Here is a 68,716-nt window from a genome sequence, read left to right as displayed (position 1 = left end):
AATTGTAACGACATCAACAAAATCATGAGACGAGGAACTTGTGCATGGATCGCATCCCTGATTTCTTGGATCTCGAAACGAGACGAGTCGAGCTGCTCAAGTGTGCAATCTTTAGACGTATCCACCTGATCTCGACATGTCAAGTCTCCTCCTTCACCCTTGTGAACTCCGTTCTCCCTTTGTCATTGTTGTTACGTCGTCTCGATCTCATCAAGAGTTGAGAGGAGGTGTGGGAAGAAGAAAGAAGAAGGGGAAGGCCCCTGAATAATTTTGGTTTGGGTAAATTTTGTTAAGGGCCTTCCCCTATTTATACTAAGTGGGTATTTTTCACAAAAAAATCTCAAAACTTAAGTATAGCTTCTGACATCCAAAAGACCATTTGTGTGTGACCTCTACGCCCATGTTTTAGTTTAGTAAACAACTTGAGCGGCCAAACAACCTTTATTGGCCTTCCAAATTAATTAACTATATCATCATATAGATTAATGAACACTGGATCGATTTAACCCAATTGATATGTTGAATCACCAACACGTAGAGTGGGAAGCTACACCTCGTGCTCTAGAAGATACAAATGAGTGTGTATCGACTCACTCATGGAATCTGTTCATCATTGGTTACCATGTACGTATAGTCCCTCATCCGCTTGATGCTCCTACGACGACTTAGGGTATAGTCAACTGTCAAACCTTAATCGGTCATCCAAGTTAGTACTGATGCATTCAGAAATCATTGGAGAGCTCTTCTCCCAATATTTCATTGCCTTGGACGATGAGTCCATCCCATCGTCTTCCTTGGGCTATCACCTCTAATATCGAGGGTGGATGGTCCCATCTTGACCACACAAAATTTTGGATCTACCTTTGGTCGTCATTAATCATTATTTTGATATCCACATAATTTACTTGCATCACTAACAAATTTAGAAATCAAGTATAAAATGATATCATTTTTATAAATGTAGATTCTGAAAATGCAGGTTGGAATAGGAAATGGAATTTCACATGATCAACTGAGATACAAGCTTTCAATATCATTTATGAAAATTCAGAGCAGAAAGATAATAAGTGTTTCAAATCAAGAATCAAGAGCAAAAATCCAAATTTAAATCAAGAATACACCTTTGAAATTATCAACGTGTCAATGAGCCCTGAAATTTACAAATTTGACCTTCAATTTATCAGCCACAGATCGAATTGTTTTATGATTGGTTTTTCAATAGACTTGATGGACCATATCTCATGAGGCATGGCGTGAATACGACCAATCGTGGACTGAATACCGTCAATCATTAGATCGAAAAACTTCAAGGATCGGTATGGTGAAAAAATCTTAAGGCTCGCTATCGGCATGACTAAGCACACAACAAGGATATTCGACAAGCCAAAAATCACATGGACACATCGAGAGAGGCTCGTTCAAGGAATCAATCAGAAGCAAATTCAACTCCACAATCAGTAGCAAACCCGAAAGGGATCTACAAGCCTGGATTTGATCGGTCATTCGATCGGGGACCGAACACGGTCTACCCTAGGCGGTGAGCTTACCGTCATAACTTCTAACTGCCAAAATTCAAATTTTGAAATTCAAAAATGACGGACAAAATGAGGGTAATGACGAATGACTTTTACCGATGACGAATTTTTTAATGTAGTTATAAGAAAACTTAAAAATTTGTCTAAATTTTTACCAATTAAAATGTGCATTTAAATAAAAATCCATAGTTGCTTTCCTATTCTCATATCTGTATAATGCATTAATTTGTTATGTTGATTGTGTAAACTTATTGGACTTCGAAGAGTGTAAATCATATTTTACCTCTTCTTACTTGGTTTAAGTCATATACATTAATGATACACATTTTCATGCAAAGGGGGCGAGAGGCGACATACGAAGAGGGGGAGAGAGGTGCGAGATGGAGGGAGGGATAGAGGCGAGAGACGGAGAGAGGGAGAGAGGCGACATACGAAGAGGGGGAGAGAGGTGCGAGATGGAGGGAGGGATAGAGGCGAGAGACGGAGAGAGGGAGAGAGGCGACACCCGAAGAGGGGGAGAGAGGCGACACCTGAAGAAGGGTAGAGAGGTGACACCCGAAGAGGGGGAGAGCGGCGACATACGAAGAGGGAAAGAGTGGCGACAGATGAAGAGGGGAAGAGGGGGGTCAAGGACGTCTGTTCCGTTCCATTTACTTCAATGGACGATTGACAATACAAACGAATGCCAAACTCGTGAAGATGACTAAACGGTGACGAGTGACGAATGACGAAAATGACAAAAAGATTTCATCGAACGGAAAACGGAACGGAAGTATGTTCCGTTCCATTCCGTTCCGTCCGGTCGAAAACGTCATTCATTTCCGTCCTCCAGCTCTACTTAACGAGACTCGTTCGAGGAATCAATCAGTAACAAATTTAAATTGGGTTAGTATTAGGGTACAGCCCAAACCAGGTCGAAAGTCTGCGAGCTAACCTTAGCTATTTTTTTGGTACGGTATATCCCAAACTCACTAGGTCGTCTGCGATATATCCTGGTGATGACGTGGAGTCCATCGTGGCTGCCAGGTGGATCTCCGGCCAGATTTTGACCCGGCGGAACCCACCTGGCAGCCACGCTGGATTCCACGTCATCACCGGGATATGTCGACTTGTCAAGGGTTTTTCGGTCAGAGAGAGAGGGGCATTCTAGAGAGAGAGAGAGAGAGGCAGCCTAGAGAGAGAGAAGGAGAGGGGTTCTAGAGAGAGAAAGAGAGGTGTTCTAGAGAGAGGAATTTTTTAGAGAGAGAAAGGGAGAGAGAGGCACTCTAGAGAGACTCGACCGAATCGAATCACGCGAGAGAGTGCGGGAAATTTATAAACAGAGAGTGAGAGGGGGGGAGAGAGAAAGAGAGCGAGATTTATCAAGGGCTCAAGAGAGATAGAGGGAGGGGAGAGGGGCCATATTTTCCTTCACTCTATGACAGAGATTATCCTTCACTCTAGCCTACTTCGAATGCCGCTGTTCGATCCTATAGGCCATCCTTCTCTCACGAAGGTCGTTTTACTCCATTTTCTTTTGATTGGAGCACCGTCGACTTTCTTCCCTGAATAATGGTTAACCGTGGTTCAATCTTCACAATGCAATTTCAATCTTCACAAGGCAGTTTTCTGATTGCTTGATGGCGGCGGTAACCTAGTAAAGTCAATCGACCCTTGTATTTTGTCATCTATGAAGAGCATTTGTTCAATTTTTTTCCAATTACATTCGTGCATCTCCGTGGAATTTGTCCTCATCACACCCATGAATCCTTTTTTTTTACTTCTTTTTTATGTTTATTTATAGTTTTGAAACTTCACATTCCAAATCATTTAAGGTATGACCGAATTTACGGCCTGGTTCTTCATCGTGCAGTGGTGCGCTCCCCCATCCTGCTTCTCTTAGGTTGTCTCACAAGTCAAAGTGTAAAAGAATGTAAGTTTTCCCTCAAGAATTTAAATATATTACACGCATCATCAGTTACTATTTCCCATTTGTTTCTTTAATAGGGTTGATGACGAGAGAAGAGTGTTTGGTTATGTTTATGAAAGTGATGCTGATTCGGAATATAATCCATGTGAAGAAAACGAGGAAAGTGATGTGTATACAAGTGATCCCGATGGATATTCAAGTGAAGAATGGAATGATGAATCTGTTGGCCAGGGAAATAGAAAAGAACACGTTCAACAACGAGTGTCTGTTGATGGAAATCATAGTGAGTATGATGATTCGGATGATGAGATATTCACTCCCAATGAGTCTGATGATGAAGGTGACAATAGCAGAAACGTCCACAAGGGCATAAAGTATGATCCTAGATGCCCCATGGAGAAGATTAAATTTCAATTAGGCATGAAATTTGAATCACCTTCTCAATTTAGGACAGCTCTGAAGAACCATGCTATATGGGCTGGGCTCAACATCAGGTTTTTAAAGTCTGGTGAGCAAAAAGTTGTTGTGTGTAAGGAGGATTGCCCGTGGAGGATATATGCTAGTTGGGATGGTATGAAGGCTGCTTTTGTTGTGAAGACACTAAATGATACTCAAAGGTGCAGTGGGGCTCCGAGGAATAAACAAGCCAATTATCATTGGATTGCAAACCACTTCATAGAGAAAATTCGAGTGAATAAGAATTGGAAGGTGGTAGATATGATGAGAGAAATAAACGAACACTTTGGAATCACAATTTCAAAGCATACCTGTTATAGAGCTAGATCTGCGGCGCGCAAGATACTTGTAGGATCATTGAATGAACATTATCACTTGCTTCCTACTTATCTTGCTGAGTTAAAGAAGGTTTATAAGAGTAGTACTTTCGAGAAGGTGCTTCATAGAGACACTCCTGATTCTTTGGTTAGGTTTAGGAGACTCTATATATGCTTTGATTCACTTGCAACAGGTTTTCTTGAAGGTTGCCGAAAAGTCATTGGTTTGGATGGATGCTTTTTGAAGATCAAACTGGGAGGTCAATTGTTGAGTGTTGTGGGCAAGGATGAAAATAATCAAATGTTCCATATTGCTTGGGTAGTGGTTGAAGGGGAAAATCGAGATTCTTGGACTTGGTTTATTCAATTGCTAATGAGAGATTTAGGAATTTCCGACGGTAATGGGTGGACGATTATAAGCGATCAACAGAAGGTACATAACTAACTCATTCATAATATTATAATTCTTTGAAGTCTCATTGATTATGTGGAACTAGTTTATTGCACTAATAGCTTGATGGTCTCTTACACTATGCAGGGGCTATAAAATGCAGTGGCATATCTATTACCACATGTAGAGCATAGGAATTGTGCCAGACATATTTATGTAAAGGGGAAGAAGAAGGGACATTCCACTGATATACTGAAGAACATATTTTGGAATGCTGTGAAGTGCACGACTCATCAAGATTTCCAGAGGATCATGGGATAGATGAGCACATTGAAACCACAAGCCGCGCATGACTTTGGAGATATAGGCATAAAGAAGTTTTGTAGGGCTTATATTAGTGAGTCGCCAAAACGTGAGGTGATTGATAATAATGTTTGTGAATGCTTCAATAATTATATCATACAGTTTAGGTCAAAACCTATCATAGATATGCTAGAAGATATTATAAGTGTTGTCATGGAGAGGATTGTGAAAAAAAGGGAGTTATTTTCTGGTAGAACTAATCCATTATGCCCTCGGGTAAGAAAGTTGCTGAAAGAGAACAAGTTGAAGTCTAGGACATGCACACTTAGACATGTAGGCCAGTATCAATTCAAAGTTACAGACTTCGGAAATAGATTTGTGATTGATTTACCCACCAGAACCTGTAGTTGCAGGTATTGGCATATAAGGGGCATTCCTTGCTCCCATGTTATTGCTTGCATTCACAAGATCAAGCAGGACCCTGACAGATTTGTCTCTGACTGGTTGAAGAAAAATGTATATCAGCTAGCTTATAAACATGGCATCCCACCAATGAATGGAAGAAACTTGTGGACCGAAGTTGAAGGGAACTATTTTTTCCCTCCTCTCGTGAAGAAACAACCTGGAAGGCCCAAGCAAAAGAGAAGAATTGACTTCAGTGAGAAAGAACATAAAGGTCAAAGATTATCCAAGAAAGGCGTACAAATGAGGTACTCTCTTTGCCACCAAGTTGGCCATAATCGAAAGACCTGCACCCAAACAAGGCGTCTTAGTGCACCCAAACAAGGACAGGAGCTGCAGGCCAAGTACATATTGATTTTTTTGTTCAACTTTGTTTACAGGCTTTGAAGTTTATTAAACGTAAAAGAATTAACATGTATTGATGAATCATGCGGGGATGACAGGGAGCTACAGAACCCCCACGTGTTGAAGTAGATGGCGCAAATGAACCAATGATTGACATCTATAGTCAAATTTTTGAAAAGGCACAAGCGAAACTTGGTCTTAGTTTTTGAAATGTGATGATCGTGACTATCCAACACGAAATGTTAATTAATGCCCTTTACCTTCTTCTAGTCCAAAAGTGGAGGCATCTCTTTCTCTTTTCTCTCTTCATATCGATTCCTCACATATAGTTATATCTTCATATAGACGGGGACAATGACAAACGTAAAGAAGTAAGCAAAAGATATAGAGAGAAAGAAGAATTAAAAAACATTTACAGAGAGATAAGATAAAGAAGACAGTGAAATAGTTAGAGAGGAAACATGATAGAGAGGGATAGTGATAGATACAAAGATAGAGAGAGACAGCAGAACGTCCAAGCTAGCCTCATCCAGTTGAATTCCAATCTTCTTCTCCAAATTGAAAACGCAGAGGGAGTCTCTTATTTTTTGAAAATCTCTAAATTTTTCTCTTATTTTTGGAATGCAATTATAGTACCAAGAGTAGGCCCCCCACTAATGACATCAATGCTCGGGTCCTTGGGCTTCCCCTCTCCCTCTCCATATGGCTCTTTGCCTCCCACTCTCTTTCGGAATTTCAATAATCTCATCCAACATGGAGCACCACCAAACATGAGGGAATCAAACGTTTACACAATTGGGCAAAAACCCGACCCTAAAAATTAAAAATCTTGCAACACACGTTGGCAAAATGGACGGTGAGTGATCACATCAGACCCTCAAGTTGTGACACTTTCTCAGCTAAGCATTTTGGCTCAATTCTCCTCTATGATTCTCCAGAGCTCCTTCTGACTCATCGGAGTCAGCCCTTTTAATGTGTCGAAGGCGGTTAGCTTAATACTGCAAGATACCACCCAACGAAAAAAAATCAAAATATTACTTTCTGCCTCCAAGAGTCACGTCACCTAGTTGATTGAGGATAAACACATTCCCTATTGCATGTGCACTGACGTACCTGCTGTTTGGCAAACTTTTGAGTGCGTTGGGCACAAACCCATTGTTCACCCCAAACACACCACCACACTCCACAATCCCTACACAGGCATAAACAAACAAACAAAGAAAGAAAGAACTATCCTCAGCTCTGGTAAGTTGATTCTGAGAGATTAACAGATGTAATTCAATAGTTTTTCAAATGTGAGACCAAGTAATGCAGAATTTTGCAGAATAATTTTACTTGTGCACGCCGCGAGAATGCTTTCATACAGCGAGCCTTTCATCTGCATCTGTCTCCTTACGGATCACCTAGACAAATGAGAGACATTCTCGCAGTCACAAACAAGAACAAGGACGTTTTGACACCATGAAGAGGGTGGCGTCCTTGGGACTGCGCCGAGGAGGGCTACACCTTGACGTCGTCCTCGAGCACAAGGGAAGTATCATCGTCATCAGCGCAAGGGGCGGCCAGAGCCTTTCTCCTTTGGCCCACGACTATGGATGCGAAACAACCTCTGCCGCCGGCCGCCGAGGCCCGCGAGCTCTTGGCGGAACCTTGATAAATCTCGCTCTCTTTCTCTCTCCCCCCCCTCTCACTCTCTGTTCATAAATTTCCCGCACTCTCCTGCGCGATTCGATTCGGTCGGGTCTCTCTAGAGTGCCTCTCTCTCCCTTTCTCTCTCTACAAAATGCCTCTCTCTAGAACACCTCTCTTTCTCTCTCTAGAACCTCTCTCTCCTTCTCTCTCTCTCTCTATGCCGCCTCTCTCTCTCTCTCTAGAATGCCCCTCTCTCTTTTACCGGAAAACCCTTGGCAGGTAGACATATCCCAGCGATGACGTGGAATCTAGCGTGGCTGCCAGGTGGGTTCCGCCAGGTCAAAATCTGGCCGGAGATCCACCTGGCAGCCACGATAGACTCCACGTCATCACCAGGATATATCGCATACGACTTAGTGAGTTTGGGATATATCGTACCAAAAAAAAGCTAAGGTTAGCTCGCAGACTTTCGACCTGATTTGGGCTGTACCGTGATATTAACCCACTTAAATTCAAATTCAAACGTTTCCGTTCCGTTCCGTCCGGACCGAACATGGTCGATCCAAGGCGGTGAGCTTACCGTCGCAACTTCTGACCGCCAAAATTCAAAATTTGAATTTAACTCTCTAGTCTCTACTGCTAAGCCCGGCTTGCAGTTCTTCTTTGAAAGTTCTTCTTCCCCTCTCTCCGCGACACTTCCCGTGTCCCGACTCCACCTCCGTCCATGGCGATCGACAAGAAGCGGCCTCTCCAGTCGAGCTCCGCCTACAACGCCGCCTCAGCCGATGGCGACCACCCCGCCATGGCTGCTTCCAAGTCGATCGAAGAGACTTACCAGAAGAAAACTCAGTTGGAGCACATCCTACTCCGTCCTGACACCTACATCGGCTCCGTGGAGCGCCATTCTCAGGCGCTTTGGGTCTACGAGAACGATCAGATGGTTCATCGCACCATTACCTACGTTCCAGGTCTTTACAAGATCTTTGATGAGATTCTCGTCAATGCCGCTGATAACAAGCAGCGCGATCCGTCGATGGACTCGGTCAAGGTCGAGATCGATCAGTCTGGGGGTCGGATTAGCGTTTACAACAACGGCGATGGGATTCCGGTTGAGATTCACAGGGAGGAGGGGGTTTACGTTCCCGAGCTAATCTTCGGTCATTTGCTCACCAGCAGCAATTATAATGACGATATTAAGAAGACCACGGGGGGTCGAAATGGCTACGGTGCCAAACTTACCAACATTTTCTCTACGGATTTCATCGTCGAAACGGCCGACGGAAAGCGGCTGAAGAAATATAAACAGGTAATGAATCTTCATTATTATATTTAATTAATGAGTTATTATCACTTCGATGCTTGATTTTAGGCGCTTTGCTGTCTGGAAACAGATGTTCTCTTTCCCTAAATTTTCTTCATGATTCAATCTTTTGTCGCATGATGCTTTCATGACCGTATTTTCTGCGTCACTTTCTATTAGTAGATGAGAATTATTGTGTCTAATTATAAATCTGATTTTTAATTGTTACACGCTCTTCCCGTTCTATTAACATATCTGGTTCTCTTAGTCAAATAACGCTACTAGCTGCTGTTCTTCTCGTTCTCTTACATTTTTGAGATGCTTTTCTTTAACTTTGCTGTTAATGGGGTTGTAATCGAATGTTTCGCCTACTATGAACTTGCTCTTTTAAATTTTGGAGAGCCTTAACAGATTATGAACATGTTCTCGTGGTAGGTTTTCTCCAACAACATGAGTACGAAAAGCGAACCAACCATCACAAAATGCAAGGAAGGAGATAACTGGACTCGGATTACATTTAAGCCAGACTTGCCCAAATTCAACATGTCTGAGCTGGAAGACGATGTGGTTGCCCTGATGAAGAAACGTGTCGTTGATTTGGCTGGAACGCTGGGTAAAACAGTCAAAGTTGAACTAAATGGCCAAAGGGTGCCAGTAAAAACTTTTCAACAGTATGTGGACCTCTACTTGAAGTCTGCAGATAAGAACAGGGTAGATCCACTCCCCAGGTTGGCCTGAATTTACCTCTGAAAATCAATATATTTTAAGTTCCTCGAAATAATTTGCGGTTGATATTTAATCTTTGATAGGATTTATGAAGCTAACGACCGGTGGGAGGTTTGTTTCTCACTAAGCGAAGGGCAGTTCCAGCAGGTACTTATTAATTTTTCCTGTGTTGTTCATGGCTCATTCAAAATAACATTAGTAGGAAGCACACTAATGTTATATACTTTTCGAAAAATAAACAGGTCAGCTTTGTTAATAGAATTGCAACTATAAAAGGTGGAAGCCACGTAGAATACATCACCAGTCAAATCACCAACCATGTGACCGCCATTGTTCACAAGAAGAACAAGACTGCAAATCTAAAGCCCCACATGGTGAAAAACCACGTTTGGGTTTTCGTCAATGCTCTTGTTGATAATCCTGCATTTGATTCGCAAACAAAGGAGACCTTGACTACTCGTCAGGGAAGCTTTGGTTCCAAGTGTGAACTCTCCACTTCATTCCTGAAGAAAGGTTTGTGCTTAATCATGATTAAATTTAAAGGATTATAACATTGAAATGGACATTGTTCTTCATGATGCATGATGCAGTGGCGGAGTCCGGAATTGTGGACACTCTTTTGTCGTGGGCTGATTTCAAGCAGAGCAAAGATCTGAAGAAAACGGACGGGACGAAGCGACAGAGGCTCGTCGGTCTTACCAAGCTTGAAGACGCCAACGAAGCCGGTGGCAGAAACTCCGACAGATGTACGCTGATTTTGACGGAGGGAGACTCGGCTAAGGCTCTGGCCGTGAGTATCTAATTCATAAATCCGTTAATTATTGCAAAGAATGAATAAATCTGAAAATTTCCTGACTTGAATCTTACAGATGGCGGGAATATCCGTCGTCGGACGCGATTATTACGGAGTTTTTCCCCTGAGAGGAAAGCTCTTGAATGTGCGGGAGGCAAGTCATAAACAGATCATGGAGAACGCGGAGATTCAGAATATAAAACAAATTCTGGGTTTGCAACACGGGAAGCAGTATGACAGCGTAAAGTCTCTTCGATATGGGCATCTCATGATAATGACTGATCAGGATCATGATGGGTCTCATATAAAGGGTTTGCTCATTAATTTCATTCACTCTTTCTGGCCTTCCCTCTTAAAAATCCCTTCGTTCTTGGTGGAGTTCATCACTCCGATTGTCAAGGCGACCAAGAAAGGGAACAGGAGAGAGACGGAGGTTTTGTCGTTTTATTCAATGCCAGACTATGAACAGTGGAAGGAGACATTAGGCGAGGGGGCCAAAGCATGGAAGATTAAGTACTATAAGGTTTGTGGCTAATGTTTAATTTTTCCAGCTCTGTACATTGATTCTTAATTATCCGCTTTGCCAGGGTCTGGGCACCAGTGATTCGGTGGAGGGGAGGGAATACTTCAGTAATCTCGATAAACACAAGAAGGATTTTGTTTGGGCCGACGAAGAGGAAGACGGGAATGCAATCGAGCTGGCCTTCAGCAAAAAGAAAATCGAAGAGAGGAAGAACTGGCTTCGGCAATTCGAGGTATGTCTGTTATTTCTAATATTCGTTGCTACTTTACACAAATATTTCTAATATCTCTTCTATATTCCTGCGCAGCCGGGCACCTGCCTCGACCAGAGACAGAAACACATCAAGTACAGCGAATTCGTCAACAAAGAGCTGATCTTATTCTCCATGGCCGATCTCCAACGTTCAATCCCCTCCATGGTCGACGGCCTGAAGCCTGGCCAAAGAAAGATTTTATTCTGTTCCTTGAAAAAGAAAATCGTCGAGGACATCAAGGTATATCAACGGTCGGCTTACCCGCGACTCACCATACATTATCTGATTCCTCCTCTCCGCGTGCAGGTCTCGCAGTTCTGCGGTTACGTGTCCGAGCACTCAGCTTACCATCACGGAGAGCAGAGTCTCGCTACGACCATACTGGGCATGGCTAATGACTTCGTGGGCAGTAACAACGTCAACCTGTTGGTGCCTTCTGGACAGTTCGGAACGAGGCTGAGGGTGAGCTGACGTCACTCGAAATATTACATTGATTAAAAAAAATATATATATATATATATTTAAGATTTTTATGAATGGTTGTGTGAACAGGGAGGAAAAGACGCGGCGCACTCCCGTTATATTTTTACTCGCTTATCCTCTGTCACCAGATTTATCTTTCACAAAGACGATGATACCCTTCTCGACTATCTCAACGAGGATGGCCAGTCTATTGAGCCGACTTGGTACGTGCCCATCATTCCGATGGTCCTCGTTAACGGAAGCGAGGGCATCGGAACGGGGTGGAGTTCCTTCGTGCCAAACTACAATCCTCGAGATATAATTGCGAATCTCAGGCGCCTGATCAACGGCGAACAGATGGAACCCATGCTTCCCTGGTACAAGGGCTTCCAGGTGGGAATTTTTTTTAAAATAAATATATTTAGTGGTAATTACCTTAATTGTAGTGTTTTTTTAACAGGGTCTCACTGAGAGAACATCGTCCAGAGAGGCTGGCGTAACGTACACACTTAGTGGTATTATAGAGGAGGTAGACAGCACCACGTTACGGATTACAGAACTCCCAGTCCGCCGCTGGACGCAAGACTACAAAGAGTTCCTCGAGTCGCTGCTGACCGGAACGGAGAAGATCAAGGAACCCTTCATCAAGGCACGGTTGATGTACATTATTCATCACTTTAGTTTAATCATGCTAATTCAATTTTTTTGGTCTTCAGGATTATAGGCAATACAGCGACGACAGAACGGTCAATTTCGAGGTATACTTGTCAGATGAGAATATGAAAGCGGCCAAGGAGGAAGGACTCTTGAAGAAATTCAAGCTCACCTCCACCATCAGCACGAGCAACATGCATCTCTTCGACGCCAACGGAATCATCAAGAAATACGACGACCCAGAGCAGAGTAAGACTCAAATTTCTTAACAAGAAACCCACCCGATAGAGGGAACCGACTAACTCACATTTATGGTCTCGCAGTCGTTGAAGAATTTTACCATTTGCGGTTGGTCTACTATGAGAAGCGGAAGGCAGCGTTGTTGGGGATGCTGGGAGCGGATCTAGTCAAGCTGGACAACCGGGTCAAATTCATACTTGGCGTGGTCAACGGAGAGATAAAGGTCTTTAAGAGGAAGATAGCCGAGCTGCTGCAAGAGCTGCAGCAGCGAGGCTTCTCTCCTTTGCCTAGCAAGCCCAAGGCCCCCGAGGCCGCCGCCGGCGAAGAGGAGGAAGACGTCGAAGAAGGCCAAGTCAGCACCGACCTCAGAAAGGCCTACGCTTATCTCCTCTCCATCCCCGTCGAGTCCTTCACTCTGGAGATGGTCGAGAAGCTGCTCACCCAGAAGGCGAAGCTGGAGGGCGAGATGGAAGAGCTCAGCGCCACTCCGGTCAAGTCCCTCTGGCTCCGAGATCTCGATGCCTTGGACGTCGCCCTCGACGCCTTCGAGAAGGACAGGGAAGAGGAGCTGGAGTTGGCCAAGCTCCGGCAGAAGAAAGGCGGCGCTGCCCGCCACGTCCCAGCGAAGGCGGTGGCACAAGCGAAGCCCAAGAAGAAGGCCGGCGAAGCCGCCGCCCCCAAGCCCAGAGCCGCCGCTGCCACCAAGAAAGCCCCCTCCAAGGTTTTAGTCGTTCTCTATCCTTCATTTTATGACTTCCGTTGACTTTCGTTGACCGGGATTTTGCTGGTTCAGCGCGCTCCTGCCAAGGAAGAAGAGGAAGACGAGGAGATTCTCGATCTCAAGGAGCGGCTGGCGCGCTACGACATCAACTCCCCTCCGGAGGATTACGGTTTACATATTTCTTCTTCTCGCTTTACGATTTTATTTGAGTTTTTTTTTCTGATGGTTCTACTTTCTGGGCAGTCCCCGTGGCAACGGTCAACGGAGGAGATAGGATGGAGGAAGACGACGAGGCCCCGGACGACGAAGACTTTGACGCGGAGGAAGTTAACGGGAAGAAGAAACCGGCGACGAAGAAACCGGCGGCGGCCCAGGCCGGGCCGGTCGGGAGGCGAGGCCGACCGGCCGCGGCGAAGAAGCCGGCCCAGCCCAAGGCGTCCCCGGAGAAGAAGGTCAGGAAGATCCGTCCGTCCCCGTTCAACAAGAAGAGCGGCTCGATATTGGGCCGGGCCGGGGCGGCGGGAGCGGGCTCGTCTTCGGGCGAGAGCAGCCCCGAGGTGGTGGCGGCGCCCGAGCGACCCAGACCGCAGCGCGCCAACCGCGCGCCGGCCCCGGCCAGGACGTACCTCGTCCTCTCTGACTCGGAGAGCGAGGATCTCCCCGAAGAGGACGACTCCGACTTCAACGAGGACGACGATTGAACAAACCCAAACGGAAAACCATGTGAAAAACGCGCCCCGGAGGCGGCTCCCGCGTGGCCCGCCTACCGCCGTTTGCTTCCGAACGTTCTTTAAACCCTCCCCCCCTCCCCAAGCGAGCAGCCGAGTCGCAGGAATGGAGGAGTTTCTGCTCTGGGGGGTCGCGCTCGCCGTCCTCGTCGCCTTGATCGCGAGGAGACTGTTACTGGGCCGAGATGGGCCGAGGCTGCCTCCGGGGCCCAAAGGCTGGCCCGTGGTGGGGAACCTCCTCCAGCTCAGCGCCCTCCCGCACAAGGACCTGGCCGCCTTCAGCGCCGCCTACGGCCCGCTGGTCTACCTCCGGCTCGGCCGCGTGGACGCCATCACGACCGACGACCCGGACGTCATCCGCGAGATCCTCGTCCACCAGGACGACGTCTTCGCTTCCCGTCCCCGCACCCTGGCGGCCGTCCACCTAGCCTACGGCTGCGGCGACGTGGCGCTGGCCCCGCTGGGCCCCCGCTGGCGGCGCCTGCGCCGCATCTGCATGGAGCACCTCCTCACGGCGCGCCGGCTCGACGCCTTCGCCGCGCACCGCGCTGCTGAGGCGCGCCACCTGGCGGCGGAGGTCCAGAGGCGCGTGGCCGGCGGCGCGGCGGTGGACCTGCGGGAGGTCCTGGCGGCGTTCTCCATGAACAACGTGACGAGGATGCTGCTTGGGAAGCAGCTCTACGGGGGGGAGGCGGAGGCGGTGGAGTTCAGGGAGATGACCCACGAGCTGTTTCATCTCCTGGGGATGATCTATCTGGGGGACTACCTGCCAGCGTGGCGGTGGCTGGACCCGGCCGGCTGCGAGAAGAAGATGAAAGCGCTGGAGAAGCGGATCGACGACTTCCACGCGCGGACCATCGCGCAGCACCGGGAGAACCCCGCGGCCGACGGGGAGGGGGACTTCGTGGACGTGCTCCTCTCGCTGCCCGGGCTGGACGACGTGGAGATCAAGGCCCTGATCCAGGTGGGCCGGCTCGGCCCGTTTAGCCTTTGCGGTTCTGTTCTGACGTAGGGGGGCCGCAGGATATGATCGCGGCGGCGACGGACACGTCGGCGGTGACGAGCGAGTGGGCCGTGGCGGAGGTTATCCGGAACCCGCGGGTGCAGCGGAAGATCCAGGACGAGCTCGACGCGGTTGTGGGCCGGGCGCGGCCCGTGGAGGAGGCGGACCTGGGCCGGCTCAACTACCTCCGGTGCGTGGTGCGGGAGACGTTCCGGGTGCACCCGGCGGGACCGTTCCTGATCCCGCACGAGTCGGTGCGGGCCACGCGGGTGATGGGGTACGACGTGCCGGCGGGGACGCGGGTGTTTGTGAACACGTACGCGCTGGGGAGGAACCCGCGGGTGTGGGATAAGGTGGAGGAGTTTCTGCCGGAGAGGCACGAGGGGAGGGCGGAGATCAGCCACGGGGGGGATTTTAAGATATTGCCGTTCAGCGCGGGGCGGCGCAAGTGCCCCGGGGCGCCGCTGGGGGTGGTGTTCGTGCTGCTGGCGCTGGCCACGCTGTTCCAGCGGTTCGAGTGGGCGCCGCCGGTGGGGGTCCGGGCCGAAGACGTGGACTTGGAGGAGGTCTACGGCATGACCATGCCCAAGGCCCGCCCCCTCCTGGCCTGCGCCCGCCCTCGCCTCTCCTTCGACCTCCCCCTCTAGACCCATCACTCTCCCCATTGCTTCCGTTTTCAATAAAAACGGAAGGAGCGTTTACATTATCTCATAATTTAGGCCTCCAGGCTCCCCAGCTTGTTTCCATTTTCAATAAAAAATGGGTGGAGCATAAATTGGAGTGATAACTAAGGTTTTACTAAGGCCAATTCTAGTATGGGATCAGTTTTTAGCAAAGACCTAAACCTTACCTAAACTTTAGCCTGCCCTTGAGTCTCCTTCTACTTGGGCCTCTAGGCTCCCCCATTGTTTCGATTTTCTACAAAAACCTGTGTAGTGTAATGATAAATAATGTTTGACGGTCCCAGTCGGGCGCAGGTTGGGTTTTTAGCAAAGACCTAAACCTTACGTAAACTTCGGCCCGCCCTCGCGTCTCCTTCGTCCTGGGCCGGGGCCTCCAGGCTCCCCCCCTTGTTACCGTTTTCAATAAAAACGGGTGGAGCGTTTACCTTGTCGCATAATTTGGAATGATAACTAAGGTTTGACGGCTTTTCGCAAAGACCTAAACCTTACCTAAACTTTGGTCCCGATCTTGTCCACTCTTGTTCAGTCCTGGCCCGCCCTCGCGTCTCCTTCAACCAGGGCCTCTAGGCTCCCCCCCACCCTTGTTTCGGTTTTCAATAAAAACGGGTGGAGCGTTTACCTTATCGCGTAATTGGGAATGATAAACTAAGGTTTGATGGCACCAATCGGGTCCAAGTTGGACTTTTAGCAAAGACCTAAACCTTACCTAAACTTCAGCCGGGCCTCGCATCTCCTTCGTCCTGGGCCTCTAGGCTCCCCCTCTTATTATCATTTTCACGAAAAACGGGTGGAGCGTTTACCCTGTCGCATAAATTGGAATGATTACTAAGGTTTGATGCCTTTTAGCAAAGACCATAACCTTACATAAACTTTGGACCCGTTCTTGTCCGTTCTTGTTCGGTCATGGCCCGCCCTCGCATCTCCTACGACCAGGGCCTCTAGGCTCCCCCCCACCCTTGTTTCCGTTTTCAATAAAAAAGGGTGGAGCGTTTACCTTATCGCATAATTGGGAATGATAAACTAAGGTTTGATGGCACCAATCGGGCCCAAGTTGGACTTTTAGCAAAGACCTAAACCTTACCTAAACTTCAGCCGGGCCTCGCGTCTCCTTCGTCCTGGGCCTCTAGGCTCCCCCTCTTGTTATTTCAATAAAAACGGGTGGAGCGTTTACCATGTCGCATAAATTGGAATGATAACTAAGGTTTGAAACCTTTTAGCAAAGAACTAAACCTTACCTAAACTTTTGTCTCGTTCTTGTTCGTTCTTGTTCGGTCATGGCCCGCCCTCGCGTCTCCTTCGACCAGAGCCTCTTGGCTCCCCCCCACCCTTGTTTCTGTTTTCAATATAAACGGGTGGAGCGTTTACCTTATCGCATAATTGGGAATGATAAACGAAGGTTTGACGGTGCCAGTCGGGTCTGGGTTGGGTTTTTAGCAAAGACCTAAACCTTACCTAAACTTCTGTTCGCCCTCACGTCTCCTTCGACCTGGGCCTGTAGAGTGATGACCCTTTCCCCCCTCCCCTCCCCCATTGTTTCAGTTTTTAATAAAAGCGAGTGGAGCTTTTACCTTATGGCATCAATTGGAATGATGGTAGTAGTAGTGAGACAAGGGATTGTGAGGAGATAGGCTGTTAATCTGATTGTATTGGATGTCAAAAGACTGATGCCAGTTGGTAGCTGGTGGACCGGGCGCTGGTATCCACAAAAGGCTACTTGGATGGGTTGGGTTTGAATTTTGGGTTTAGGTCTGGGATTTTAGCAAAGACCTAAACCTTACCTAAACGTCGGTCTGGCTCTAGTCTGTTCTTTTTTGGTCCCCATCTGGTGAGGTTGACTAGTCAATGTCTAAGTCAAAGTAGAAAATTTATGTTCACCATAGATTAAAAAATATATGGCATCTGTGCTGAGCTCAATGGAAACCTCTCGTCGAGTTGGATTTGCTATTTTTAGAATTTTATAAAAAATATGAAATAAATATCAAATAATATGCTTCCAGTTTCAGTCTGGTTTGACCCGTGAACCTAAACCTGTTTGACAAATCAGTCCACCTTCATATGGAGGACGTACGGTTCTAGTTTGGTCCACTCAAACCGGTCCTCACACCTCAATGGCCAACCCTAATGATAATAGTAGTACTGAAAAAAGGGATTGTGATGAGATAAAGTAGTTGTCATTTTAATGAAAAATATTGCATTGAAGGTGTTAATCTGGTTGTATTGGATGTCAAAAAACTAATGCCAGTTAGTAGCTGGTGGACCGGGCATTGGGATCCCACAAAGGCTACTTGAGTGGGTTGGATTTTGCATTTTGGGTTTTGTGAATTTAATTTAATTTTGAAATTATCTTGTATGTGAAACCATGGATGGTGGCTGTGACGTCATCATCCTCCATCCTCTTTTCATCAAGGTAGGGTGCTACTGTTTAGATATCAGGTCTGAAACCAGATATTGGATGTAGACATCTAAGAGTATTGTCTTCAAATTTTTTTTGTCAGTATCTAGGAATCTTTTATTGGTATCCAATGCCTGATATCTGATATCAATATCGACCACACATGATTCGATGATTTTTCTGGAAGTACTGCAGGTTTAAATGTATTAAAATGATTACAATATGTGTAGGGGTGGGAAAAAATGTTTTATTTGTTCGCGAATGTGCAAAAGTTCACGAATGAACACAACCATGAATGTAGAAACTCTGGAACAAACATTTTTTGTGATGGGTTTGCTAACAGGCATATCATTGGCAGGAATTGTAAATAATGTTGTTGACTGCGTTATTTGTTCGTGTTTGTTAACTAAAATGGTGCATTTTGCTACCAGCACCCCCCTTCTTGTCCCCCTCTCTTCGGCGAGCTACCAGCGCCCCCCCTCTTTTGGCAAACAAATAGGAACACACACATCATTTCTCACGTGTTCATTCGTTGATGAACACTGTTCGTTTGGGGACAAACAACAAGCTTCCAATCCCTAAATATATGTGTCAATATTAAAATAATTAAATCCAAGAGTATAACAATATTATGGTTGTATGTATTTTTTAGTATTTTAATGGAATTTTCTGACTTTACAGTCATGAAGAAAATAATTTTTTGACTTCAAATATTTTTTGAATATATATTAAATTTTGAAGTCAATATAAGTTTTTATAGAACTAACTTTGGTTTTTATTCAGTTTAAATAGCTCTTAAATTTCACCCCTACGTGTTGCCATCTGATTCAAGGCCATATCAGTTATTTTTGTTAATAAAAATGACAGGATTAAAATCATAAAAAGTATAATTTGAAGGGAGTGACATGTTGCAGCTTGATAGGGAAAAGTACATACAAATGTGTCATTTCATCATTGGCAAAAATGAGAAAATGTGTTGACACGACACAAACCAAATGGGTCACCATGTCATGCATTAAATGACACATTAATATATGTTTCTTTCCCATATCAGGGATTCGTGTCAGGACTTGAACAGATCCATAATGATCCAGAAATCAGAGCCAACTATGTAGAAGGAATGGTCGAAGCTTTTAATGATGTAAAATGATAAAGCAGTGCAATGGCAATGCTGATGAGAGAGAAATTAAAATTTTGGCAATTCAAAGGTTGATTAAGCTAAAGTTTTGGGGGCAGCTTTGTCTTTCTTCCCTTGAACTATCCAGGCCCTCTGATCTACTAGTAGAGGTGTCAAATGCCGTAAAAGAGATTTTTCATGAATTATGGATTTGTGAGGCAAGTAGCAAGGATGACCAGTGCGAGGCAAGAGGTGAGCAACATGAGGCAAATGAAAAATGGCAAGTAGTGTAAGGTGACATCATAACTTGCAAGCCAATTACTGAGAAATCAACCAAAGAGATTTTTTACTGGAAAAATGGATTTTATTGGGAGTGTTCCGATAAAGAGCTAAGTTGTGAATTACCAACAGTATGATATATATGCTCCTAATTTCTGATTTTTGTATCAGTTTGTTTAGTTGTCAATAAAATGGCTACATGGGATCTACTAGGAATCCTTTCCTCTATAATTATCATTTATTCAAAGGTTTATAATTTTTTTGTGTGGTTGGGAAATTTTTTTGTTGATTGATTATTTTTATGGGCTGTTTTTACTGTTCACATTGTGAAATGGGTATTATTATTTTCTCATTCTGCAATGTGAATGTTGGAAAATCAGTGATGATTTGTAATTATCATCATTTGGAAATTTGATCGCATCAGTCTTTTGATGAAATTAATTAAAGCCGTATTATCCCGTGGTGCACGTTCCTTGCTCCTTCCTTTGGTTCTTGATTTATCCTATAAATTATATTAGATCTCATTATTTTCAGGCATTTGGTGGAAGGGGGGGAATGCTGTTACCGATATGGAGTTTATTACATGATCACAAATGATGACAGAACATATAGACAAAGAATGAGCTGTGAGGCTTTTGGTGACATGTTGGAGCCATGGAGATGAGCCAAATGGTCCCTGTTACTTGGTACAAAAAATATAACCAAAAGCAGATAGTGATACAAGCTCTTATGGCATCCCATCAAATTTGTCCATCAATATCACCATGATGATCTGAAGGTCAGGGCTAGCAAACAACTCTCTGTAAAAGGAGTATGTGGATACTAGGATATTAGATGTCTTTGGAAAAAGGTGATCATATATGGCTCAAAGACCAGAGGTGATGAAAGACATCATTAGTCAGTTGTGTGCTTACGTACTTGCTATGGCTTTAGGTTGACTCTAATGGATCAAAGGAAACTTGGCAAAATTGATGAACTCAAATTCAGGGCGTTAATATGTATTTGATATTTGAGTCAATCAATAAAAAATTTTAAAAAATGTGAATCAAAAACAATATGAATGGCTACGTGACTAGCAAGGGTCGTCTCCACAGGGAACATATCCTACCTATTTTGATAGTAATTTAGGTCGAGAGGAGATATTTTAAAAGTTGAGAATAGTGTGAGATGAGAAGGATGATAATTAAGGATGGGATATTTACTTATAAAAATGATTATCAAATAGAAATAAATTGGCACAATGGATACTAGTGATGGGAAAATGAAATCATGATGGATCAACATTTATATATATGGATGATCATGGATGGATGTTGATGAATTTATGTTGATGGATGTATAATAATAGATGGATGTTGAGAAGAAGCCACAAAATTAAGTGCAAGGAGATTCACATAGATCCATATATTCCACCAAGATCATGGTAATTTACATTACCAGGATAACCCCGCTCAACTCTCTTCTTTTGTCTAACGTTGATAAAATGGACGCCAAGAAAGCTTTATGGATCTCAAAATCCCTTTCTTTCAGCCAGCCTAATAAACTAGGAAAAATTCCAAGATAAAATTTACATAGAGGGTCGATCTATAAATTAGAGGGTATGTATGGATAGAGGAGAGAGAGGTGAAGCTACCCTCAAAATCCCTAAAAATTCTTTAGATCATCAAATATCACGACATAAAGTTGAATAATTCTCCACCATTTGATTTTTTTCTCTCATCATTAATATATATGCTAGATTGACAACATTACACAAAAATTTTGGAAACCCAAAAAATTTATAAAGCCCCTTTGATAATTAAAAGAAACTCTCAGAATATCATGTACAATAATTTGAAAATTATATTAATTAAAAATTTAATTGCAAAACATTTAAAATTTTTTTTATTTATATATTTAATGTTGTACATTATAAAATAAACTAACATGAAATAAATTAATTTTCTTACAAGATGATGTTAAAAACTCCATAAAATACCAAAGAGTCTTTGAAAATAGAATATTATTATAAATATGTTTGATCAGTTAAATATTGATGAAATGCACAAAAAAATATCTTGATGTCACGATGACTGCCGACCTTTATGATAGTGATTTGGATATGGAGGAAGAACTAAACTAAACCAGTTCTCTTTGCATGGAGGTCATCAATGTTAGAGTAGTTTTTGGGCCATTAGTAGATCATCAAAGTGACATCTATATTTTTCAGACCTATCTAAGACTCACAAATTGAAGCCACCATAATTTCACCTTGACTACTAATTTGGTTCAGTAGCACTCATGAGATACTAGAGGGAATTATTACATAGAGGGCTGTTATCAATGTAGGGGATGCCTTTTTTTTCTTGGAGGATAGCATATAAAGATCTCTCTTAAAGAGTGGGAACCGCTCAAAGAATTTTCCTTCCTATAGGTTTCGTTCATGTGCACAACGTAACACGTGAGCATGTCAGTCAAATTGGTGAGAGGGGTTCTCCCCCTCGTGCAAGCACTAATGTGGTGGTTGGTTATGGGTCACTATTGGCACTACATGGCTTGAAATTGAACCTATCGATTGGGTTAAATTGACCATTGATTAATTAATGTACATAGGTATGTGCATGTGTGTTAGTATAGTTAATTAATATTTTTTACCAATAAATGGCTTAGCCGGGATAGCCGTGGGAATCCTCCGCGACACGATCCGACGTCGTCGGTGACTACGGCGAGATCCGCGTCAACGTTGGGAAATCACAGCTTTGAATTTGTGTCTCTGTGTCGTTCGACCACCGCGTTGTGTCGACTGATGAATATTCACAACGATTGCCCTGCCCCTCATCAGAACGGCCAAAACCGTGGATATTGACCTGCTCAGAATTGTGACCGATCGGCTGACCATCAAGGGCATGCTCTATCGTCGCCATTGGCTCTGCTGGTTGCTCCCACCATCCAAGAATCCTCGGTACGGCCATCTGGCGTCCTGAGTTGGGCTTCCCGTGGGTACCTTCACTGCAGTCACCGCCTGTTCATTACGTGTACTCACGTTCAGACATAGATCGGCGTCTGCCGACGCCTTCTAATTGTGCCCATCCTCAAGCCCGGGCGTGCCCGCTGAGCCATTGCTGCCGTACAAGCCGGTGTGAGCGTCACCTTGTTCTTCTGCGTGATTGTACTGCTCTCGTACCGTGGACCGGTCGCCAATCGAGATCATCCAGTATTTAGCTCGCGTCCGCCGTGTGACTCCGACTAGTCGACGTAATGTCGTCTTGATTAACTTGGCCGACGCTCGAGCCACCTAACCCCGTGTGTTACTCTCTTCCTCTTGACCCCTCGCCTCCTCTCCAACCTCTCCTGAGCCCTTCGCCAGTCGAGCCACACCAATCCCTTCCAGTGCCTCTCCACCCACAGTCTGCACCGATCGCCGCATTTGACAAGATCTTGCACTATGAGTCGCACGCTGACGAGGTACGTTGTCTACCGCCGCTCATTACATTATCCCTTGCAATATATTTTCGATCTGCCTCCACCGTGCTCGGGCTAGATAGGTGAGAGAGGAAATTGAGAGAGCTACGAGAATAATTGAGCGTCTTTACCAGTATGGACGGGCCCATCTGTTACGTGCGGGCTCCTATGGATTGACTCCGTTCGGCGCCGTAGCCACCTTCGTCCCCTCCAACGAAGCTCCAGAGACCACTGTCGTCGTCTCCCGGCAACCCCTTTAGAGCTCGGAGCCCGTCATCTCCATCGAGTCGGGCCTGCAAGTATGACACATAGGATGCATTCATTGCATCGTAGTTACATTTACCCATTTAGGGATATTTATCCATCGGACAATGACTCCGTCGACGTCCGACATCACTACCTCGGTACCTGAGTATCGTCCTTGGTACCAACTGAAAATCATCCTAGACGTCGTCCGGCATCAAGATGCCATGTCTCTAGATGTATCCACCATATCTTCAGAACATTGAATCTCCTCTTCATTCTCATAAATTGAGACACCAGAAATATAAAAGAATTTTCTCACCATCCATTTTCACTATAAGGAACACTTAAGAAGAAGAACAAGAGAAGAAAAGGGGGGCACTCAACAATGATTCATGGGAATCAAATGAGGGTCCTCACTATTTATAATCAAATTTATAGAAGTCCTTGATAAAATTTTGTTAAATTTAATTTATGCATTAATAATAATAAAAGTCTCCAAACTTATAGAATATCCACCAATGTCTGAAAATATTGTGACTATGACCGTCCATGACCGTATACTATTTTAGTTAATAACTTTTATGGCTCAATAACCTTTATTTTCCAACTTATTAATTAATTGAGGATCAATTCACCTAATCAATCATTAACATTATCATGGAACCTTGCCCTGATCAATTACTGTGCTTGTATAATACCTCATCTTCTTGAGGTTATTAAGATGACTTAGGTATGGTCAATTGTTAAACCCTAATCGGTCATCTCAGTTAGTATTGATGCATTTGGGAGATCATCTGGAAACTAATTCTCTGATAATCCACTACATAGTCCAAGGATGTCATGGTATCATCTTCCTTGAGCATTCTCCTCTTATAACTTTGGTGGATAATTCCATCTCGACCACCCAACTACCTTTGTGGACTTGTTGCTACATTCAAGCTAAGATATTTGGAATCTCACAATTAGGAACTCATAGGTCATAATCAAAACACAACCGTCTATCCACAACATATATTTGGTGTGGACTTCTTACAGTACCATGATACCAATCAACTTGATTCATATCTAGGTGTATATCATTTAAGATTCATAATGATCAATTTTAGTGTCTCCACGTAAATGGCTACATGATCAGCCACACACAATATCGGTGGATATTTCAATGTCCATCTCTGCTATCCTTAGAATATGAACATTAATAACACACATTTCAAGATCAGTGATATCATCATTATGATCACATCATAATTCACTTGGTCATTGAATTCTTTCACACAAGAATAATCATATATAAACTTTAATTTGATGAACATGAAAGAGACATGGTGGTGTTTTTGGCTTGAAGGCCACAAAATATCCATCAGGTTGTCTTCGTGGTACATAGAGTCAAGACACTGAAGACATACTGTGGATGACCAATTATACTTTGATTATGACCCATAAGTTCTGATGCAACAAGAATTTCATGAAGATGATGGAGTGCTTAATATGAGATTGCCAACCCTTGCTATAAGATGAGACAACTCAACAAATATGATACAATGATGTCCTTGTCTAAGGTATTATAATATTTGAGAAGATTTCTCTGATGATCTCCGAATGCATCAACACTAACTAGAAGGACCGATTAGATTTTGCCAGTTTTTCATGCCCTATGTCATCCTATGAGTATAAATACTTAATAACAATGGGCAATAGGGTTGCAAGAAATATACATTTTACTCCTATTTATCTTCTAAAGCATTAGGATTAGCTTGGAAACCACATATTGGAAACTTAGATTCAACATACTGAAGATTGCTTGGATATGTCTAGAGGGTGTACACTTGGGTAAATCAACATGTCTCGCTTGAGGAACTCTACAATTGTGGATTCAATTAAATCACATGTGATTTGATCATAAAATTTTCAAGTGTTGTTATGATTATGTTCTAAGTTTTCAATACTAGAAGTATCTAAGTTTCACCTCAATCATGGTCCCTACAACCCAACAAAAACCCACTAGTGTAACATCATCATCAAATACATTCGATAGATTCAACACGTTCCTATGTACCACACTCCAAGTAGGGGAAAAACTGTGACCTCATCTACCTAATGCTGGACAATATTAAATAGATTTACTCATTTTAATCTTGAAAACACACACACATATATAATTTTTTTAATTCATTAAACATGCAAATTTTATAGAACTTACACTCTAATTTTAGAGTGATATTCTGATTTTTTTATGGATTTTTTGGCATCATATTCTGAAAGAATATAAATTTTGATGAGAAATTAGATTTTTCTGAAATTTTGATATCAAATTCACAAACATATAAATTTTATAAGGTGAAAGGCATATTTATTTATATTTTATGGTTTATACTTAAATTTCTAAGTGTTTTTCAATGGTTTTTGGGCTTCAATTACCACCGTGCCATGTTTCAACATTCAATTCAATGAATGCAAACCAACCAGTTACTTTTCCAATTATAAGCTTTTTTCCAATGATTTGTACAACTAATCATTATGAAAAGGTGTCATTATGACATCACAAATTGGAAGGCCAAAATGGCCAATCATTGACTGACACTTTATTATTTTGAACCCCTCAAATGACATAGAATAAAAAAAAGTGATTAAAATTCCAATAAATGCTTACATATACCAAGAAAAAATCATTACTTAAGATATGTTTTTTCAAAATTGAGAAGTTATAAAAACGTTGTGATGACATATCATCTTATGACTGGAAAAAAAGGAAAAAAAAGCATTGACATGGCATCATAGTCTGTGTCACCATGTCATGCAATCACTATAATTTTTTATCTTTTATGACAAGAATGACAAGCATGAGTATGTCATTTAAAGAAAGGAAATATTAGTTTTTTGTCTTCTTCCTACACACATGGATACATGGTGCTCCCAAAGTTGCTGTTTGTGGAAGACAAGGGGATCATGCTAATCATTAAAATAGGAATATTTAGGGATTTTCATCGCCAAAAAAAAGATAAAGTGACAACACCATTGATGATGAGAGAGAGAAAATTGAAGGCGAAGACTTATCCAACTTCAGAGTTTGCTATCGGCTGATTGAGATGAAAATTGGAGGGTAGCTTTGTCTTTGTCCCTTTTTTCATCCATGCCTTATGATCTATAAATTCAGTTTTGTATCTTTGTACACATGATCCTTAAACTTCCTTCCTACATTTGTGGGCTGGCTGAAAGATATTGAGTTTCTAAGGTCCATCAATCTCGTTCTTGGTGTCATGAGTGTGAGGGAGAGGCAACAAAGAGATGGTAGCTTACCTGCATTAGCAAATTGTCATGATGCTGGCAGAACAGAAGGATCTATGGTAAGCATACTAAACTTTATCTTTTTCATCATTGATGCTTTTGAGTTTTGAGTTTACTAGTCCACACCAAGCTATATGTTCGAATGATTGGTTTCGGCTAGCCTAGTTGTTTAGTTTTTTGATGGTATATGCAACAACCAGTCCTAATGGCCCAACCCTCAACGTTGATGCCATCATACCACTACTCGAGTAAGCAAAAGCCTTGCATCAATGCATACCGTGTTGGAGTGTGTGATGCCTCTTACAGAGTACAACCAAGCAACCCGAAGACTCTAGTGTCCTTGCCAATAGCTAGGAGCCTGAATCTGACACTGACAATGAAGATAGGGTACATGCAATGTACAATGCGACCACAGAATTTGGGGTTGAGGACTGATTCCACCATGGGAGATGTGCTTCCTCTCATAGGATAAATTCATGCTGATTCAGATGAGTACAAAGTGAATCCTCACAGTTGGTTCACCTGGGTCAGACTGAACCCATGACAGAGCCCTACATTTGAATTAGCTGCGATACAACCTTTGATACATGGAGAGATCACATCTATTGGAGCTGCTTCGGTCTAAGGTTAGGGTGCCCACATCCTCGTTTGCTAGGGTGGCCCTGCCACTCTAGCCACACCACCCCTGCTATGGGTGGATTGTGAAATGAACCACTGTGTGGCCTTGGTTACTAGAGGATGACCTAGAAATGACTTTCTGATCAAACTTGTCATCTTTAATTATTGTCTTTACTTTTGTTCCTACCTTTCAAGGACTAGTCTTGGTTAAGTTTCTGGGAATCGGAGTGACAAAAATTCACCATGGAGTGACAATGCCTAGTGTCATTTTTTCCATTTGGAGGGAGCCATTTCAGTTCATCTCCAACTGCTGACCATTCTTTGCTTGGCGTCACCGTTAGGAGGATAAATCATGATATTAGAATGAGAGCTGTTGCTTTAAACTGAAAAAATACTTAGTGAATATTTATATGGAGTGGGAAGTGTTGTAATGGTTAAGTGAATAGATTCTCAATCATTAATCCATATTCGGAAGTATATTTGGTATTACAACTCTCGCTAAACTCTTTAGTAGTCCCCGATGTGACTTTCATATATACATCTACATGTTAAGTATTCTAAATCCAATAAGAAATTGAGATATCCATTATCCAATTTCTTCACGTTTTCCATTATCCAATATGGCCAGCATAAGAAGCTCATCCACAGTGATCAGGGTTAGGATCGAGTCGAATCAATCGAATTTTGATCGAGTGTTTCGATTGACCAAAATAAGATTCGACCCGAACAGTTTGAATCTTTTGATCTAATGAGGTTTTAGGTCGAGTAAGATCTAGACTTTCTAAACGATTTGAATTGAAAATTCGAATCAGATTGAATTTTATGTAAACTGTTCGAACAAAATCTGTTGAGAAATCAACAGAGAAGATAAAACAGAAAGAGTAATAGAGAAATAATGAAAACCAAATCTTGTATATCGATTTAGAAGGATATACACAAGTATTTATAGGAACGGATGTTCCTTCTCCATAAAATGTTCTCAAGAAATTCAAATGGAGTCCGACTGTGAGTTAATCATGATGAATAATCATACATTTCATGCGGCCGCGGCAACGTTGTGACGTCTGACGTAGCCATCTATCACGTCCCCTTAACAAAATCGAACAGTTTGAGAAAAAACGATAACTCCATCTCGTGCTTCCTCGCTCTCTCGTCTCTCGTTCGTTCGCTCTCTTACTCCGCTCTCTCTCCCTCCCGCTAGCTCTCTCTCTCTCTCTCTCTCTTCCTATCCCTTTCTCGCTCTCTCTCCTGACTCTCTCTCTTTCTCTCTTCTTCTCTCCCTCTCTCTCTCTCTCTCTCTCTCTCTCTCTCTCTCTCTCTCTTTTCTCTCTCTTGCTCTCTCTCTCTCTCTCTCTCTCTCTCTTTCTCTCTCCTTCTCACCCTCTCTCTCTCTCTCTCTCTCTGGATCTCTCTCTTTCTCTCTCTCTCGTTCTCTCCCTCACTCTCTCTCTCCCTCTGGCTCTCTCTTTCTCTCTCGTTCTCTCCCTCACTCTCTCTCGTGATCTCTCTTCCTCTGGCTCTCTCGTTCTCTCCCTCACTCTCTCTCGTGATCTCTCTTCCTCTGGCTCTCTCTTTCTCTCTCTCTCTTGATCTCTCTCCCACTGGCTCTCTCTCTTGCTCTCTCTCTCTCTCTCTCTCTCGTGATCTGCCTACCTCTGGCTCTCGCTCTCTCTCTCTCTTGTTCTCTCTTTCTCTCTCTCTCTCGTGATCTCTCTCCCACTGGCTCTCTCTCTTGCTCTCTCTCTCTCTCTCGTGATCTCTCTCCCACTGGCTCTCTCTCTTGCTCTCTCTCTCTCTCTCTCGTGATCTGCCAACCTCTGGCTCTCGCTATCTCTCTCTCTTGTTCTCTCTTTCTCTAGTGCTCTCTCTTTCTCTCTCCCGCTGTTCTCTCTCTTTCTCGTGCTCTCGCTCTTCCTCTGTCTCTGTCTCTCTCGCTGTTCTTTCTCTTTCTCGTGCTCTCGCTCTTCTTCTGGCTCTCTCTATCTCGCTGTTCTTTCTCTTTCTCGTGCTCCCGCTCTTCCTCCGGCTCTCTCTCTCTCGCTGTTCTCTCTCTTTCTCGTGCTCTCGCTCTTCCTCTTTCTCTATCTCTCTCGTTCTCTCTTTCTTTCTCTCTCCCTCTGGCTCTCTCTGGTTCTCTCTTTCCCTCTGGCAATCTCTGGTTCTCTCTCTTTCTCTCTCTCTCTCCCTCTTTGGCAATCTCTGGTTCTCTCTCTCTCTTTCTCTCTCTCTCTGGCAATCTCTGGTTCTCTCTTTTCTCTCTCCCTCTGGCTCTCTCTCGTACTCTCTCTTTCTCGCTCTCCCTCGGGGTTCGAATCGATCGAATTGAGTTCGATCTAGATTTTTCGATCGATTCGATTTGAGAAATCGAAATATATCGAATTTTATTCGAACTGTTGGAACGACAACTCCCTCTCGTGTTCCCTCGCTCTCTCTGTTTCTCGTTCGTTCCCTATCCCTTTCTCTCTCTTACTCGTTCTCCCTTCCCTCTCCCATTATCTCTCTTTCGCTCGCTTCCTTTCTCGCTCTCTTGCACGCTCCGCCTCTCATTCTCTCTCACTTGCTCTCTCTCTCTCGCGCGTTCTCTCTCTCTTCCTCTGGCTCTCTTTATCTCTTTCTCTCTCTCTTCCTCTGGCTCTCTTTATCTCTTTCTTTCTCTCTCTCTATCTCTCTCTCTCTCTCTCTCTTTCGCTCATTCTCTCTTCCCCTCTGGCTCTCTCTAACTCTTTCTCTCTCTCTCATTTGTCCTCTCTGTCTCTCTCTTTCCCTCTGGCTCTCTCTCTCTCTCTCTCACTCTCTCTCACTCTTGTTCTCTCTTTCTCTCGTTCTCTCTCTCGCGCGCTCTCTCGCGTTTTATCTCGCTGTCTCTCTCGTTCTCGCTCGCTCCGGCTCTTTCTCTCTCTCGCTCTCTTGTTATCTCTCCTCATCTGGCTCTTGCCTCTCTCGCTCGCTCCGGCTCTTTCTCTCTCTCGCTCTCTTGTTATCTCTCCTCATCTGGCTCTTGCCTCTCTCGCTCTCTCTTGTTCTCTCTCTTCATCTGGCTCTTGCCTCTCTCCTGCTCAGGTGCTCTCTCTTCATCTGGCTCTCGCCTCTCTCTCTCTCTCTCTCCCTCCCACTGGTTCTCTCTCTCGCTCGCTCTCTCACTTTAACTCACGTTCTCCCTCTCTGGCGTGCTCTCTCGTTGGTTCCCCATCTCTTTCTTCCTCTCATTTCATTTAGTATATATATTGATTCTTTTCTTTTTAATTAATCCGATCCGATCCGACCGGCCAGTTCGAATCGAATCGAAGTGCAACATTCATTTAGTATACATATTCATCTTTTTTTTATGTTCGATCTGATCGTTCGAATCGAACATCCGAACGATCAAATCGAATCCCCTATCCCTACAGAGTAGTTATCCGTATAAGAAAATAATCCAGCAAGGGGAGGATCCTTCCAGAAATAGACAACGGCATCCTGTACGCCTGAAATAGACTGCAGCGCTTTAAATGGATATCTTCTATTCTCCTCATTCTCTACACTTGGGTCTTTCTCCTGAATATTGGACGCCAAGGGAAGGAGAGGTTCATGGCGACCGAGAGCAGGAAGAAGGCGGAGCTACGGCGGTGCAACACCGAGCTGCGGAGAGAAGGGACGAGCTCCGGCGGGGAAGAGAAACCTGGAGACGAGAACCAGCGCCTGACCAAGGAGCTCGCCGCGTACATGGCGGCGAAGAAGAGCCTTGAAAGGATGTTCTCCAGACTCGGCGTGGAGAAGGAGATAATGGCAGGAGAGCTGGAGAAGAAGGAACAAGGGCTGCGAGAAATGGAGGAGCTTCTCAACGACGTTAAGGCCCAGAACGAGTCGCTACGCGCCAAGGTGAAGCTCTGCGTGGCAGAGCACGGTAAGAAGGCCGTGAATACTAGTCATAAGAAGAGCGGGCAAGGAGGAGAGGAGGAAGAGAAGTCTCTTGTTGAACGTAACAAGGGCCTTTCTGAGCAGCTCTTGAAGGCGCTTGATGGGTATAGGAGCTTGAAGAGGAGAGTGCGGCAGCTGCAGGAGGAGAAGGAAGACGTGGTGAAGGGGCTGAGTCAAATAAGGGAGTTTTGCCGTGGGAAAGGGAAGGAGGATGTCTCGTCGATAGAGGAGATGGTGATGGGATTGCAGGCCCGTGTAGCGTTGATGGGAGAGGAGAGGAGAGTGAGCTCGGAGGAGAAACCGTCGGTGGCAGCATGAGAGAGGTTTATATTGTAAATATAACAAAGTTATATTACAAGGATCTGATGACTTCTTTGATCATGAAGGGTACTAGGTTTTGATGGACCTTTTGTTATCCATATCAGTATTATATTTCAGGGATCGTATGACTTCTCTTCTTTGATGAGATAGTCTTGGTTCCATTGCCTACGTGATCATGAAATATATTAGGTTTTTTAAGGCCCATCGTACTAGGAGAAGGATATTTTGTTGCATATATCCAAATTGTACTTCAGAGATCTTATGACTTAACCTTTTTATGAGATTGGCTTGGCTCCAAACCCTGCATGATCATGAAATGGACTTGGTCATGATTATGCATATCTCAGTATAAGAGAGGAAATTTTGGTATATATATCAAAAATTATATTTCAGGATTCTTATGACGTAACTTCTTCGATGAGATAATCTTGGCACCATCGTCTCCAGGATCATGAAATAGACTAGATTTTGATTATGCCCATCGTAGCAGTTGGATAAAATAATCTCTGTAAATTAATAACTAATCCATGTCTGTCAATGACTTGTCCTTATGAAAAACCTAGAAAAATTATGCAATTGGTAACCTTTGATTTGTTTATTTTTATTTTACTTTTAGCAAGATGTAAAAGCATAAATAAGATTCTAGAACACATGGGTGGCAGCTTCTCCAACGAACACTTATATGTTAAAAAAGGAGACTCTAATATGTAGATATTTATATTTTACAGACTCCAAATGTCACTTATCTGACCATGTGTCATAGACTTACTAGTCAATCAAATTATTTACTTGAGAAGGTTTTGTATCTCTTTGTCGTTCAAGGAGATTCACTCTATTCATAAATACATTTTCAATATGAATAGTCCAAGATTCAAAACTTAGAAAATTTCTTTTATGTTGGCCTTTCTTGACTTAAGCTTATGAGGGTGGGAATTAAATAAATTGAGAGTTGCATAAACATAATATGAGCTTGGGCTACCCGCTTAAATCCACTTGGTGCCAAAAGAGACGTGACATTAAAAGTTTGCGCTGAAAGTTAGATATTGTTCTTTATTGATGAATTCAAAATTTAGGCTTTAAATTTATCTTTGTTGTTGGCTTTGATTTTAATCAATAAATTTATAAAAAGCTTCACTCACTGAAATAATTCAAGCTATTGATGACCAGAGATCATCTCCTCAAGGACCAATGATAAGGGATTCAAAAATATACTGAATGTATAAGTGAATAATTTATACACAATAGTCAGACTAATGAAAAGGCAAGGTGAGAAGTTGATAGTTCATATTTAATAATGATGAGGTCATTAATATGAAGCCTATCAGATATAAGATAGTGCTTAGGGAAGGCGAATGAGTCATAGAAAGAGAGAGGGGGTGAAGGAAGGAGAAACGGATGGGATAAGAAGTGGGTATATAGTTTGGGGTAAGTTTTTCTGTGTGAATGAAAGAGAATGTTTATGAGTAATTGAAATATAATGAAGAAGAGAGAATGCAATGCCGAGATAAGAGGAGATAGATCAAACCTAATAACGATGATTGAGATGAAATAACATAAGGCGAGAAATTTTATCCTTATGTTATGTGATAACACCCTGAATTCGGTCTTTATTTCAAGCTATTTAGCACAATTTTATACATTTATCAAGATTAAATTTGGGTTTTTATCATATATTTACATGTAAATAATGTTTCCAAGTGATTTCTGATTTTTCCTTAATTTTCTGTTAATTTTATGAATTTTCTGGGATTTATTTAAGCCAAAAAAAATTATTTTTAAATGAAAATGGTAGGTTTAAAATTTAATTTTGAGCTTAATTTGTGTGGAAATGAATTACTGATTTTTCTAGAATTTTATGAAAGTTTCTAGGATTTTTTAGGATTTTTTAGGATTTTTTAGGATTTTTTAGGATTTTCTTGGATTTTTCTGGGTTTTATTTGAGGAAGAAATGAATTTTTAAAGAGAAAAAGGATACATTTGTAAGGAGAAAATGAGTGTTAAAGTAATTTTCCAACTTTCAGTGGCTTTTTGTCAATATGTGTTGCAATTATATCCCTAAAAACAGCTCTCGGTAGTGGCATAGACACAATTATGTAAAAGTGGCAGGGATTTATTTGGAATTTGACATGGTATTTTTGTGATTTCTGGAAAAAATCAGAGGAGAGAGAATGCGGAAGGGCATATACACAATGATTTTTGGGCAGCGTCAGGTGGCAATTTTACGTTTTTAAGGACTTGAACGCAAAACAACCAGAGAGGTTTTCGGGCGATCAACGTGGCCTCATCTTGGCCGTTGGATGAGAATCCGACGGTGTTTGATGAGGGGCACCACTGGGAGGTAAGATCACCGTCCGCGCGGTGCATGCAACGTGCATGCATGGGCAGTGAGGTGGCATCGCTTAACTCATCCAAGCTGTGAGGAACACACACTTAGATGTGTGTTATAAGTACCATTCATATTTTCTGTAATCTTTTCTTTTTTTGACTATATTTTCGCCAGGGGGTACATTGCACTTGCAGATTCAACCTGAAAAAAAAACACTTAAACTGTGCCAGCCAATCCCAAGTCGACACATCATTTTGTGTGGAATAAATGAATTAATAAATAAATGAATTTAAATCCAATGGCTAAAATTGGTTTAAATTCATTTATTAATAACTTTTGATCATGAAGTCCAATTGAGATGATTTTTTATGGATTTACTCGTCTTGACTTCCTCTTTCTATTTGTATGGTTGGATCATTCAGATCAAGCCTACATTGATAGATTAAAATTAATTTCTAAATGGGGATAAAGTGGCAATTTTTATCATATAACCTAGGTATAAAAGCTGAATTTCGAGAGGGGGAGCTCATTCTAGATGGTGCTCTATCACAGCTGCAAGACAGAGAGGAGCTCCAGCTTGCATCAACCTATTTGGTACCTTTTTTCTTTGTATTTGAACTTTTAGTGTATTTTGGATAATGTTTTAGTTAAATTTCTTCTTCGTTCTTCTTGATCTTGGTCTGAACTTCTAAATCGCTAGGCTTGAGCGAAATGTAAAAGCCTTTATTGAGATTGAGATGAGAGATTTACCTAGCTATTCCAAGTGCACATTAAAAAACTATAAAAAACTTCAATTTCTAGGAGATTAAATTCCCCCTTTTTATTATCTAATAGTGTAGTTATTTCTGAATTATCAAACATACAAAACCAACCAAACCAAATCAAAATTTCCCACTCAACCTCTCTAGTTGACCCCTTTGACCCTTCTCTTTGGATCAAAGAAGCCAATCTAGATCCCCTAATTTCTTCTATTCTTTCCATCTCTTATACCCCCCTTTCTAAATTCATCATCTAATTAGGGTAGTTTTATCTTCATTGAAGATCAAAGTAACTCTAATTAGGCCCAAATTACTCAAGCAGATCATCAATTGGAGTCCTTACTAGCTTCCCTTGGACGATACCCTTTACTTATCACTACACATCGTAAAAAGGGTTTTTATTAAATTTTATTGTGTAAGCTGAAATGGACAACGGCAATGGATTATAAAATTGCATATAATTTACCCCTATTTTGGCTTATCATTCAGTCAGGATGCATCAATTTGCTGATGCAGAAAAAAATATCAAAGAAAAGACCTGATTGATATCTAAACTCATTCTCTTTCAGTCAGTATACAGATGTAAGAAGCAAGTTCCAACATAGTTTTTACAATGATTGGCACCTTAGTTTATAAATCTGAGGGCATGGAAGGAAAGAGGTGAACAAGAAAAGGTTTCGATGAAAAATTTAGCTTGATTGAATTTTTGGTTCATCAGATATTAACCTTGAAGTAGGATCAATCCTGGACGTAAATGTTTTTAAAAATATAATCTATACTCATTGTTGCTGCATGTCATATCCAGGGTTTCACATAATTTTTTTATGAATCTCAAATAATTGGCAACAATTTTATCGTATCATTCTAGATCTCTAGCTTAGAAACTGAGATGTGTACCTAAATGAACAAGACAAAAAAGATAACAAATTAAATAGGTATGCACATTTGACATGGCGACATTTTACTGCTGACCACTTCAACATACTTTTAACCTTATTTCAATCAGGATAATACATGTGTGTCACTCCTTTAAATCATGGTTTTTTGAATTCTCAAACCTCAAAAAGAGCATAAAATACTTGTTTAATCAACACCATGTGTCATCATATTTTGTTACTAACAAAAATAATTATTAGAATTTAGGTCAACATCACCCTAACCAGTAAAAAAATTAAAAATAGCGTCAATTAATGATTGGTCCTTATCTCATCACAAAATGTGATACCATAGGGGCACCGTCTGGCAATTATTATCTATGAAAAGTGATGATTGACGACCATTTGATAAATCAAATGGCAACATGTAGAAGGGCCAAAAAATTAGAATGGAAACCCCAAATTAATTTATAGAAAATAATATATAATTCGGAAAAACATAATACATATATTCTGACTTAGAGAATTAATATCTCTATAAACTCAATTTTATAAAATTCAGAAAATAAAGTCTGACTTAAAAGAATATTTTCAGAAAGAATATGATGTTAGAAAATTCCAAAAAAATACTTAAGCAGTCCACAAAATTCATTATATCATTCTAGTAATCACTTCGTCTCGATTACCTGATATATAATCATTTTGATGCAAATAAACATGTAATTTAGTGATATTAATCAAACATGTAGCATGTTATGACTTACCCCTCTAATTGAACAAGGTATTTTATCTACTAGATAAGACATATAGTGGAGATGGTGTATTCTCCTACAGGATTCTTGAATTTAAAGAAATGGATGAAATATAATAAAAATAACTTCAAAAATCAGAATGTTGAGTTTTTCTTAACTATGGTTTCCTCTCAGGCCATTTGACTGCTAAGATCTTTGGCAGGTGCACTTAAGTTGACTGAAAAATGATATAGGATAAGGTGGATCCTTAGGAAGCTCCTTGAGTAGTGTTTTTAGATGATGCAATAAGATTGATTGTATTGAACTGATGAGTATCTTTTGAGTTAAAGCTTTATTTTATGTTAACTAATAAGGAAACTAATTAATTAGTTAATAAATGAAATGAAGACATGCAATATTGGGGATTTTCAAATACAATGTACCAGCCATCCCGACGCGATTTTATTTTCCAAAAAAGCCTCAAACATGAATTTAGAAGTAAAAATTATCCTTGAGATCATTTTTTTCCTCAAAGGTTATTAAATGCCTTAAATCTATACTTTAAATGTGTGCGATTTCTTGTATTTATTTCAGAGAAATTGGAGCTTATGAAGATAGATGAGGTGGTTCTGCCTGACTTCGTTTAGTGAAAACATTTGAGCCTTTGAATGGTCCAATTCAAGATGTAATTCAAGATGATAAGGCATGCTTATGGGTATGCGATAAACACTGCACTATGATCATAATGGGTCAAAAAATTATCAAACTCATACTTTTATAGTACTTATCTAATGTCATCAAAAGTGAATTGTTGAAGTGTGTTCATTCTTCATTGATATTTTTTTCAATAATGCATGTTAACACTAATTTTATACGTATTTAAATTATTCATATAAAATCAGATGAACACCTATTTTTATGAATAATTTATATGATATCAAGTAAATAGTGAAGCCTAAAATTAATGTAGAAGTTTTGTTGATATATTACTATTTTTTAGATTTAAGGAATTTTTTAGAAAACTTAGGCATCTATGCATTATAGAAAATAAGTTAAATAGAGATAATATATATTTTTAATATTACAGTGTTTTAAAATTCCATAAACAGGTTCCATAATTGAACCACAAACAACCATGTGTTTCATATATTTATTTGGTTTGTTTTTAATTTTCAGGTAACTATTTCCTAATTTTAGATATGAAATTAAATCAAAAGGTGATTGTGCCTCCAGAAATTTGAGAATTAATTTTTTAATAAATTCCTGATGGATTAAATACCAATTATTTTATATCGTGAAAAATATGTGCTGCATAGAACCCCATAATTAAAATTTTAATAAATTCAACTAGATTCTCATGATAATATGCTACTTGTTGTGAAATCCAATGGGTTCAGATTTAAAAGGTGGCTTCACAATTCTTGTCCAATGTTGAATACTTTAAAACTAATAAATGTCTATTATTCAATTTCAATGAACTCTATTTATTAAGATGTTATTAAAGCTGCTTTTGTTTCATATAAAAAGATTTATACATCACTATAAAAGATGTGAGACTTTTAAAATTGATGCGTAGAATCTTGCACCAATAACCAATGACGCATGTTGGGAGTTTTGGGTTCTATAGCCTTGATTTTGATGAAATTAAAGAGAATCATCTAGGTAAGACTATGAACAAAATTGTAACAAAGTTCAAAGCCGATTTAAAAAATCATTTGTGTATGAATTGAATCCACAGTTTGTCCATTCCTTGAGGGACGAACTGCCTATTCCTCGTCGTTGTAATGTTGTCCCAATAACATTGGAAATGGAAAGGAGAAAAGGGAAGAAGGATAGGGGCCTAAATAATTCTAGCCTAGGTGAATTTTGTTCAGGGTGTTCCCTATTTATACTAAGTGAGAATTTACATAAAACCCCTTAACTGTAAGTATATCTTCATATGTCCAAAAGACCATTTTCTTTTGACCCATGTATCAGTCTAGTAAACGACTCCTATGACCTCACAAATTTAATTGGCTTTTCAAATTAATTAAATATATCATCATATATATTAATTCGTCACTATTTAATTTTAAAATGATAGTTTGAGTCTCCAGCCCATATGTGCCAAGCTACACATCGTGCTCTAGAAGATACAAAGGAGTGTACTAACTTACACATGGAACCTTTATATTATCATTTACCACATATGTGTAGTCCCTGCCCTTGATGCTTATAAGACAACTTAGGGTATGGTCAACTATCAAACCCTAATTGACCATCTGAGTTAGTACCAATTCACTCGAAAATCATTAGAGAAATCTTCTATAATATTCCACTACCTTGGTGAAGGAATTAATTGCATTGTCCTCCTGAGATGTCTCCTTGCATAAGAATGGTGGGCAATCCCATATTGACTACTCAACTGTATTCATGAACTATTTGTTGCACCCAAACTAAGACTGTTTATAATTCCATCTACAAGATGTCTTTGGTGTCTCAGGTCAAAGGATCACTAACACAATCGTGGTGTGAATCAATTTGATTGATAGATTGTATAATAGCATTCAAACATTCATACATCTAAATTATCATAATAAATAATAAATACATCAAACATATGTATATTATCATTTGGGCTAATAGATGAATTAAATCTCAAATGGTGTAACTAATGTCCACATTTAAGGATGTCAAGCTCCCTTCTCCATCTACGTCTCATACCATATGGTTTAGGCATCTCGAATCTTCCCTAATTGGTATTGATTTCTACATGAGAAAAATATAAGCATGCATACAAATAATTTAAGCCCTTAGAGGTCTTCAAGGGACCAATCAATAACCTATTGATACTTCCTGAGTACATCAAGGAATCTAACCTTTGATACATAATTAAATGAGAATAAATGAAGGAAAAGTTGATGTTGACCTAAATATGTGAATACTGTACAAAAAGCAGATGATTTAGCTCAATCCTAGTGTTATCATAATGCTCATCTTTAATACTAGATTCACCTGGACTATATTTTTGAAATATTTTCATCATTTAATTGATCTAATAAATGGAATTTAAATTCTGAATCATAGCAATTTTACCGTAAACTATACTTATCATTTATCCTAGTTTGTATGGGCATAGACGGTCACAAGGGATGATTACCTTTATATAATTAGAGCTTGACTCAGATCCTTACTGACTTTCATGTCACCCATAAGAAAATCTACATTATACTAAAAACAATTATGCACAATATAATGTCTTCCATGATGCCATGAGGTTTCCTGTTTGATGTCTCCAAATTAGGTATAGATTTAAAGATGCTTACAACCCACACGTCATCATAAATGACTGTAGGAAGGATATCCACACATGCTTGTGTCTAATAAGAACTGATTGGGCACCTAGCCTCCAGTTTTGCATGTGATTATTGAGTCTCTATGGACTTTCCTGTTTATTATATATTTTACAACACAAATCTTATTTTTTTGAATTTTAGTCTCCTTATACTGTTGAGGGGTGGAGAGACCCTTCAATAATTTAATATATGAAAATATATTGTTGATGATATCCACTAGTGGATCAGTGATTTTCACTTTCTTGAAAATTTCAAACAATAGGTTTTAGTTTTGGATTTCTCCAAAACCTGGGGGCATATGAAGAGCAATGTGTACGTGACATTGTTTATTCACCTTAGCATTGCCATTCTTTTTTACTCCTCTGTTTGATTCTTTTTCATCACTAGCCTGATGAGGCTCACCTTATTTGTTATCATTTTTTTCTATCTGGGGATGTAAATTGAATGTTTTAGGGGTTTTTAATACCTTGCTATTTATTTTTACCTGAGGTATCATGTAGGTATTCCATTGCATCTTCATTGATGTGAACATTGGGCACATCATGGGATCTATGTATTCATTATCTGATGTTTTCAAAATTAGAAGACAGGCGAGATGGAAGTTTGTCAGCAAGTTTGACTAATATTTTCTACCTGGCTAGAATCATTAATTTTTTAAAACCCAAATCACAAAGTTTAAAATTTTTTAATCAATGTGACGGGGTTATTACATATATATTTGGCTCTAAATAATTTCATGAATGAAATTATTTAAAGGTGAAAAGGTATGTAGATGTGATGAAAAACTTAGGGATTAATATAATCATTTTAAACATCTAGTTATTTATCAATGTATTTATATTTCCTTACCAAATTAACGGCCTACCCTGACGGTAATTTTATAAAATTGGAGTAAAATATTACCTCTTTGGAATATAGAGTTATAACTATATGAAGCAGTAAGCAACATGAATTGATATTACACATTATGAAATTAATTAAAGAGAATCTTTTTCAGGGATTCTGTGTGAAATTAATTTTGATTATAGGTATAAATTTAGTATTAAGGTCAGGGAACATAACAAGCTAATGGTTCAGCCATATCTTAGATGATAAACATGATAAGATCGATTGGTAAACTTATGAAGACTGGGAAATGTGTGTATGAGGTACCCTGGGAATAGAGGAAGTGTTTTTTGATGTATACGAGAGATATGAAACGTGATAAGTTTTACACTTTTTATGGTATATGAGTCCAAACATCATCATCACCCTATAATGATCTTAATACCTTTTTCCTTCAAATAACTCATAATAAATTTGTATGGGGTTCATCTATTTCATAGGATCCAGTAAACTCTAGAAAATGTTAATACTTGGCCTTGTAGAGTTCAATTAGGAATTTCCTATAGTTATCCTTAATTTTACATAAATTATATAGTGCATGAATTAAATGATTCAAAACCACCAGTTCATAATCAATTATATTTACGTACAATTATATTGTTTTTATAAAAATATGGTGCATGTTTATGACTAGTCGGATGTAAATGTATACTTTATGATTTTATTATCAGGACAAAGTAGGAGTGAGATAAAATCAAAAAATAAAACTTAAACAGAAAGTTCAAAATGATAATGATACATACAAACTCATATTTATCTTCTAATGTATTATATTCTTTATCTATATACATGAAATTGATCTCTGATCAACAATGAACGACCAACTAATCTGGTTTCTCCGTGGATCAATCCTATACATGCCACATTTGTGTTTTATATGCTGAAATCCAAATGGTAAATCCCTTCACTTTGGCAGTGATTCCTCCCTCAATTACTCTAAAGAAGCATCTAGATGGCTTTAAATGAATCCAAAATTATACTCTAACTCATTGTAGAGTGTTAGTTTAAGTGGCTAAGGAATATCCTAAGGTGTGGGTGGGGTAAATTATATTATCTATCTTTATTCTTTTTTAATTTTTAAATTTACCTAGGATTTTTCTACCAAAGAAATGAGGAGGAAATGGGAATCACAATTATTATTTTTAGACAGATTAGGCTAATCCTTAATGCTGTTCAGGGGTATCCATCCCAAGGTGATGGTGTGCCATAACTGTGTTTGTGTGAATTCCCCTCAAGCAAATCACTTGGAAATAAGACTGAAAAAGGATACCAAAAAAGGAAAAAGTCAATGAAGCTTTTTCGTCCTCAACCCCCAAAGTCTTACACAGAATGATGTCACTTGACCAACTTCAACTCGGCCCCCAAAGCCTAAACCTGACTGCCCACAAATATCTAGCAAGAACAATATATTTCTGAACAATATCTTATCCTCAACAACACTTACTATGACAACTCTTTAAATAGTCTTCAAGATAAGGACCAATATCATGTATTTCAACAGGAATATTTTTATATCAGAAATTTATTAATTCATAGATAAAAGTTCATAAATGCAATAATAAATTCCCTGAATTAATATCTCCATGTTCGCGGTCATTTCTTTCTTCAAGTCCTCTTCTCCTCCGCATTTTTCTTTGGATGGAATTTTTTGATTTGTGTTTGACCTTTGGTGCTTAAAACTCAAATATCTTTTTATTCCTACACCAAATGTGATGCTTCCACCTGGAATGGTTTTGCAACACGATTTTTCCCATCTTTTTCTCACATAAAATCTTCAAAATAAAATCACTCCAGATATCAATCTTTCCACGTTCTTAGTTTACCATGCGATTCCTCCGTGTCCAACTTCAAACCCCTGTAACTCATTCAAAACACAACCAAACGATGAAATTCCAAGTTCTTTAGATTTAAATGGATGTTATAAACTATTCATATGTTGAACAAAAACTGAAAATCAATATAAAATATATGCTAAAGATGTCAAACTAATCACAGAGGCCAGTCTTCTTTCCTTTGAATCTTGAAACACCTTGAACCAAAAACCATGTTTGCAAGTTCTATGGACCTGGATTGATGTTAGAAAAAAATAATCTCTTCAAAGAATGATAAAAAACTTCTTGAAAATTGCTCCAGGGATTGAAAGATCTATCTAGCTTTTGGAGTGTGATTTTCAAAGGGCAAGGAGAAGATAGTTTGAAATTAGGGCTCAAAACTGTATTTATGGACTAAAAATTCTGAAAGGAAATACTGATAATTTTTCATTAGTCCAATAGTTATATGTATTAATGATGATTACACAGTATAAATATTAATATTTTTAATTTTGAAGTTTTAGATTTAGTATTTTGCCATAAGTTCAAAATACCTTTCAAGTGTTAAGAGCAAAAACTAGCCGTTATGCCAGGATTTCAGGTTAAAAATAATCAGAAACTTTTAGGTATGTTTACCACATCATTTTAATCGAGATATCAAAGTTGGAAAGTAACATCTTCATGTAATTAATTTTCATTAAATCATCAGTAAATTGAGCCTTAAATTCGCGAAGGTAGTAATTAGGAATTTAAATAAGTTATTCAATCAAATGGATCAAATTCAGATAAATATTGGAACAGCTATAGAAGATATGTTTATCTTCATATCATAGAAAATACGAGTCCTAAATACATTATTTGACTTGTTCACCGTATGGTCAGACTAAGTAGCCTTTTAATATAACTATGGCTGCTATTATATCTTCACTTACAATCAATCAAATAACTGACTGAGGACATATTGTGCTTTGATCACAACCCTTATTGAGCCATGCATTACTTTAAACATTCATCAAAACACACATTATACCATTGTACTAAAATGCCCTTAAAGCTTAATCTTGATAGAGTTTTCACATGGTCCAAGAGAATTTGATTCTATCATCGGGCAAGGAATAAAAAGTGTTATGTTTATTATTTATATAAATTTATCTCGACGTATGATCAGAATTGGGCGGAGAAAAATATTTTTCTCTAGTGAATGTGTGACTGATGTGATCATCTCGATGAATTGCTTTGATCTACTATGCTGGCCAATTTCAATGTGTGATATGCATATCCAAGAGTGTATAATTCTTTTATTGAATACATATCTATTCTTAGAATACTTATTCTGTATTAAATAGATCCACTAATTTCTAGAAATTCCTAAAAATAAAGAAACAAATTTTTATTTTAGGGAGAAATTTAAGATAATTGTGGGCATCAATGTATGCATATTATTTATAATTACTTTATTAATTAATAAAAATTAGGTGGCACCATGTTTACAAAGATAAAATGATTATGTATAAAATCAATGATAACACACAATATCTCAATCACTCACATGAATAAAGTGATTGTGCGTTATGGGCAAATGCATGGTATGATTGCAAAGTATCCAGAACCTAATTTTCACTCCTGTTTTTATCTAAACCAGCTGCACGAGAGATTTTTGACTCTCTTAAGTAAGCAGTATTTTTCCATCACCATATTCTTCATTTTCTCCATGATTTGAGGAAGCATTGTGTATGCTGAGCTGATTAGGACTGGCTGACACAGTGAAGCAGCTGTAAGATAGAAAAAATAACTTTTTTCTGGGAAATATTTCCTTTGATGATACTGACCAGCTAATTTATTTCACGACATTTGATGGTGAAATGGAGGGGGTAACTCTTTTGGGTTTCTTAAAAAGGTGATGCAGATGATAGCATCGTAACATAATTATGGAAAAATTCTTATAGTTGTAAATTTCTAATTAATTTGATCCATTTTTGTTCAATCGATTATGTCTATAGTAGTCAATACCTTGAATTCCTATAACTATCCAATTCTCATACTACACTCAGATTTTGATCTCTAGGCACATGAGATAGTTTCTTAGTTGTCATCCGATCTAACCCTTTAGAGAAATTTCAAATAGATATCTTTTGTAACAGTATAATTTGAGTATATTGGATTTGATAAAAGACCGTTCTCGATTCTACTAACCGTTCCTCCCTTAGAAGACTATGACGATCCCAAAAAGATGTTAGGTCCATTTGATAATGGTTGTACGCTACTATTGTCCCAATCATCTCTAAATATTCGTCCTTAGACATAGAAAAGATTTCCTCCACTAGCTTAGCCTAAAAGGCACCTATCAATATATCCTAGAACCTCGTTAACCATAGAAAGCACCTAATAACACAGTACCCCATGACAATTTCTCTAGTTCTAAGACAAAGATGATGGCCATAACTTAACACTTTTAGGATGTATGGAAGATAAATAAGGAAATCAAAGATGATGATGTGGAGGGAAGGTGTTTTTTCCTTGTGTATGCTAATGGATACAGAAGTCATGCAAGAACTGCATTTAGCCTTTGAGTTAATTAGTGGAGATTTCAGGACCTTTAAAAATTCATTAAGTAATTGATATTACTAAACTGAGATTATATATTTCTAAGAGGGATGTGCACTTAGGAGAGATAATCCTAAAAATTTTATGACTATGGTGTCTTTGTAAAAATTTGATATAAGTTCAGATGATTATCTTAGGTATAAAGCATAGTAAAAATACATTTCATTAATGAGAGCTTGTTTGGTCATAAAATCAAAAGCCATATACTAGGCATCATATAAAAATAATTGTAAAGAAATTTAAAAAATAATGATAATTAATATATATAGGAAGATTTAATTACATATAGATAGTAATTAATAGGGTACAAGTAGATAGATCAAATAATACAGTTCAATAAGCTAAGTGAGAATATCAGTGCTAATAATAAATTTAAATGATAATAATACCTTTAAAGATACATTAATTTTATTTCAGGAAGATATCCATGGAGTTATAAATCCTATAGCTTAACACACATTCCATATCTCATGTAAAATTCATTAATACAGATAATAGTAATTATTAATCATGAAGTTCAAAGTTATGTGCTGTGATAACTTGATTATAATGTGATTCCATGACAATAGATTATAACTTATAAGTGCGTAGACTAAACATTCCTAATAATAAGATGTTCAAGAAAGGTATCAAAATATTCACTTCGGGTAATATTCTACTCTTGCTCATGTGATGGAGATGGTTGCTCCAGTTGCCATTTGCGTGGATACAATAAAACTTGATTTAGGATATGAAAATATTTCGCTGAATTGATTGATATGAATCCACCTGTTTGATTCATACTCATGTTGTGTAGATCGTCCTTAGACTAGTCATGGGACTCAACAATCATAGCTTGGCTATAGAACACCAAAGTATAAGAGTGTTGAAAGGACTACAAAGCAATAATTAAGTGATCAAATGGATCCTTTCCACATGCAAGATTATGCCTAATTTTCTACATAGTGTGCTAGTGCGTAACACATGAGGCACAATAGTGTTAACTGGGTTGTTACTTGTATGCGTTGTAATAAAATCGTGCTTGTTTATTGTGTTACATAGAGAAAAATACGGCCACCGGAAACAAGCCATGAAAATACAAATAAATAAAATAGTGAGGAATGATTCATGGAGATGATATCACAGCATAATTTGTTGACTTTCTCTCACTGAGATGATATTTTAAACTTCCAATAGTTTGCTCAAACACGGTATCCCGTCAGGTAGGTAATTTGATCATCAGCACAATTTCATAGGGTTTGTCAAACATTTGAAGGACACGAATAGTCAAATGTTATCAGTGACTGTCTTGAAGGTTCTTCGACATCAAATAATATCCCTTCCACTGGTCATCGAGATCAATTTAAAATCCCCATAATACATTGGACTCTGACATGGGCATTATTCTCCCTCGGTCCCTCCCGTTAGTGCTGTCACAAAAACGGAGGGAGGATTCAACGATGTCAGGAGTCAGTTATTGCGTTCTTACATCATCAAAAAAACTTCATCTCTCTATCCTTCTGGACGTTAAAATGTCAAGTTACTGCAGACGGTTTCCCTTAGATGAGGGCCGGAAAGATAGCTCAAGCTGCAATCAATCTCAAGTGGGCTTGTAGATTAAATAGAGGCCGTTGATGCCAAGGAAGCATGTTCCTCACGTCGCCATCCAAGAGCTGGGTTGTCTAGTGAAGTTAATGGTTTTGTGGGATTGAATTGGAGTTGGCAGAGCAACTATTGCGTCTGTCAAATCGAGCCCACGCAAAAGGCGCAAGAATTGAAGGCATCCTGCCAGGTTGACTGCAGCGTCTTCGGCCTACAATGAATGACCCGATATTATCGTTTTAGCGCCTCCTGCTCTGGCATTAGCTGTAGCCATTAATGCGGATCACTGCCCCATCGCCAACGCATCAAACACACGTCTACCCTCTCTCTGTGTTTTTGTCTCTCTCTCTCTCTGTTTCTCTCTCTTCCGATCCGTCGTTTTTATCTTTGTCGTCACTACCCACTCTCTTTTTCATCTCTCTTTCTTCCATCTCTTTAGCTCTCTGCCTTCCTCCCTCTCTCTCCTTCTCTCTCTCCCTTGTTTTCTCCCTCACCTCCATCTCTTTTATCTCTCCTCTCTCTCTCCCTCATATCTATCTCTTTTATCTCTCCTCTCTCTCTCCCTCATCTCTATCTCTTTTATCTCTCCTCTCTCTCTCCCTAGCTTTCTCCCTCATCTTCATCTCTTTTATCTCTCCTCTCTCTCTCTCTCCCTAGCTTTCCCCCTCATCTCTATCTCTTTTATCTCTCCTCTCTCTCTCCCTAGCCTTCTCCCTCATCTCCATCTTTTTTATCTCTCCTCTCTCTCTCCCTCGCTTTCTCCCTCATCTCCATCTCTTTTCTCTCTCCTCTCTCTCTCTCTCCCTAGCTTTCTCCCTCATCTTTATCTCTTTTATCTCTCCTCTCTCTCCCTAGCTTTCCCCTCATCTCCAACTCTTTTATCTCTCCTCTCTCTCCCTAGCTTTCCCCTCATCTCCAACTCTTTTATCTCTCCTTTTTTCTCTCCCCCTAGCTTTCTCCTTCATCTCCAACTCTTTTATCTCTCCTTTTTTCTCTCCCCCTAGCTTTCTCCTTCATCTCCAACTCTTTTATCTCTCCTTTTTTCTCTCCCCCTAGCTTTCCCCTCATCTCCAACTCTTTTATCTCTCCTTTTTTCTCTCACCCTAGCTTTCTCCTTCATCTCCAACTCTTTTATCTCTCCTTTTTTCTCTCCCCCTAGCTTTCCCCTCATCTCCAACTCTTTTATCTCTCCTTTTTTCTCTCACCCTAGCTTTCTCCTTCATCTCCAACTCTTTTATCTCTCCTTCTTCTTCTCTCTCTCTCTCCCCCTAGCTTTCTCCTTCATCTCCAAGACTCCAACTCTTTTATTTCTCCTTTTTTCTCTCTCCCTAGCTTTCTCCCTCATCCCTATCTATTTATCTCCTAAGTTTCTATCTCTTTTATCTCTCCTCTCTCTATCCCTAGCTTTCTCCCTAATCTCTAACTCTTTTCTCTCTCCTTCTCTCTATCTCTTCCTCTCTTTCTCCCTCTATCTCTCAATATACCTCTTCCTATCTTTCTCCCTCTTTTTTCTGTCCCTGTATTTCTCCCTCTATCTCTCTCTACATATCTCTCTCTCCCTCTCTTGCTCTTTCTTTCTGTCTTATCTCTACCTCTCTCTCCCTATCTTGCTCCCCCTCTTTCTCTCTTTCAATCTCTTCCTCTTTCCCTCCCTATCTTTCTCCCTGTCTTCCTCTCTCTCTCTCTACACATCTTTCTCCTCATTTTCTCTTTAATATCGCTACTTCTCTCTCCCTATCTTTCTCCCTCCTCTCTCTTTCTTCTCTCTCTCTCTCTCACCTCTCTATCCCTCTCTCCTCTATCTATCTTTCTCCCTCGCCTCTTTCTTCCTCTTTCCCTCTCTCCTCTCTCTATCTTCCTTCCTGTTTTTCTCTCTTTCTCCTTCTCTCTATCTTTCTACACCTCTCTCTTCCCATCTTTTTCCTCTTTCTCTCTCTCATACCGCGTCCGATCCGTGTTTTTTGTGTCCTGGTCGTCCTCAGTCGATGCCTTTCTCCTCTCTCTCTATATCCTCTCTCTTGCTAGTTGCTACACTTGAAGCCCCAGCTCGGGTCTTTAAGGGTGTCCCAGTCCTCTCTCTATACCCGAGACGAGCTGTTGCAGCAGTTCGACTCTTTTAAGTCACCCAACCTCCCCCCCCCTCTCTCTCTCTCTCTCTCGCTAGATTTGGTGGCCCAATAATCTCTCTCTCTCTCTCTACTCTTCAGACTTGTAGTTGTTGCAGCAGCTTGAGTCTCTTACATGGTCTCTCTCTCTTTCTCTCTCTAAACCAGGGGGAACGACAGAATAGAAACTGAGTCCTCTGGAGGTCTGCTGAAGGTCTCGAGGTTGTTTTTTTTTTCCTCGGCACGGAGGGAAAGAGGGGCTGCAGCGTTGTTTGCGTGGGGCTGCCGGCAGCGGCACTGGATTTTAGCCGGCGGGGCGTTTTGATCATAATTGATCGCCCGTTTTCAATCGAGGCGTTCATCGCCGATTGAAAAGATGACATCTTTCTTCGGTTCCGATCTCGAGAAAAGAAATTCAAGGCCGGGTTTTTGAGGGGATCTCCTGGGTAGTTCGTGTCTCTACCCTTGTTTGATCTTTCTTCTCTTCTTCTTTTGCTCATTGAGGGATCTGGTCCGAGAGCTATGGCTTGCTTGAAGGTCGGATCAAAGTCTGATCTTTTCCAGTGCCGAGGCCAAACCTGGTGAGATTCTCTTGTGTGAATGTATTTTTTGATGTGATTATTTTTAGCGGGTTGAGTGTAGGATTTCGTCTTATGAAACAGTGATTTTGAATTTTGAGTTGAATTTAAACCTAACTGATGAATTTTTGGGGTCGGGATCATGTTTGATGTCTGAATTGAGGACAATAATTGACGTTCTGGACGGCGGATTGCGGGAGTAGAAGCATTTTTTAGCTTTTTTTTTTCGTGAACTCTTAAACTTTACTGCTATAATCGTGTTTTGTTTCTCTTCAGAGAGAAGATGTATACGTAGATATATGGAGAACATTAGCGTTTATATTTCTCTAAATAAAATTGACTTTTATTTCTCTTATAGTTCATACATGAATCGTGATCAGAAGACTTTTGTTGATATTTACAGGTTCTGTGCCGCTGGCCTGCCCAGTGATGTCACCGTTGAAGTAGAAGACATTTCCTTTCATCTTCACAAGGTTAGCATCGCTGATTTATTTTTCCCACCAGTATAATCTTCTCGAAATGTCTTTAAACTACCCACATTTTATGTTTCAATGGCCAGTTTGATATTTGGTTGTGCCAATCACAGTTTAAATCTCCTCTTTAATATTCCTACTTTTTCTATGAATTATCCTAAAAGAATTTTCTTACTACTTTCCTTTGAGTAATAAAGACCAAATTTTTACCCGCCATCAAATGAACAACCCATTTTTTACTGGTCTGGCCGACCCATTACACTGGATTTACCTTCTATTGTCCCTGGAACTCTACTCAGAATTCAATATAAACTCACAAAGTGATCTATCATTATATTCATTTGGTTGTGCTTACTAAAAAAAATAATGGTAGAGATAGAGATGGAGGGAAATAGAGATAGAGATAGACGTACAGACTGATATTGAAGGATAGCGATAGAAATAGAAGGATATCTATATAGAGAGAGAAAGAAAGAGAAAGAGTTTAAGCCAAAGATAAATAAAGCAATTACCACATCGCCCTTAACTTGCACATATGTGTTTATGTGGCTTATTTCATCTCTCTTTTATGTTGTCAGTTTCCTCTGTTATCCAAAAGCACCACGCTGGGGAGACTGATTGAGGAAGCATCCTCATCATCAGCAACAGGGCAAAGCGAGGGCAGCAGGATCAAGGTCGAGGGACTCCCAGGTGGAGCAAAGTCATTTGAGATGGTCGCCAAGTTCTGCTATGATGTGAAGATGGAGCTGACGGCGGGGAACGTGGCAGCACTCCTGTGCTCTGCTGAACATCTGGGCATGACCGAGGACTGCAGTGAGAATAATCTGCTTCTCCAGGCTGAGACCTTCCTCACCCAAGTGGTCCTCCACAGCTGGAAGGACTCTCTGAGAACGCTCCAGAGCTGCGAGGCCCTTCTTCCCCAAGCAGAGGAGCTGCACATAGTGGAGAGATGCGTGGAGTCACTGGCTTCCAAGGCGTCTGTCGATCCTCAGCTCTTCGGTTGGCCGATTATGGCAAGGGGGCCCATGCAGAGCCCAGGAGGGAGCATTCTTTGGAATGGTATCAGCACTGGGTCCCGGCCCATAAGCTCGCAGCCTGACTGGTGGTACGAGGATGCAGCAAGGCTGAATCTTTCCTTCTACAAGAGGCTCATCTCCACCATGGAGGCCCACGGGGTGGCCAGAGAGGTCATCTCAGGGTCTCTTGCACTCTACGCCAAGAACCACATCCCAGGACTGTGCCGCCGCGGTGGGGAGCTTGGGCTTGGGCATCATCATCGGCTTGTCTCCGGGCCGGTGGAAGACCAGAAAATGCTGCTTGAAGAGATTGACCGGCTGCTGCCGCTGGAGAAAAATGCTGTGGCAATGAAGTTTCTGTTCAACCTCCTGAGAAGCGCCATCATTCTTGATGCTGACTCTCTCTGCGTTTTCAATTTAGAGAAGAGGATTGGAATTCGGCTGGATGAGGCCAGCTTGGAGGATCTGCTGATGCCCAGCTTCTCTCAGTCGGCAGATGAAGTGCTGTACAATGTGGACTGTGTGCAGAGGCTCCTTGACCACTTTCTCGAGGCAGGCAACGCCTCGCCTGGCTCACCCGCGAATGAAGAGTGCTCACATGGGTCGCCGTCTTTGGCAAGATCCACCGCTGTCGCAAGGCTGATCGACAGCTACCTTGCAGAGATCGCCCCGGATGTCAATTTGAAGTTGGACAAGTTTCAGGCTCTGGCAGAGGTTGTGCCCGACTATGCCCGGCCCCTTGACGATGGCATCTACCGCGCCATTGATATCTTCCTGAAGGTAAACAAATAATATTCTTAGGCTGAATCTCTATCTCTTTCTCCTTCTCTATGTTCTGTCCATCTCTGTGTCTTTATCTCCATCTCTATGTTTCTCTCTTTCTATATTCATATCTCTTGTTCTATGTCTTGATATCTCTCCCTATCCCTGTCTCTCTCTATCTTTATATCTATCTCTATCCCTCCCTATCTTTCTCTATCTCTTCTTTATCTCCATCTCTCGCTTAATATTTTTCTATCTCTTCTTTCTCTCTACATTTTTTGCTTTCTTCTTTACCTCTGTCACTATCTCCATCTCCATCTATATAGAAATATATATATATATATGTGTGTGTGTGTGTGTGTGTGTATGTATCTCTATCACTCAGAGTCTCTATTGCTATCTCTCTATCTCAATCTCTATAAAGATATAACCCAATCTCCTTCTGAAACTTGCTATGGCAGTTCCACCCATGGGTGACAGAGGGGGAGAAGGAGAAGTTGTGTAAGGCCATAGATTGCCAGAAGCTGTCGCTGGAGGCCTGCACGCATGCGGCACAGAACAGCAGGCTCCCGTTGAGGGTCATCGTGCAGGTGCTCTTCTTCGAGCAGCTGCAGTTGAGGAGCTCCATAGCTGGTTGCCTGATGGTCTCGGAGAACTCAGAGCAGCTGAGGGGAACCAGCGAAGACGGCGGAGGGTGGGCTGCTGCGGTGAGGGAGAATCAGGTACTCAAGGTGGGCATGGACAGCATGAGGATGAGGGTGGCAGAGCTGGAGAAGGAGTGCCTGGGCATGAGGCAAGAGATACTGAAGCTGGGCCAGGACAGGGGTAGAGGATGGGTTGGTGTAGTGCCCAAAAAGTTGGTGGGATTTAGGATCAAATCTCAAATGTGCAGTGCCCATGAAGACTCTGTCAGCGAGCAAAAGAGTACTGGGGGGAAGACGGACAAGTCTCCTGTGAAGGTGAATGGCCGAGGGAGCAAGTACTACATCGAGGGCTGACCTCTGTTCTTGTGATGCTTCCTTTGTGAAGATGTGTTTTCAGTATGGCTGTGAGCCCATTAGTAGAACTGGTCTTTAATGGCATAAAGATACCAACTTTCTTGCTGAGAGGATATTCCTTGGAAATGAGTGACTCATAGTGAGGAATCGGTATGAAGAGAGAACAGAAAAAGAAATGCACCTTCTTTTGGAGTCGAAGAAGGTAAGTGACATGATATCTGAGTTGAAGTAGCCCATATATAAACAGGATCCACACATGATGGCCTAACCTTGATCGCAAAGGAGGTTAGTGAAGGGTTTGTATTGTTAGAAGTTGTCTCTGTACCAAGCAATGACTGATTCATCCATGATCCTTCAACATGCCCTTGTCATTCATTCTCTTTTCTTCCTCCTCGAGAACCTCTCTCTCTCTCTCCTCGAAGTTAATGGTGAACAATTCATCAAGTTCCATTATTGAAAATGAAGGTTTTACAAGCAATTTGGTAATTTCTACATAGGTATATATCATTCATATCAGTGCCACCCACCTTCCCTCACCCATGCCATGAACACAAAGTCAGAGAACTCGTCCTCAACGGGAGCAGATGATGTGTTGGATGAATGTTATTGCCAGCACCATGGAGTACCACCTTTCTCTACTTGCTGAGCACACGAGAACAATGATGCTCATTCTCTATGAGTAGCATGTCACGATGTTGACGCCGGCCTTTACCAGAGTGCCTCTGCTCAACAGCGCTATGGAAGGACTGTCCTCATGGCCGGTCTAGTTGTTTGCCAACCTCATTGTGTCAAACTCTATGTCTAACAACAATGAGAATCACCTCTTATTGGTGTCTTAACTTCTGTTGCTCTGCCACAGAGGTTAAGACAACATTAAGAGACTAAGATAGTTTCTTAATGTTGTCTTAACCTCTGTAGCATATCCTAACAAGATGCCAACAAGAGGAAAGTGGTCCTCAACTCTTCCCTTTTCAGGCAACGGATTTGGGACCCAACCGCGGAAACATACACATTTTTAATAGTGAAAACATACACATTTTTAGTAGTGAAAACATACACATTTTAGAGTTAGCATATGCATGATATTATTAATATTATCTTTATTTTACTATGAATTTGCCCTCCATGCACTAATTCTTTAAAACCTTCATTATGACCATTTATCATTGTTAAATTCTATCTTAATTTGAAGGCCATTTTCTTTATTCCATTAAGAAAATATTTTTAAATTAATATGGCGGTATAAAATAAAATAATTTTTTTTTTGTTGTAAGTGGCCGCTCAGAATTAGCTGGTGGCACTCAAGCCAGCCAACAAGCGTACATCGTTCGAGCCGACCAGTTGCCGGCAAGCACCGCAACACAACAGCCCACCTGTTAGCACACTTAGCGTATAGAGTGGCCCTCAAGAGGCCCAACAACAGGCCCACAGGAGCCCTAGGGAGTTCACTCGCAAAGAGGGAAGTACTTATTTTCAATCTATACATCTTTGTGAAATTTTTATAGACTAACACTTTCTTGAATTTTCCGACATGGGATCTATATCCCATTGTTTGTTTTAGGTCCGCAGCGGGCCGGGTCAAGGAGAAACAAAGTGATTACGGCCCAACGGGCTGCAATCTAATGAAAACTTTAAAGGAAATCATGACCGGCTTTGAACCGACCCGGCCCAAAGCCCTTGACATGTCAAGCTTATTTAAATAGGTGGATATGATCTCATATGTCCGATATGAAAGAAGATTGGACGGTGAGATATATCTCATTTTATTCAATTGGTTTTTCTTTATTTTTCAGGCCCTCTGATAAGCCACGACGGCTGACGCTGACTGAGACCTCACCAAATGGACGAATCAGAGCACATGGAGTTGACGCAGAAGCTGATAGGGCATGCTGGCATGGCCAAGAAAGGGGTACATCGATTAGAATGGGTCCACGGCTGCAATTTAATTGCAGTTGTTAACCCATACCAAGGGAGAATTGGACGACCGAGGGGCATTCCCATCCTTATTCAACCCTATCTGTCATCCTCGTCCGGCCGACCGGTGAAGGCCGCCGACAAGGGGAACACTTGCCGATCCAACGGCCCTCTAGGGGCCGTCTAGGGGCCATTGGATAAAGCCCCACCTCTTGCGGGGTCGAGAGAACCCCTCTCGACCGATTGAAAGGGAGAATTGAATCTACATTTCCCCCCTTCTTCGTTGCAGGAAAGAAGGGGGGACGGCGAGGAATCTTGAAGGTGACCCAAGAGCTTGTGGAGGTGCCATGGCACGCCTTGACAACTTAAAGGACTCTCAAAAAGATCACGAAGGATCAGAGCGTCATTGAATGGCACCAGGGCAGAGGAGAAGAGGGAAGGAACCCGCATACCGAAGCTAGGTGGCGGTGACTGGCGCCACCACTCTCGTTCTTCGTATCAGGGTGTTTGGTTAGTTCAGATTATCATAGATTAATTCCCTATTGTATCATCATTATGATTACCAAACAATTATTGTGAGTGTTATAGGAATCCGCAAGTTCATTTTCGATCAAAATCCATACATCGATTTCATTTTGGCATTCCATCGAAGACCTTGTGTGTTCAATACTAAGATAAGTTCTTTTTAATCAGCATTAAAAAAACTAAAAATATACATCTCTCCTATCTCGACCGCTATTGGGAATTATGTTGAACATCCAAGAGGCGTTCGGCAGAACTACCCATTACCTACCATTTTTTACTCTAAAAAAATATATAAAAACAATAAAAATATATAAACCAATATCTCTCTTATCCGATCCTCTTTCGGACATTTGGTCGAACACCTCCAAGGTGTTTGACTAAATTGCTCATTTAACACCCAAAAATCAGTTATAAAACATATATAAAATAAATGTATAAGTATATAAAATATATATATTAATTCTATAATAAATATTATAATCATATAAGCCAATTTCTGCAACTATAGGCGACTTTATAAATAGATATTTACTCCCCAATTACCCTTAAGTAACACTTTTATCATCTCTTAATCTCTATCTATATCTATCTTGCTACTTACATAGTCATATTATAATTAGATAATTACTTATTCTCTTCCTAGCAATAAAATCTCTACTCTCTTCTTTTTTTTTCTTCATTACTTATTAAAATAATTACTCTCATTAAGTAACTCCTTACTTCTCATATCTTATTTCCTTAGATCCTTATTCTTCACTACTTATATTACTGTCATCCTTAACTATCTAGTATCTCACTTCAATATTCTATCTAGTATCTATATATATATAATATGATATTCTCTCCTATCTAGTTCTCTTATTAACTTAATATTCCCTCAACTTACTAACTTCTTATTTCTTCTTATACTTACTATCCTTATTATTATTTCTTATTAACTAGTAACTCAATTATTAAATACACCTCTAAAGGCCAGTCCCTGTGGAGATGACCTTACTCCAATTATATGTCTGAGTGAGCTTTATACTTTTATCAAATTTATTTGATTTTAGGCAAATTAAAAATACAACGACATTAAAAATTAACATGCAATTTGCCTTCATCACCTACTAGGGCCGATGGAATATGGGGTAGTTTTTTCCACATAGTCATTTAGGAATGAAATAGGATGTCCGTTTCAACTTTTCATGCCAATGGGACAGGTTGTCTGCACTTGGGACACCAAGGGAGTCCTTCCCGCAGCATATCATATGTTACATACACTCTTCTCTTGCCAATGTTGGGTGCTTGATTTCAGGTGGGACGTAGAAGGTGAGAACATCAATGCTCTCTTTGGTAACTCCTAGCAGCCGCCCCATCGAGTCCTACCACATGATCATCCATCACCAACTATCAATAATGATGCTCTCTTCGACTATACCTTCGAGGCCAAGTTGGCTCTTTCTAAATAGAACCAGGTTGTCAAATGAGCGGGAGCCACTATGTCCCCTTGTAGAAGCATCTCCTAGGCCACCTCTGCCTGAGCGAGTAGTCCTAGGAACCAGGAAGGACCAGCTCCTTCCAACACGCTAGCTCCACCTAATAGAGAACAAATTTCTTCATCGTCAGGCACAAGGCTTTTTCCTCTCCGAACCAATAAATACAAGATGGGGTATTGTTGGAAGTATCTCCATATTCAAATTTTCACATATCAACCAGATGTGTTGGTGGATGAGTAGGACGATGAGGATGTCCCAACACTGGAGGGAGATCACGATGGTGACTTCATTCAGTTGGGGGCCATACAAGTAGAGTCATTGACTGCCCTCGACACAATAATCTGAAATTATTCCCTAATTCTTATGCTTAATGAGTTTCCATAAGAACACCGCAACATGTTCTTTCCCAAGTTGGATCTCAAGTCAGGATACTTAAAATGAACAGAAAATTGTTAAAAAAGGGTGTATTGATATAAGATAGGAATTCATGAAGATGATTTCATAGTGAATTTATAGATCGATTTCTATAAAATTCACTTAGAAATCCAACTCAAAAACTAATCTTATATTTCACTTGTCATTCATTTTCCATGAATACAATGTGTTCATTATAGTGGATGTGTGGTGCTTAAAATGATGTACATGAATACTTCAACCTAACTTAGAGAATATGATGAGATCATAATATGGAGATTACTAATACTTAGGCATGTGTTGTAACTATTCTTTTTTATAGTCTTTAGATAGAATATCACTATCTAGTCTCACTCATATGATGAGTATAGCCGATCCCTGAGCCACTAATATGGAGACACTAAGGATATATATTAGGTGCTCTTTAGCAAAGGGTTAGTGGTCATGTCATGGATGTGTAAGTGGTCCTTACAACCGAGGCATCAAAGACGTCTTGTGGACATAAGGTTGTACTTTGACTATGACCAATGAATTCTTAATAATAGAATTCTTAACAGTCTTAGCTTGGATGTAGCACGAAGTTCATGAATATGATTGAATGATCAAGATAGAATTGTTTTCCCTCGAAATAAGATGACATAGTTCAAGGAAGATAATGCAATGAAGTACCTGGCCAAGGCAATGAAATATATGAGAATATTTCTTCTATGATTTTTGAATGCATTAATAATTATTCAGATGACCAATTAGGATTCGATAGTTGATCATACCCTTAGTCATCATAGGAGCATCAAATGTATGAGGAATATACTTACAAAGTTACCAATGATACAAAGTTTCCATTAGTGAGTCAATAAACTCATTGGTATCTTCTTGAGCACGAGGTGTAGCTTGGTACCCATAGATTGGAAACTTGATTTATCAATTGGGTTAAATCAATGTATCATTAAATCTTTGTGATGATGATATATAATGAAGTTGGAAGGCCAATAAAGGTTATTGGTCAATCTAGCCATTATCTAGACTAATACATAGGCCTAGAGGGACGTACACATAAAATATTTTGGATGACAGAAGATATACTTAAATTTTAAGGATTTCAATAAAAATTTACACTTAGTATAAATAGGGGAAACCCCAAAAAAAATTCACCTATGCAAGAAATTTTCAGGGCCCTAGCCTTTTCTCCCTTATCTTCTTTGCTCACCTCCATTCACGATGTGATCTGGGTGGAGTAATAGACACATTGGATAATAACAAGGCTCGTTAAGATGGAGGAGATTCAACATGCCTATCATCATGCGGGCACAGCTAGAGGTTGAGCAAATGAGCAACTCACATCGTTTGGGGTGAGGAACCAAGGGATCGTGAATCCCATTTGTGCTCATGTTATTTGATCATCATTTTTTAAGTGTCATTACAATTTGGTTCGTTGTCTTTTGTTTTTTGAATTGACTTAGTTTCTTGTCAATCAAGGCCATAGAACCCCCATATTATATCTATAAGAAGGAAATATAATTCGTTATCGGGTACATGTGTGAAATAGTTGAGTGTTTCTTTTACCCTATTGGGGTCACCAAATACTCAACCTCTAAAGATAATATATCTCCTAGAATTGCATGACCTTATTAGTTTTGATACTGATCCTAATCTTCAGCTTTCCTGATGCACTCAACCGTGTCCTGCATTTGGCTCCCAATCATGTCAAACCCTTTCTTCAAGCCATCTATGTGCACATCCTCGACTACTTTTGGCATATTCTATCATTTCAAGGGGAGTTCGTTATTCCTCAGTAAATAAATCAACTTATCCATACGCAAAGAAGAAATTTCTCAGTGCCAATGATGGCAAACAAATAAATGAAATTGTTGATGTTGAAGCTACATAATTTGAAAATGGAAAGGAAGTTAAGGGATTCAATAGCACTTGTACTAAATGAGGACCAGAGTGTAATTAGTGTAGTAATGAAGTAGAAGGGTAACTGTGAGATATCATTACACTAGGGTAGTGTGTTTAGTAAAATAGTGATCCAAAAACTTGTACATATGATGGCTAGTGTATCAATTCATTGAAGTCCCACATAGACTGAGCCCTAGGGTGTCATTTACCTTAGGCATTTTCTAAAGATAAAAACATTACATATATATATTAAGCAAGAATAGTCCCAAATATGGTGTGCAAGTTCCCCCACAAGACCTCACATACTAACCCTATACAAGAAGTATAAACGAGTGTGAGAATGTATGGCTATTGATGACATGACACTTTCATAGTTATGTGATGGGGTGTTAAAATTAACAAGAACCATGTCATCATCATAATCCTTGGATATGGAATGATAATCATCATTATGCCATGTGGTAGGCCAATATTTAATATCTTCAGATATATCGTCAGTCGTAGAGGAGGGCAACGATGCTTGATGATCGACCTAGCACTATTGCATAACAAACTGTAACATAGGTTGGGATGGTGGTTGGCAAGGCGATATGATATGAGGGGGAGGTGGGTCGGGTGGATGAGTCAGAAATGGGGTGTGTGGGTGATCCAGTGTAAGGCCCCAAAGCAGGCAACATTTCCTTGACATAGACCTGCGTGCTTATTGTGAGTACATGTCCGCATACTTGGACTCATAATAGGGGATCGCGTCCTTAAGCAAAAAACCACACTCATCATGGGTGGTGACACCCGACCTTGATCTTTAAAGCCAATGCCCTTTTGGTGCTTGTGCTTGTTGACGCGCAAACATGGTGGATCAGGGCAGACTGCACACATGTTGGGCGTGCAGCTTGCCAAGAGTGCGTGCGAGTGGGACGTGCAAGTTGGGAAGTAAAGGCACGTGTGTTGTGTGTGGGAACTATTCGGGTGTGTGAGCCATGCGTGCACTCCGCACACACACTACGTTTGCAAGGCGCAGGGCAGGAGACATCTCACAAAGAGACTAAGGCATTATCACATAAAGAGCATCAAGACGGCTATGGGGTGCACGACACCCAACTTGGGCGCGAAGCACGGTGGCACGTACGCAAACCATGTGCGATGGTGTTAGTGTCGGTGCTGGTGGTGAGTGAAGTGTGAAGGCTGGGATGGACTGGCAAGTGTGCTAAGTGTCACGGCCATGGGCGCGTGGCGCTTGGCCTAGGCCACGCATGTAGCGGTGGTGCTCGCAAGTGTGCATGTTGGGCTGCAGACTTCAAGATGTAGTAGTGCCACTGCCTAAGTGGGTGGCGCTTCTTCTCATTACTTCAGTATCTTCCCTGATCTTCCCCCATGTAATGGCTACAACTACAATGTACCGTTCTTATATATAATGCAATGATCCAATTCATGTACGGGGCTGCGTCTCAACCCTCCCTCCTTAACCTCAAAGCATTCTAAAACTATTTCTCAAGACTTCTGCTATCTGAGTTCCTGCCACAATGAAAGGTTTCTCACTGTTCCTGCCCAAGCACTAAGGTTAGCACACGTTTGATTTGAGCATTTTTTCGAGCTTGAGATTTGACCGCATGAATTCTAGGGAGAAGGGGGGTCAGATAGGATGTGGGGAGGGACGCAAGGGGACACTCTAAATGTATCTAATAGTGGAGATCTGAGCTAGGGTCAAACTAGAGGATAGAGCCAAAGGGATCTGAGGAGGGAACTAGTGGTCAAAGGGGTAGTGGATGATGGGAGAGTGATGTTGAAAGGGAAATTTAGGGATGTGTGCCAAGATGTGAGAGGGGGAATGATAGTTTGTGGGAAGAGCCAAGGGCGTAGAGGGTAGTAGGGAAGAATGAATGTATAACCACCCTGACCTTTCTTATCCTCCATATGATCCCCATCCTTAGTCTTATCTAATGCAGATAAGAGAGACAATTCATTTTGGGGACATAGATTTAACAACTTTACCATTGGTAGTAGTTTTCGGGTGCCTATTAATCCCTTTTGTAGGGGACTGATAGTAAAAAAGATATGCATCCTCACTTGAGGTGAAGATGTGGGCTAGGTAGACATGGAAGTAGCCTAGGATCATGCCAAGGTCTCATGCCTAAGTGCTGAGGCCATTTGATGGATCCATTATTGGCAGGCTCTAAGTAGGGTGACAACCTTATTCTATATTCATTGCCTCTACAATGTAATCAACTTAAGCGAGGGGAGGAACAAAGATATGCATTCTCACTTGAGAAATCTAGGTGAGAATACAAAGATACGCATTCTCACTTCAGTCATGTATGAAGAGTATGCCCGAGGAGAGTACAGTAAGTGAAAAACTATAGTAAGTTCTTGAAAACAATGGGATGATTTATCAGCTTTTTCCTTACTAACATCATACAATAAAAAGGCTCTAGTTGGTCAACCTCAACATGTACTACTATGTTACTAGGGATTTAAAGATTTATGTATATTTGTCAAGATGAATCAATATTTTTAGAGAATTTGGCAATGACTGAAGGGCATTAGGTGTGAGAGATGTGGAAAAAATCTTCATAACCCAATCCATACTAAAATAGAATGGGGATGTTGAGTTCTTGATCTGCGTGGCTCTATATTGTCCATAGGTCTTCCTAGACTCCTTGAGTTGAAACCAGATGAAGACAATTATGATGATTGCAAGCACTAAGACAACATGGCCTAGAGTGTTCCTAGGGGCCAAGTACACCGTTTCAAGATCATATTTAAGAAGAAGTTTGGTGGCAGATTGCCCCCCGAGTAAGCACAAAGGGTGCTGGCATGTGTGAAATGTCATCTTTTGAGAATGAGATGAGCCTGCTTCCATTAGATTTGTTGGATCCTCACAACAAGATTGTGTTAACATATTCAGAAGGCAATATGATCTTTAGTTATCTGGGGTCCATAGTAGTCTGTTGCACTAAGGCTACGTGTGACTATGGGATATACCCTACGGATTGGGACAACTAGGACAAGAGTACTCATAGGGATAATAAACACACCTACACTATCGGGCCATGTAGAGGGTATGATGTGGGTTATTGTGGTTTGCTCCTTGACACTGGTGACATCATTGCTAGCTAATATTTTGTATTGAGTATGTCAATCCATAATGGGGTGAAATTGATTATCTCAATAATCATCGTGTAATATTTCCTATAACAAGATTTACCATGTCATCTTGACTATGCAGCAATGCCAGTCCTCAAGTTGACTATATCATCATTGACCATGTCAATTTTGACCATACCAGCATTGACCATATTAGAGTTGACCATGTAAGATCTGATCATGTCAATCTCAACATTAATCATGCCAATATTAACTATGTCAACATCTAAGTATCAGTCATTTAGGATTTCGCAGACTCAATTCCATTGGGTTGTATGATTAGACCAAGGGTCACTAGGATCTTACCAACCAAAATTATCTAGAAATTTGACCCAGCCATGGTGATAGGAGGAGATTTTGAAGATATATGTTGGCCCAGATCGGATTGGGGACAATGAGTAAACCTAGTCAGGTAAGGACAATTCATGACAGGTCGAGTTGGTTAGACTATCTTGGTCTAGACTGATTAGTGTGAATCAAGCATGATATGGCAATAATGTTTTATGTAGTAGGAGGATGAGTTATCTTAGGAAAAAATGACCTGGTATGTCCAAATGTGAACATATGTAACATTTGGGTATCCACATGTGTAACATCATGACCCCTAGACCTATGAATTGAATGATGGTTTGACAATAAATAAGTTAAGGAAATGACAATAGTTGTATGACATGTGATGCCTATTCATTTGTTTCTCAGCTGTTATACCATCATCATTATTACTAGGTACGGTTTATATTAAATCATTGGTGATTAGAGATATGATATCAGTAGTTGATGCACTATCGTTTCATGATTTTTTATTTTTATAAGCAAAACAGTTTAGTTTTTGCTTTCAATGACATCTAAACCTCTCTTCTCTGCATGTGTCACCAACAACATTAGGATACCTTTTCATTTTTTATGTCATCCTGGTCTTTTATCTGATATTCCACGTAAACAAGGATCACCAACATGGCATCCATGCATCCATTTGTCCCCAGATGGATTTATAAAGTTACCTTGAAAAAAATTGCATGCATTGATATTCATATCATCAAGAATCATGTCATTGAGACGATAAACTTGTGCCCAGATATGACATGAATTGGTAAATTGTATCCCTCTAAAATTGAGAAATAAGAAAATGAGGAAGAACTTACTTTTGATGCAGGAATTGCATAAAACATAAATATCTGATTTCTCAACTATTTAGTACGATTATGTCACACCTGAGTTATTGGTCCTCATCTAATAATGAGGAAAATTTTGTATAATTTTGGAGTGATTTTTAAGAGAAATCTAATAGTTGAGGAAATTACGCCTAGTTTTTAATCAGGTCAACTGGTGTGAGGCTTGTGGAAGTGATTGATGAAAGCAAATTACATGTGTATTTTTTTATGCCGTTGTTATTTAGTTTGACCAAATGGAATAAGCTTTCTCATCGTAAAAATTCACTCAAATATGTATTGTAGGAGTGGGTCATCTCCATAGTCACTCAAATGGAATATAATACTTGAGTTATAGTTAGAAACTTTAAGATAAGTCTAATAATGAAGATAGTTAAAAGGTGGAAGATAAGTAATGAGGGTAAGCAATTAAGTATTTAAGCAAGCTAGTAATATAGGTTGTGGAGGATTTTTTTGAATTTTAATTGAGGTGTAGGAGAAATAAGGTGAAGTATGTTTAATAATGATGCTATGATCAATAGGTGAGATTCTTATTATAATTATTTATTTTAACTAGTAGTAGGCTACATGTATGAAAGATTAAAAGATATAAAGTGAAGAAGGATGGTTTTGTTGGGATTTAGTTATGATTGGTATTTAGAATAAGGAAAGTAGTGAATAAAGAATTTATTTTAGTTTAGATATAAGATGAAGAATAAAGGGGATGATACTATTAATGATAGTAAGAAATAAACTATATATATTTATCACTCAACTGAGGTGGTTGTTGATGTATATAGAAATTTAAAAATAAGAGGAATAATTTATAGTTTTTATTTTGTGTTAGCCAAACTTAATTAATTAGTTAGAGAGGGAGAGATTAGTAAAATATATTAGGAAGAGTATAATTAATTAACAATTATATGTATCAATATATAGTTAGGAAATTTCATATAGTAGCAGAAGGTAGCCTATATAGTTTATATACTTAATATATATATTTAATTATTTTTTATAAGGTAAAATTAGGGAGAAAATAGTGAAAATCATATAAAATCCCAGTGTGTAGAACATGCTTGATAAAAGGCCTCAAAGAGGAAGATCCATGAAAATACGATGAAATTAAGCTTGGGAAGTAATTTTAAATAAATCTATGGATTTGAGATGGATAAAATGGCAAAGATCTACCAAGAGTAGTGTCGTAGCTCACCTAAATCACCTTGATTCAGACAGCCATAGTGTGGGGGCGTCAATTGCAGCCCTTAGCTTTAGTTTGCGACTTTGCATGCCTTCATTTGTGCTGGCTGGAATCCTAGGTGTTTAGGATCTCCTCTGCCTTTTTGAGCTAGACCTGCCTCCCTAGAGCTGTCACTGACTTCATTGCAGGTGGATGAACTGGCGAAAAGGTCTCCCATTTCCATAGAGAATCTCTGTTGGAGGATAAGTACATGTTTTTAAGGAAGAAGGGGTATCCTCATCCACCGTAGATAGGGATAGTCCTATCACGGGGTTCTCCACAGACCGTCGGATAGCTAATGGCAGTCCCCTATGACCAGAAACTATCATTTGGCTGATGAAGTCAACCGCCAAGGTGGGAGATGGAGGGATCTGACCCTAGCTGCCCAATCTCCTTTAGTGAGAATTCAACGGGTCCAATTAAATTGGAGCCCTAGCGTCACTTAGAATGATGCACCCCTTTTTGCCACATGGACCACCTTGTAAGTGGGCTCGTCAACTGCCCCATCAGTAGTCGCCCACCTGATTCATCATTCACATGGTTCTACCATCCTCATCATTGTTTGTTGATGAATCAGGTGCCTAAAATAATAATACTAATATATATTTTTAATCTTGTCATCCAATCACCTTCAGAGGATCAGATGGCTGAGATTATATCAATGCACTTCAATTGGCTTGATATGACTCAATCTTTGGGCCAAGTCAACTAGAATCCATGTCATGATTTCTTTCTAGTTTTCTTTAGATCACTGCCCATTGGACGGCAATCCATTTTGCTGATTGTCGGCCTGACCCGATGCGAACCTCAAAGAAACATTAAGAAATGTTCCACATCAAAAAAATTTATAAAAAATAGCTATATAAATGATTTTCCAGTATGATATATGAATTAAAATCCCATATCCCATGCGCATGTGCGGGGGCTATCTCTGTGTTGGGCCTCATGGATACTATGGCTCCCTTTGTGGACCTTTGGGCTTGAACTTGTGTGTGTTTGCTGGTGTTAGGTGTTGCTTCTAGGGTGTAGGTGCTTGTCGACTGTTGGTCATAATGAGTGCCCTGCGCTCACTTGCCTACGACTGGCTTGAGCATTGTTGCATCCTTGCTTAACCGTAGATGCCTCACTTAAAAAACCAATGTTTTTATATTTTCTTCATCTATCTCTCTCTTTTTACTTATTTCTTCAACTTTGACTACATCCCTGCAAAATATAAACTAGCATACTAGAGAGAGAATTAAACTCTAAAAAGAAATTTTTAGACACATTTTCAATAAGAATTAATGGGCCTGTAAGTATGTAAGAGTTACATTAAAAATTGTTGTTTTAAAAAAATGACCCATTGAATGCGTGAAATGAAAGTCCATATAAAATGAAGATAATATCAGTAAAATGATCCTAAAATGACCTTAAGATGAGTATGCTTTCATGGGTCATTATGGGTTCATTAGTGATCTATGGACATGAGATAATAAATACAAATTATGGGTTCATGGCTGTGTTTTTAACATTACCTAAGAGTTCATTACCACATTATTCAAATATAATTTCTTCGATGAAGCAGAAAGTTCACATCATTGATTGAGTGGTCAGGATCAGATCATGCACCCTCAGTATAAGAGGAAACATACTCAAGGAAAATGAGGCAATCGAATCCTTCGCCAAGGTAGTGGAAATATCTAAGAAGTTATAACTTGATTTTATTATGCATCAGTCTTAAATAGAGTGATTTACAAGGATTTGATTGCTGACCATAAAAGAATATTTGCTAGAACTGTAGCTGATGATAGTTAGGTTCCTTAAAATATTTGATGAATTTATCTGTGCCTTTAGAGGAAGTAGTATAGCATGGCATCTCATTTGGTCGCAACTTGACTTATCAACGGAATTAAATCAACCTATGAATAATTTAATCTATGTTTAATTAAATAGGTCAGCAATAATGAGTACATGAATTTTAGATTTATTGACTTGACTAGAACATGGGCCTAGAGGTTCGCATGCATAAGGTTTATTGGACATCAGAAGACAAACTTAAAATTTAGAACACAGATGTCAGATTAAGAATAAACAAGACCCTAGTTATCGAAACACTCAAGCAATTTTGATTTAGGTGCAATATCCTTTTTATTGATCTTTTATCGAGTCTCCTTTGTGTTTCTGAGATATTGGCATGGGGAGAGATCTTCACCAAAATACGGTGGCTATGTTTAAGAAGATGATGAGAAGATTGGATGTTCCTGGGACTATAAGGATATTTCTAGAGGTTATCCATCTGTATGGATTGAAGATACATGTACAAAGAATCTTTTGACTACGTACTCCACTTTATGCAAAGTTGATTTAAGAACTAACAAGTTAAGTTTTCATTTTAGAAGATATTTTTAGTTAACATATTTACATTTGAAAACTCAGATTTGGAAAGTCTTTCTTGCTCATAACCTAACAACAGTTCGGCATATTTTGTGTGTCTTTCATACAGTTCTCAAATCATTTTTTGCTTGGACTAAAAGATCCAGGTTTCTTTCTAATCATATGTCCTAATATAAGTACTTTCCCGAACTCTAGAGCTAGGTCTGGAAGGTGAGGAAAAGAGATTTCAAATTCTAAATGATAGTGAGGAGCATAATGGAGTTTCTAAATATCAAATAATGCTTGATGCTAATATGAGATAAAGGAAAGTTACATAAGAATCTGAAGCTAGAGCAAGAGCTTCTCTCTCTTCCGAAATCGGCGATTTCGTCATAACTTTTGCTACAGAGCTCGGATCGAGTGATTCTTGTTCCATTGGAATCCGAAGGCCTCAATCTATAGGAATCGACTACAAGAACGCCACAAACCAACTCCTACAGCTCCTGATCGAGCCTTTTGATTCCAAGAGGTAAGTGGCTCTATCCGATCTTTAATTTCGCGAATTCTTATGATATAGATGAGCTAAATATACAAAATTTGTACTCTACTTGTTCGTCGTGACGAGCCGCATCGTTCTATATCAATATTTTCTCATGAATTTTAACTCTTAATCAGCAAATTTGATTGGAAAACCACTCTTGCTGTATAAGCAAACTCGCAGCCCGAATCCAATGCGGGCTGCTGAGTTGGACAGGCGATTGTTGGCCGCCGTTGCCACGTCGGCGAGCCACATGGCCCAAGCCGACCATGTGGCAGCAGCTGACGGGTCCACAAAACCCATTGTGGACCCATCACCACCAATGGATTCCGTTGGAACCGTCCAAGCCAACGGATTTGCCAGCTTGGATGCATCCAACGGCCACGAAAACGACAAAAAAAACCAAAAAAAATGAAAAACAGAAAAGACAAAAAACGTACTCCGGCAGCAATAAATGCTGCCGGTCTAGAGGCTTACGAGTCCATCCGGACCGTCGCGACGGACACGTGTCATGATCGCGACGGTCCAAATGATGTACCCGCCGTAGTCCACCCAACGATTCAAAAAAATGAACCGTTGGCATTGAATGCCAACGGTCCATTAAGTCCACGTGTCTGCCTCGAAGACCACAGAGCAGCCTCATCAGATCCAACGGCCAGCAATAGATCTGGCCGCCAGCTGGATTCTGTTGGCGCCGTCAGATCGTCTTCGATTTCCTTGGGAGAGTCAAAGATTGTGGGCGCCGACAACGCATTCAAAGCGTTACCGGTAAGCTCACCGCCCGCACTAGACATTGTTGACTCTTCCGGACGTTCTACACCCTCAGATCTCCAGATAGCACACTAGTTGGAAGGCTCTGATTTGGCCACGTCAGTGGATCTTCAATTAGTACCATCCTCATCCAACGTGGCCGAGATCAACCAAGTTGACTCAACTGAGTCGCCTGCAGTCGACTCAGTCAAATACAACCGAATCGACTTGGCTGATCCCAGCCGAGTCGATCGGTCCAACTCGGCCCTTCCAAGCCAAGTCGACTCGGTCGACAATGGCCGAGTCGGACTGTCCGACTCGGCCGATTTTGCCCGAGTCGACTCAATCGAATCTGACCAGGTCAACCTGGTCGACCCGGCCGAATCTGACCGGTTTGACCTGGTCGACCCGGTCAAACCCAACTAGGTCCACCTGGTCAACCCAGTCGCCTATGACCGAGTTGACCTGGTCAACTCGGTCAACACTGACCACGTTGACCTAGGTGACTTGGTCAACGTGACCAGGTCAACTCGGTCAATATTGTCACCCCGATCTAGATTGACCAAATGGTCAACAATGACCGAGTTGACCCAGTTGACTCGGTCAACCTTGCACGGATTGACCACTTGGTCAATATTGACCGAGCCGGCTCGGTCAACCATGACCAAGTCAACCATGCTGACTCGGGTATCATGGGTCGAGATGAGTTGGTTGACCCCATGGTCAACCATGCCCATATTGACTCCCTGCTCAACGTAATTGACTTGCACCGATCGGACATGGGAGCTCATGACCCCCCTACCCCGGCTACCGAGGCCCCACTCACGCAGGCCACAACGACTTCACACGGCTCAGAATCACTTCGGAAGATGACTTGGGCAGCGCGAGTGGCGGGTTCCTCGCATACACCATCTACTACCTCACTCCCAAAACCTACACTTTCCCCTCTCTATGATGCTACAATCTCGACGAGGGGTTACATTGACTCCGAGGGTGTACGATTAGTTAGCTTCTCTAAGGAGGAGGTGACATGAATGGCAGCGCCATTCGCTTACACACTGATAGGGCAGTTTGCTACGAAGCGGCCGCTTATAGACGACATCATGAGAGTCTATACAGCACTAGGAAATTTCCTTGGACCGGTGGTCATCGGAGCAAGGAATCACAAGAGCGTCTTTATTCGGTTCCAACTTGAAGAATATTTTCGGAAGGCTTGGAGCTGTACCACATGGACGATCTCCAACTCCACGATGCACACCTACCGATGGACAGCCGAGTAGTTGGGGAGCTCACGCGAACATTTTCCCCACTCCGTTCCGGTGTGGATAGGTTTCCCGATGATGGAGGACCATCTCGAGGACGACGCCACGATGACGAATAACCATCTCGAGGATGACGCAGCGGGACGTCATCAGCCAGGCCGAGCAGCTCGCGCCGACGCTCGCCACCC

At 40.7% G+C, this 68,716-nt stretch overlaps 3 protein-coding genes across 5 annotated transcripts; all 3 read left to right on the top strand.

Moving 5' to 3' along the window:
- The first annotated feature begins 8,004 nt into the window (after positions 1-8,004).
- TOPII (topoisomerase II) lies at positions 8,005-15,481 on the top strand. Of its 3 annotated transcripts, XM_078572669.1 has the most exons (15): positions 8,005-8,656; positions 9,086-9,378; positions 9,460-9,523; positions 9,619-9,889; positions 9,967-10,166; positions 10,246-10,692; positions 10,757-10,924; positions 11,000-11,185; positions 11,252-11,407; positions 11,498-11,800; positions 11,868-12,056; positions 12,124-12,310; positions 12,385-13,022; positions 13,095-13,191; positions 13,266-13,820. In XM_078572669.1, exons 1-15 carry the CDS (start codon positions 8,075-8,077, stop codon positions 13,721-13,723), a joined length of 4,239 nt encoding a protein of 1,412 aa, XP_078428795.1. In that variant the 5' UTR covers positions 8,005-8,074; the 3' UTR covers positions 13,724-13,820. The 3 variants fall into 3 exon arrangements, with proteins under 3 accessions (XP_078428795.1, XP_078428797.1, XP_078428796.1); XM_078572671.1 differs by lacking the exons at positions 8,005-8,656; positions 9,086-9,378; positions 9,460-9,523; ... (3 more) ...; positions 10,757-10,924; positions 11,000-11,185 and having other exon boundaries at positions 11,240-11,407; XM_078572670.1 differs by lacking the exons at positions 8,005-8,656; positions 9,086-9,378; positions 9,460-9,523; ... (7 more) ...; positions 11,868-12,056; positions 12,124-12,310 and adding an exon at positions 14,774-15,481 and having other exon boundaries at positions 12,670-13,022; positions 13,266-14,714.
- Positions 15,482-30,367: 14,886 nt separating this feature from the next.
- On the top strand, positions 30,368-31,092 carry LOC144701017 (myosin heavy chain-like protein). The gene has a single exon (XM_078572667.1). The coding sequence runs from the start codon at positions 30,382-30,384 to the stop codon at positions 31,027-31,029; it is 648 nt and encodes a 215-aa protein (XP_078428793.1). The 5' UTR covers positions 30,368-30,381; the 3' UTR covers positions 31,030-31,092.
- Positions 31,093-46,493: 15,401 nt separating this feature from the next.
- On the top strand, positions 46,494-51,978 carry LOC144701016 (Phototropic-responsive NPH3 family protein). The gene is made up of 4 exons (XM_078572666.1): positions 46,494-48,624; positions 49,025-49,094; positions 49,673-50,890; positions 51,334-51,978. Exons 1-4 carry the CDS (start codon positions 48,566-48,568, stop codon positions 51,868-51,870), a joined length of 1,884 nt encoding a protein of 627 aa, XP_078428792.1. The 5' UTR covers positions 46,494-48,565; the 3' UTR covers positions 51,871-51,978.
- The last annotated feature ends 16,738 nt before the right edge of the window (positions 51,979-68,716 follow it).

This window comes from Wolffia australiana, chromosome 3, assembly GCF_029677425.1.
Source record: "Wolffia australiana isolate 7733 chromosome 3, ASM2967742v1".
Taxonomy (NCBI): Eukaryota; Viridiplantae; Streptophyta; class Magnoliopsida; order Alismatales; family Araceae; genus Wolffia; species Wolffia australiana.
This window is presented reverse-complemented; position numbering and strand designations above follow the sequence as displayed.

What these genes read in the sequence shown, in the direction of transcription:
- TOPII (XM_078572669.1), top strand. Translation starts at nt 8,075, where the DNA reads ATGGCGATCGACAAGAAGCGGCCTCTCCAGTCGAGCTCCGCCTACAAC. An exon ending in ACTGGCTTCGGCAATTCGAG is followed by an intron (nt 10,925 to 10,999) that starts GTATGTCTGTTA and finishes ATTCCTGCGCAG; the next exon opens with CCGGGCACCTGCCTCGACCA. An exon ending in CCAAGAAAGCCCCCTCCAAG is followed by an intron (nt 13,023 to 13,094) that starts GTTTTAGTCGTT and finishes TTGCTGGTTCAG; the next exon opens with CGCGCTCCTGCCAAGGAAGA.
- LOC144701017 (XM_078572667.1), top strand. Translation starts at nt 30,382, where the DNA reads ATGGCGACCGAGAGCAGGAAGAAGGCGGAGCTACGGCGGTGCAACACC.
- LOC144701016 (XM_078572666.1), top strand. Translation starts at nt 48,566, where the DNA reads ATGGCTTGCTTGAAGGTCGGATCAAAGTCTGATCTTTTCCAGTGCCGA. An exon ending in CAGTGCCGAGGCCAAACCTG is followed by an intron (nt 48,625 to 49,024) that starts GTGAGATTCTCT and finishes TGATATTTACAG; the next exon opens with GTTCTGTGCCGCTGGCCTGC. An exon ending in CCATTGATATCTTCCTGAAG is followed by an intron (nt 50,891 to 51,333) that starts GTAAACAAATAA and finishes TTGCTATGGCAG; the next exon opens with TTCCACCCATGGGTGACAGA.